This window comes from Stegastes partitus, unplaced genomic scaffold (genome assembly GCF_000690725.1).
Source record: "Stegastes partitus isolate 25-593 unplaced genomic scaffold, Stegastes_partitus-1.0.2 Scaffold4, whole genome shotgun sequence".
NCBI classification, from domain to species: domain Eukaryota; kingdom Metazoa; phylum Chordata; class Actinopteri; family Pomacentridae; genus Stegastes; species Stegastes partitus.
In genome coordinates, this window is record NW_007577735.1 from 468822 (window position 1) to 529769 (window position 60948).

Here is a 60948-nt window from a genome sequence, read left to right on the forward strand (position 1 = left end):
TACAAATCCTGACCCATGCTCTGTAAACACTGGCTCGTCGCTGTCAGGTGAAAACCCTGCATCACTGAAATGTCAACTTTTGTGGAACCAAACAGTCTGGTCTTGTTTCAGCTGCATGACAAAGAATGTTGGCATCATTCAAGAGGGTTTTTGGGGAATTTTCTTATGCAAATGGGTTGAATCTGTGCAATCTTTCAGTTCATTTAAAAGCATGAAAATCACGTAAACTGGAGACACTAGGTTTTACACTGCAACAGCAACACAGTCATCATTTGGAAAATATAACAGCATGATAACTAAAAATACGTCATCCACAAGTAAATGCAAAGGTTGCATGTTTTTGTCTGATTTAAGCTCATCCTCATTAATTTAAACCAGCATGTCCAGAAAAACAACGTCATGAACCTCTTGTGTGTGAATAAATAAGCGCAATGTCACACTTTCTCTCTACATTCTCAGTTTCTAAACCAATCTGGCCCTAAATTCATTCAAAATCCTCTCCATAACAAAATCTGAAGACATATTAGAGGAGAAATTTACCCTAAAACAGAATTCACATTACATTTGCAACTCAGCCTTATTCCACTAGACTGCTCAGTCCTGATTTGTGAACATGTATCTCTCTCTCAAAGACACAAATCAGAGTGCCAAGACAAATCCTGGAGCTCCATCACTGACAGTCAACAGGGAACTGCGTTTGTGGGCACTGTGACAGTAGCCTGAGAGGAATTGAAGAAATATAAGCATATGTCCTGCTTCATACTTGTCCTGCTTCCACTGCAGTGGAATGAAGCCAATTTGGATGCATATTCTCAAACATCTATGTCAGTTCCCAGTTTACTGTCAGCGTCAGAGTTTCTCTTCTCTTACCAGTGAGAGAGATATTCATGTTCACCAATGCTCGTGGATCTGTCCAGTGAAAGAGGAGTAAAGATGCTGTATGTGAGTTCTGCTTTATGGAGGCTGTCGGACAGTGTAACAGCAGACCGTAAGGGCCTTGCAGAGGCTTCTAAAAAGAAACGTCCAGCCAGCATGGACCTTCTGCTGCTGCCCAGCCACTGGTCTAACTCTGACCTTCGTTCTCAAGGCAGGCAGCTTCCCCAGATCCCCTCTGGGACTGGAGAGGACGGCGAGCACACTTATTCTGAAGTGGGCCGGCGCTCCTCCACCACACGTACTGACGATGCCCTCTACGCCATGGTAGGCAGGGCCGGGCAGACGGACACGCCGGCCCCTCCGGCCGTCCCTGCCAACACCCCGGCGCCCCCAGACCCGGACGGGGACGTGGAAGGAGGGCTGCCCGAACCCGAGGCCCAGGTCATGACTCCACCTCATCCGCCTGAGACGGCCGAGTATGCCTGCGTCAGGAAGCTGAGGAAGGCCGACAAGGCGCCTCAAAAGAGGGACAGCGGGACAGATATGGGGGAACCGCCAGCGCCGCCTCCGCGACACGCCCCGCCGTCACACCCAGCCCCTCATCCGCCACACCCGCACAGCACAAAGTTGCCCCGCAGAAACGTTGAGGCCTTTAACGTCCCATCATTCCCAAAGGTGAGAACTGTTACATGTTCTACTAAATTCATCTGTTTAGTCTGATAGGAGAGTTTTGTTGCTTTCTACTAGAAAGTTGTGGTCAACTTAGAGATAATCAGACACCTTCAGAACACTTTGTAATGCTGTAAATAACATTTTGACTAAGTCAAATGGACATATTTGTCCTTTCATCTACAAAACATGTTTTTTGGAAATCTTTGCAAAATCATTGAAATTCAAAATCTGAATTCTCTTTGTTGATCTCTGGATCCCTGGTTTTGGTTTTACTGGTATAATGTGTTGACTTTACACAAGTGCAATATATACGTATGTTTGTAGGGATGTGTGAATTTTATTTAAACTAGTACATGGTGGTATATGTGCCTTGTTTTTTGTTTATTAACGTGTGGTCTCTTGCCTGTTGCCAATTTGCCTTTGGGGACTATGAAGTACATCTCATCTTCCTGTATTTATAAAAGTCGACCTTTGCTTTGGTGCTCCAAACTGTGGTCAGATACAACCTGGTTGCTTTAATACTACTTCAGATGTGTCAAGAACCTACCTAAAGTCCAGCTGTGACAAACAGAGGATGTTAGAAACACACACACTTGTATTTTAAAAGGTTTTAGAATTTGCACAGCATGTCAGGAAGTCCAAAAACTCTCTCCAGACTCCCACAACAAACTGTGGTGAGCCATAGATCAGAGTCAGAACATACAACCAATTCTAAAGCTTTGAGTGTTCCCAGGAGAAACCACCTGAAATGGAATGAAAATATGGAAAAAAATGCCCGTTAGTTGATTGCCTGTAAAACTCATCGAGAGAAAACTATCAACAAGAATTCGCAACACCAAAAATGAAATCGTGATTAACCCCCGTAAAGTTAAATATAGTTGTTTTCACAGTTCAGTGTTTGCTAGAATTAAGCAAAGTAGATAAAACTAATTAATTGATGAGCTCTAGAGGTGCTGATAGGACTTTGTTGGACTGAGCTGAGCTAGCTGTTCCCCAGTGCTGCCAGTCGCTATGCTAAGCTGTTGACCCAAACTTCACACATGAAAACAAAAGTGATATTCCCATCTAACGCGCCACAAGAAAACAAGTATGTTCCTCAAGATGTCACTGTTCCTTTAAAACTGTGTATAAAACAGGTCTGTTTGATTTAAATTTGATGTTTGGTTGATATTGGCAGGTAATTAGATCACAAGATTAGATGGAATTTAAAAAAACATATTTTGTGAATTTGCAGTTTGATTGGAAATATCAACATTATATACTGAAGAAAATGTGAATTTTTTCTTAAAATCTACTTTTTCTTTGTAGCATAGGAGATTAAGTATTTGGTGTTTCAACTCACAGAGTCTGAAACTGAATGGACATCATGAAGCAACCAAATACGACTATTGAAAATGATAATGAGCAGATGAAGGGTGGGGCAGTAACGAGTCACACATCAGTGACACAGAGAGTTACTGAGGTTGTTGATGCTGGTTAGTGAAATGTTGTCCCACTCTGGCTGAAGGGCTCGATGAGGTTGGTGGATATTTTGGGGCCAAGCTCACGTTTTTGTACACGTCCACCCAGAGCTGTCTGAAACAATAAATGGTGGAGTTGTTGACATTATACAATGAAAAAAGAGAACTGTTGGACCCACTCAGATGAATTCCTTCAATTGGTAACATGCAACTGAATTAAGTTTATATAAAAGTGAAATTATTGCCACTGCTGTAGGATAGACGTGCTTTAATCAACTGATTTCTTTAAAATGGACACTCTGCTTTGCTGCTACTTCATTTTAAGGAAAGTAAACTTGGAAGTTTCCAGTTTTTCCAACTCAGGTACTTTGCTTTGCTTAAGCATAAAATGTAAAACAGGATTTTGTTATGAGACGTACCGTCTTCTGTGAACCTCAACGGCGGTTGAGTTGCAGCTAAAAAAATTTTGAGAAACGTTACGGTGTGAAACGCACAATGCTAAAGGAGGAGTGACCTCCGTTTTTGAACTTTCTCCAAATTTAGAAAACCTGTTTCAATGGATAAAATAAGTAATTTCATGTGGATAGAATCCACAAAAGTAAAGTGTGATCACCAGAGCAGAAAGATGACTGGGATACATTCAAAACTGTACTTTTAAAAAAAAAGTTTTAAACTCAATTACACTTTTTACAGTGTAGTATCTGGCTTCAGCTTTAACTGACACTCCTACAACAGCTGGGTTTCCTCTGTCTCTATCTGTGCCTTTGTGTCATTTGATCAAGGTGCATTTTAAGGTGGACTTTTATAGCCACTGCTCACTATCTGATCATTGTGCTGTAAAGCCACACCAGAGTAATGACGAAGCCAACGGTGCAGAATTTGTCTCCAGTTGAAGAACTCAGCATTTCTTTGTGTGCAGCTGCATAAATGTAATCATTTTCTAACCATACTGATAAAAATTTGAGGTTTAACTCTTCCTCTTAAGTAGAAAAAACCCCACTTGCCTGCTGCAGTGTAGACTCAGATGGGAAACAAGAGGACAGAAATGGAGAAGTATGAAATGCAACAAAGGTCCCTGGGAGCCATGTGCTATTTATCCTCAACACAGTGTAATATTTACCATTTTTAGCAATAAATGTGACCTGATTCCTGCCACACATTTCCTTTGCAATAAGCCTCGACAGCAGCACCTTAGCGGCTGGCTCTAGGAAGCTGAAGGAAGCGAGGAAGTGATAACTGGAGGGCAGAGGAAGTTAGCGGCTAAGTTGGGTTGTTAGCGGCTCTCCAGAGGTCTGACTGGAGCACAAGAGGAGATCACACGAGGTAACATCAGCCAACGGTGTGAGTGCTTCGACTCACCAGGTATGAATGGCCAGCGGTTTCTTGTGCTGGCCGTTGTGACATGTATAAGAAATGTCTTTGTGATGAATATTTCATTATGTTGTTCTTTTGGCAGCACCGGTATGACACATGAACCAGATGCGGAAGGCTGCAGAGGATGTGTTGTAATTGTGCCGGTGTTGCAGTTTCCCCTGCAGTCGGCTACATCATGCATGGTGTTGTGATGTGTTAGCACTGCTGTAACAAACTTCTTTGAAGTCGGGGCAGCGAGCGGTGTTTATTTGTCGGAGAGTTCTTGGCGATAGTGGGGTATTTTTGCTCTCAGCGGTGTCACCTCCTCCATATGTTCACAGCAGCAGGAGTGTACGCAGACTGTCTGCTTTTACTGTGGATTTAAGGCTTTGTGCTCCCCTCCAGGTGACAGTGGGAGACCATTTGCTGCCCTGCGTGAGGTCAGCGAGGTCGCTCCATCTGCTGTGACCCGAGTTCAGTAACACGCACAGTTCACGGGCTTACATGTGTAAGCAGTTTGCTCACAGGCCTGTTCACCACTGACTTCCTTGCAGATGACGCAACATGTTGAAATTGAGTCATCCAGAATATAAGCACATGGTTCCTTACAGGCTCCACCTTCCAGGGAAAATCTATTCAGTGCTGTATGAGCTCCATCCAGTACATTTCCGATGCCACAGCTCCTCTCCAAAGTGGTTAATTTGTCTTGTGTGAGTTCTGTTACATCTGCTTTGAAAATGCAGCTTTTATATTTTCGAATGCTCATTTGTCAGCGCAGAATCCTGCAGGAGCATGTGACCGGCTCTGTCCCAGACCTGATTTGTTGTTCTGTTGACAGGAGGTGATGTTTATGGGAAACGGAGAGCAGTACATCTGGAAGCCTCCGGAGGACGAGGAGATGCTCATGCTCCAAAATAAAGCCCTGGGCCCGCTGGGTGCCCACACGGTGGAGAATATACAACCGTCTGCTGCAGCGGTGAGCAGCGACTCTTCTGCATGTGCATCAACTCTTTTTAAAAAAATTCTTTTACTGTGTTAAAGCTCCCTGTTCCCAATGTTCTCCTTAAATTCAAAGACAACATTAAACCCACTAATAAAACAAATATCAAAAAATATTCAGTCCGCTTGACATTAAAACGGTCTTAACTCATTTTTCTAGTTTTAACTAAACTGCATTTCCTAATTTAAGACAGAGACAGAGGTCAACAATGAAATATTATCATTCATATATATTAGATTCTAAAATGTTTGGTTTTAAAACACTGTAAAAAAAATACTGTAAAGTAATAAAAAATACCTAGCTCAAAAAATAAACTACAATTTCTATGAAATCTACTTTCTAACTTTAATGTATATTTTTAACCTTTTAATGCTTAATGAAGGATATTTACATGTATAGAAACAATTAAATGACTGATTATATCAAACACAGTGACACAGAGGTGTGTAATTATCTGAAATTCCAGAACCAATCCTTCTTTTTCCCCTTAATCATCATTGTATCTAATTTTAGAAATATATTTAAATTACTAAACTTGAATTTAACAGGATCATCTTTTAAATAGAAAGGAAATATTTGTGAAATAACCATAAATAGTGAACAATTCAATTTTCTTTGCAAAATTGGAAATTATGTTTATTCACAGTTTAAGGTTTTTAAATGTTATTTTACCTTCAATGCACAAGTTAAATCTCTTTTTAGTCATTTTATTGACATTTTTTGGCTGTTTAAAAAATACAGAAAATCTTTAAAATTAAAAAAGAAAAATTCTGTAAAAAATACAAATTTTTACAAAATCTTGAAGGCTATCCAGCAAATTTCACTTAAATATGCTTTTTGTTTCTATATTTCAGAAGCTCTGTGACTGCATTTGAGTGCTCACACATGAGCTGCACAGACTGGGACTAGATTTAATTATTCATGCAGTTCACAGTGTTTTATGATAACTGTTATAACAAATGAAAACTTTATTTAATTTACCTTTCGTCTTCACTAAAATGTTAAAGAGTGATCTGTGAGTTTACACAATGCTCAGATAAACCCATTAGTTAAATGGATTAGACAGGTTAAAGGAACAGTTCAACACTTTGGCTTTCTTGCAGGATGAAGACGTCTTATTTCTGTCTTCTAAATAAGGTGGAGACGCGTAGCTTCGCACTTAGACTGGAAACTAAAGCTCTAAAAACATATTACAGCGTGTTTGTTCAATCTGTACAAAAACCAAAGTGTGAAACTTCAAGTTGTGCTGGAGGGTTATGTGTGGAACTATTTCTTACCTGAGAGGTGTGCTGGCATCAAGCTTCTTGTCTGAGTAAAATGTTCCATTTCTTGGAAGTCAATACACCATAATGAAAAAACTATTGAAAAATGTTGAAAGTCTGCCAGCAGGGGTGCAAGAAAAACATGTTAAAAAACAGTGGAACACTATAACATTCAAAAACTGTAAAAAATGACGGTAAATATCTGTAAAGTATTGACAGCTTAAGCTCATTTACAATCAACCAAATTGTGTCATTTTACAGTCACACAAGACCCAATTGCTGCTGGTGTACATATCTGGAAATTAATAACTTTTTTTGTTGTTGATTTAAGTGCAGTTAAAGCTGTAATTCTACAGTTGATGTTACAGCGCTGTAAATAAGCAATACACCAGTTATACATTTTTGATGTGGACATTATTTACATTTTTGACATGTTGCTTTAAAGTCAGTATCTGAATGAATATTTATTTTTTTCTGTGATTTCACTAGTTATTATCTAAATTTCAATTAAACAGGCAAAATCTGTACAACGGCCCATTTTTTAGGTCCTAATATACACAATCTTTCTTTCAAACAATGATATTTTTACTGGTTTGAATGCAGTAAAAAAATAATGTAACTTTCTGATCAAATGTTGTAAAAGAAAGAACTACTATACATAAAAATACAGACTTCTGATGTAGACGTTTTTACAGTTTTGACCTTTTTAAAAAAAAATTACAGTCAGTTTGTCTTGTCTTGTACTTTTCTGTGGTTTTACTAGTTACCACCCATAGTTCAACAAAACAGAGATCAAATCTGTAAAGTAAATCATCCAAAAACATTACAGCTAAAAACATCTAAAAAGCGTTCATTTTTACCTGTCGATAACCTCAGCGCGTCTGTTGTCTGACTGCAGGTGGCTGAGATGTACTCTAAGGTGTGTAAACCAGGAAAGAAGAAGAGGGCGGTGCCGGGCTCTCCTCCAGGCAACCCTGGCTTCCGGACCTTGGGTCGTGGTGACCGGGATCGAGACCGGGACGGGGGGTTTAGTGTAGTGGTCAAACCCCAGACATGGGCCCCTCAGGAGGGCAAAGCAGTCGGGGGCCCCCTCGACGACCACTGCTACGAGTCCATCGGGACAGAGGAGTGCGATCCGGCCTACGAGAACCTGGAAGGAGGCGGCTGGAAGCGAGAGCGGCCCCCCAACACGTGTGCCACCCTGCGGCCAAGGAGGAAGAAAGCCCAGCAGCCCTTGCAGCAGCAGCAGCCCCCTCCGCCGCCGCCTACGCAGCAGACCCCCAAGTTACAGCACCTGCCTGCCAAAGCCCTGCTGCTGCCGGGGGAGAACCTGTACGAGAGCATCGGCGACCTGAAGCAGGGCTCCGCCACCTCCAGCACCACCACCATCTTCACTTTTAACGATGGCATGGAGATGTATGTAACAGGGCTCTGAGGCGGTGGCTGCACTGTGACCCCCCTAACCTTCCAACACAAGGAGCTGAGCTACACCACAAGGAGTGACGGCTGAGCCCCTGTCATGCTCACCCACACATACTGTTTACATTAAAGTCATAACATCAAGCCTTTCACAGGCTCCAGAGGCCTTGGGGCACTAATGTTGATCTGTTATGACCTGGGCTGAATACGAAGTCCAATCTATCAACCTTATAAGGAATCCAAAGGTAGTGAATAATAAATGAGCACAAGACCATTGCAGAGTAATCTGTAGGTAACAGTAGCACTTCTATTTTACTGATACATATGTGCAAAGCACAATAAAGTGAAAAGCCTAAATTCTTCCTCAATTCTAGCGGGTAAAAATAGTCATATATCTGGTCCGAGCAGGACTCTTATTTGGGGAAAAGGCACAGCATTGTGTGAAATATTTTGGTAGCACTTAGTCTGTCATGAGCAGGCCTTCCCTGTAGTTGGTCAAGATGTGATTCAGGACGGAATTTAAATGATATAAAGGAATGAATTACTAATCAAAATACTTGAAAGCTCAGGGACCAAGAGAAACAATTATGAGAGTATTATAAGAAAAAAATTGCACACATTTTGCATTCCTCCTAAAAGCTTCGACTAATTTAGACCATTTTCACATTTGAAAGCCGACCAGATACTTCCCTCTGTCACGTTTGTTTCACCTCACATGGACTGAACACTGTCTCCCCTGCTGTCTGTAAATGAAGTGTTTTACTTTGTTGATCCTGTTTCTGCACTTTGCCTGCTACAAGTTGCATGCTTAAAAAAAAGTGAAAAAAAAACTAACAAAAAATCAAGCACTGTCATGTGGTACCTCTATATGAATGTTTTTTTTTTTTTTCTCTTTTCTTTTTCTATTGTCGTGGGTTGTTTATTTTCTAGTGTGTTGCTTTATTTCTCTGTAGAGCTCAAAGCCAGTTAAAGTAAGGATGTCTTTGGCTCGGTGGGACTCCGTGCAGCAGAGAGGACCATTAATTTTCTCTCCTGCGCCTGCGACACACTCACACAGTACAGATGAAACAAGACTAAAGAGAACTGCTCGAGTCCTAAAGGTGGAGACAGTCCACTCGACCTCCCTTCCCTTTCGTCCCCTCTCCTCCCACAGCGCCTCCCCCCCCTGTCTGCTCAGTCCTCACTCATATCTGTGGACTGTTCATCTACATGGTCCCTGCCTTGTGGTCATATGAATCTGCTTGGGTTTCATCATAGTGCAGCGTGGAAAAGCTACAGTAGAACTGATGTGTATTAGCAAACGTCATGTCTCATCGTCACTCCATTGATGAACTCTCTCTCTCTCTCTCTCTCTCTCTGTTATCAGTGTTGAAAATATTGCAGAAATGACAAAAATGTGAAGCAAACGGTTCGCTAAGCAGCAGAGCATCACTCCCCCCCCCTCAACCCCCCGAGGATAACACACACAAATTACATCCAAATCCTGAACAATAGCGACGATCTCATTTGACCAAATATCCCCAGCAAACAATGTGATTATACTGTATGTTGATGCAACGTGTATGTACATGACAAAAGAGAAAGAAATAATAAATATATCATCAGTGTCAAGAAAATCTATCTTTTTCTATTATGTTCAATTGTGTTTTGGAATGACTTATCTTGTGACACAAAAACTGCAAAACAGCTGCAATGTAAATTTCAGTGTATTCTGTTTCTTGTTTTTTGAAGCCATGAAGCTACGGTGTGTTCTTGGAAAGCCCTGCTAAGTTAAATGTGGCAGCTAATGTTGTGTGTTTGCTATTCAGACTACAGGGTCTTGTACTCAAAAGCGTGTAATTAAGTGCTAAGTGCAAAAGATTGTAATGTTTTATATCAAGATTACTATTCATGAAATGTCAGTCAAGTTTATACTTTTGTAATAAAGTGGCACTTTAAAAAAAATACGTTTATCTCATAGTCTCGGTTATTAAACTGGACAGAGAGCGGAATTTGCTAAGTGACTTCTCTAGGAGTTGCCATTTTCTTTTTTTTTTATATTTTCTGATCTTAAAAGCTGCCTGTAGATTCTAGAAAAGAAATTTTAAGGGTCATATTAGGAAAGATATTTCAAAAAAATGTGCAATATTTTCACACATTATTTGACATCCAAGGCTGCATGTTTCTTCTATTGTGCTCCCTTTTTCCTTTGTGCACAACCTTACAACCTCATTTCACATGTGAGTGTGTGTGAGTAGCCTTCCCATGTTTTTTTTATCCGTATGCATGTCGGCGTGCACGTGCACATGTGCAGAGTATCAGGGTCTGCGTCTGAGTAGCTGTGGAGGGGTTTGGGGAGGAGGGGGGTGGTGGAAGGAGAAAAAAAAAATAGGTCACCCCTTAAAACAAAAAGCTTGCAGTCAACATCGCAACCGTCTGCTGAATTTTCATTGGCGGGCTTGTCTCCATGGTAACAGGTTAACCTTGAGGCAGTAGTCACATGGGCGAGCGAGTCTTCTGCTGTCTTGGAGAATACAGCGTGCGTTGTATGACATCCGTGATCACAGTGTCACCCGCCTCGGTGAGGAGCTATCACAGGGGGGGAAAAAACAGCCCAAAACAAACGTGTAGGAGCAGCACATACTGTAGGTGTGAAGATGATACAACATTCACAGCTTATGTGATGTGCTAATCTCACTGTGAGGCGTGTGAATGACTGAATAAATGCATGAATGAGGCAGTCGGATTCATTGAAAGGTACATGACAGTGAAAAGACAAGAGAGAGGAGAGAAGAAAGGGGGGGGAGATAACGCTGAGCAGAAGGTGGAGGGTCTCGAGGATCAAGAGGCGTGAGCACAACAGGGAGGGAAGCGCAGAAGATTTTTACTGCTCATTTTGTAACCCTGAAATGACATCAATATCATCATCTTACACGTGCACAAGTGAGCATTTACACGTTCAGCACCGGATCAGTCAGTGAAACCACGAAGCACAGATTCCATTCCAGATATTAAATCTCTAACTTGGGATTCAGGTGAGTCAGTGTGCAGCTCTCCTGCACTGTAAAGAACAGATTTCTCAAAGGGAACTACTATAAATCACACTTGGGGGGGTGTGGGGGGGGAAGCTTTATGTGAGCTGTACTGACCCCTTCAGGCCTTAAAGTGCATCACAGGAGTCGAGCGGCCTGAGTGTGAACCCTGAGAGTCAGAGGAGCGTTTAAAATATTCAGACGTGAGCGTGTGACCGTCCGTGACCTCCAACCCTAGCGATCAGTCCCACACCACGTCAGATTCCAGCAGTAACATCAAGTGGAGGCAGCCAGTAGTGAAATTTGAATGAAAATCACTCTGAATTTCAGATTTATTGAATCATTTTTGGTGTATTACTCCTGACCTGAATGTGTAAAATTCTAACTCCATCCTAAATGACAATAACTGTCCTTTGTGATATATCTTTAATATAAAATCTCTGACAACTACTCTACTGTAGATGTAAGTTTACACCGTTACATGTATAAAAATGTCTTATTAGAGCAGCATCAAGTGTGAATGAATGTGTTTATATAGAATATATTCTGAGGCCGGCTGCACCAGCTGTTCAGAAAGTCGAATTGCTTAGGTTCTTAATGTAAATACATTAAACAACATGAACCCAGAGATGACATTTCCAACTATTTGGATAAAGTATTCACCATTTTTATTCCTAATAAAGCAATGATGGTGAGTAGAAATGCCTGATTTGAGGACCAGAATTTAAAACGGAATGCTAAATGATATAGTTATATGTTGATGTTTCTCTTCCAGTAGTGTACATTTACATGCAAAAGTATGCATTCAAATTTTGTTTCTTTTCTCAAAAAGCGTGAATTTAATTTTTGATTGACAGCAGTTAGAGAAATTGGTAAAATAACTTTTTTAAGAGACAGAATGACAAGTGGGATTTATAAATCTTCCATTTTAAACATTTGCGCCCACTAAGTGCAAAGCATCCCAGATGCCAACCAAACCAACTGACCAAACTAATGCTGTTTTGCTCATATATGCATAAGAGTCAACACGTTTTGGTCGGGCTGCAATAGAACTTAACAACACTTTAAAAGCCTGACGGTTTTTAGTCACATTCACAAAAATAACACGAACCCTTCAAATTACAAAAGAGTTATGTCAGACTTAATACTGGCAGTAAGGTTTAGCACAAATAAAATTGTATGAAGATTCTGAAACTTATGGATTTCCTTCCATGTGCAAAAGACAAAGTCCGATGTGCGTTTAGAAAGGATTGGCAGTCAACATTCAGTTTGGCCCCTTAAGATTCAGACATAAACATCAGCCGGTCCACTGTTCACAAAACTATCTCAGATTATTGTGGATCACCGTGAAGCTTTGTACAATCATCCACGGTGCTCAGAGCATGAACATTAACTTCCTCTGACTTTTTCATCTAGCACCACCATGAGGCTACTTTTCAGTGAAATGTCTCCACAGCTATTGGATGTATTACATGCAGACATCAATAGTGAGGGTGAATTTTAGCAGCTTTGATCAACTTTTAATTCTCCATTTTGCAACATAATCCGTTAAAATGTCTTTGGTTTATGATCCAGTCCCTGCAAGGCTAAAGACAGTCCATCCACCTCAGCTGTGTCTGCTGTTAGTTAGGAACACTTGTGTTGAACCATGATGGTGAACTTTACCGCCTACTCGTCAAGACTAATTTTATTTGTGCAATCCCAATAGTAAAGTATTGTTTAAAAGTACCACTAAATAAGCCTTGAATTTCAGAACAGCTGGTGCAACCGGTTCCATTTCGTAAATACTAATGTTATTGCATCATTCTACCTCGAAGGTAATGGCACTGTTTCACCTCTGGGACAATTCTGCATGAAAGTATCAACGATGAACACTCAGAACATCCCTCATGCACAAAACCAGACTCAACGCAGTACAAAATTTCATGTACAGTACACAAAAGTGAATACAACAAAGTTTTTGCTAGTCTACGCCTGAAGAGGAGGACGCACAATAACAGGAGTTTTCAAGTAGTTTGCGTTTTTTTTTCACAGAGGCTCACAGATGCTTGAGTCAGTACGAAGGCTGCTCCTGGTCCTCCTCGTCGCTCCAGCTGTCGGTGCCGTCCGTCCCAAAGTACCGATCCCCAAAGTCCCCTGAAAACACACAACAGTGCACTCAGAGCGGGGCGGCAAAGTCAGAGAGGGGAAAAGAATTAGAAAACGAACTAACACAGCATGGACACAGTAAACAGCTGTGAAGGTTGGACCATTTGGAATTAATAGCTCAGTGCTGGTATCTTACACATGAAATGAATTTCTTCTTTTGTGACTGAGTCATTCTCAGAGAGATCAATGAATTTGTTCTAACACGAAACATTGCATCGTAATGTTTCGCAAGTGATGGCCCAACAGAGGAACAATAATGTGAGATCTGACAATACCATTAATGCTATTGCGGGTATTTTTCAAGCATATTTGAGCGATTTTATTTTCAATTTTGGATTTATAATGACAGTCAAAGAGAGGGGATGATTCTGATGATCAGCTTAAACCAGTTAAAAGACGACCGCTTTGACGTTTATTGGTCTACAGACTCCCTTTCTAATGAGAAAACATTTACAGCTCCCCAAGATGTTGTCTGGATTGTGATCACTTTCATGGGTCTGAAGCAAATTAAGTCCAAAGTGACGCCTTTGAGAAACTTCACTTCACCTCATGTTATTGGCTGGAGTGGGGAGTAGGGTTTTGTTTTTCTACATACACTCAAATACAGCATGTGAAACTTATCTAAGTCTCTCAGTTTTACATACGTACATTAGGCTCATAATATACATTATAATGAAGCAATCATCCTCTTCTTTTTCAAAATATAACATCTGACTCGGTTCTTGAGAAGTATCAAATGACACAGTTAGGTAGGGCTTTTATCCCATTGTTCTTTTTTCATTTGCTCCTCTGTTTTGTATGTTCTTTGTTGTTTGTTGTATTTCTAGATTTGGAGCATGTTTCCCTTAATGTTGGTGCTTTCACACAGGCATGTGCTTTGTCCTTACAGGCCACCGTACTCTTCTTCTTCTTCTTCTTCTTCTTCACTGACATACAAACTGCAGCTGTAATTCTTCTTTAACTCCCATTTCTTCAAGCTTGAGATGGCAGTTTAATTACAACAGTCAAACAATGACTAAGCAACACAACTACATCCAGCAAAAAGCAACGGGACAATTTCCCATGAGAAAATGTTAAATTGTGATTGTGTATTTTCCTCTTTGGGGGCTCAGCTGGTAACATAGCTGCCTCAGACTCAGAAAATGTGATATTCAGTTCTTGGTAAAGTACACAGACAACACAGTTCAGGTGAACAAACTTCTCTGCTTTCACATGACTTTCCTTCTTACACAAACGTCAGGTTTTCATCCTGTATTCAGTCATTCCTGTGATTGTGACTGATAAGTTTATGTAATTCTTTTTTTTTACTATTATTATTTACATCTGAGGCATTAGTTTTTGAGACCCTGAGTTCCAGAAGACATGTAAGTTTGAGGTATAATCTTAAAGTCACAGCAATCACAGCTTTACTTGTGTTAATATGTGTTCTTCAGGCAACAGTGGCAGCCTGCCACCACTCACATGCATCTTCTGCAGAAAGCGCATTCTGTAGTTATGATATTGTGTGTAATTATTTATGTTAACGGAGAGGAGACCGGTCTGTCTGATGTGCATTTGGTTTAGTTACAGTGCTGACAGGGAGCAGTGCTCTCTTCAAATCTAAAGTGGCACAACCATAAAATTAGAATCTGCTGGGACATGAAATGAAATCTGTCAACTTGAAACAGAGATGCTTTTTATCTTTTATCTGCCATTTTTATTTCCTGCATAAATCTAAACTCATGAAACCAAAACCTGCATACTGAAGACAGTGTTGAAAGCTGGAGACGACTAATGAATTTCCATTAAATATTACTTTTTGTATGTCAGCTATAATTCAAATTGGACACAATTTCTGGTGTTGACAGACTCAAAATGGACAAATAAATTCCATTTCAGACTAAATGTGTCAACAGCTAAGGACACAGGCCTCGTGATTTTGCAGGACAGTTATAGGAAGAGTGAATAAGTGCATGTGACAGCTTACCGATACCAGGAATTACATGTAAAAAATCGTCCAGGCTCTTGTCCACAGCAGTGGTGATGATTTTGACCTTTGGGAAGGCGTAGGCCACAGAGTGCACCCCGAGCTCTGCCATCAGCAGCGACACCAACACGATCTTATCCTCCTGCACCTCATGATCCTGCTCAGCCACACAAACCACAGCAACAACTGTCAACGACTGCTCAGGAATTACAGGAAGCTTAATTAATGAGTGGAAAGCCAGGGAAGGGATCGTTTGACATTTGCAGAAATAATATCAATCAAACCTCAACGGGACAGAAAAAAAAAAAACAACTTAATAACCACACAGATGAGCAATGAAACACACGTGACTGAGGAAGAGGAGAGGGGTCCTATTGTTGCCTTACTGAAGAATAATGGTGTTAATCTCCACCCACCAATAGGACTCGTACTGCCATCATGGCAGCAGCGCCGGTGGAGACTGTGCTGTCCATTAGGATGACATGATCTTCACTGATGTCTTTGGGCAGACGCAGGTAATGCAGCTGGCGAGGCCAGAGAGGAGGAGACCGGTAACCATGGTTACAAAAGCAGGAAGGGTAGTTACCACGGAGACACACATCATGTGGAAGAAATAAATAATGAACAAAAAACAATCAAAACATTTTCATCTTTTGTTTGATGTGATTTCTGAGACACCAAGCGACACTGTGGGAAGTCTTAAAAAATGAAACACCTGGAAGGATCTGAGAGATATTAATAGTAAAGACATTTGGTGCTAAGCGACTCATTATTGCTACCTCCGGTTCGCCTGAGTCGAGGTTGGTCTGGATGAGGATCTTGCCGATGCGGACGTCCTTGCACACGGCCCTCAGGGCAGGCTCCATGGTCTCTCCCGCCCGCAGGATCGACACACCGGTGATCTGTGGAGACGAGGCAGCAGAGCGAGCGTGACAACAGAAACCCTGAAGAAATGGAAAGTTTAACAAGACCTTGTAAAACAGGAACATCACTCACCCCTTTCCCGTTGTAACTGCGGCCCTCGTACTCATTGCCCTGTGGAGTCTGAACCACGCAGCGCTGTTAGAAGATGCAGAAGAAGAGTTTGTTTTCAAGATATCATGTTTTTAACACACAAGCAGCCAACATCTACAGATGCTGACAAAAAGGACGAATATATCTGTTTTTGTGCAGATACATACACCTTTGTTCTATCAATGTGTGAGGCTTTTCTGTTGTATAAACATTACATGAACAAATCAACAACTGCATGAATTTTCTTTGACTAAACAAAGACAAAACAGGATTGATTGTTTTTTAAGCCAAAGAGGGACAATTAAAAGTCAGCAATCAGCTTGAATCAGTACGGACTCCAAAGTTATCCAGAAACCTTAATTTGGCAATACACTCAGAGATGAATCTGAAGAAAGGCAATGAAAATAATTACCAGGTCAACCGGCTACCACCTAAAACATATATTAGGAATTAAAGAACATAAGTCTCAGAAGAACTTAGAGACACTTGTCCATGCATTTAGTGTCACAATGTTTTCACATCAGACAGCTGCAGCAGATTCAGACCGCGGCTGCTCGTGTCCTCCCCAAGACCAGAAAAGTGGATCACACCACTCCAGTTCTAAGGTTTTCACATTGGCTTCCTGTCCACCAAAGAGTACCGATAGAAGAAAACACTGCTGCTGGTTTATAAAACACTGAATGGTTTTGGGCCAGAATACATTTCTGATCCGCTGTTGCATTATGAACCATCCAGACCTCTCTCAGGTGCCACATATCTGTATAAACCAAGAAACTGCAGGTCTTTTGCAGCTCTCAGTTCTTTTAAATCAAGGCTGAGAATGTTTCTCTCTGCCTTTCACTGAACCAAATGGAAGGCTTTTGATTATCTTAAACTGCACTGTATCGTTTACTCTCTGTTGTATCTTATAGTTTTATTCTCTATTTAACTCTTTGAAATAGTGAACTGTCTTTTTTTGTTTTGCGTTATGCTCCTTTACACTTTGTTGTGCCGCTCTTCATGTTTTATGTAAAGCACTTTGAACAACGTTCACCTCAAAAAAAGACAGTTTCTTCATTCAAGCACAATCATCACACAGGATGTGCACATTTTGTTGATCACAGTTTCACATGAAAATGAACTTGCAGAGACTTTGCTTGACAAGAGAGTTGATACACATATTTCTATTAATAATTTGGGTGTGATTAATTATGTCAAACAAGCATCACATCTCTACAGCGGGTAATGTGTAGGTTACTGTGTTTAGCGATGTCAGTCATGCATTAACAGATATTCATTGGCAACTTGGAATCAGCAGAAACAAACTGTGCAGTAAACATGACGAACAAATGACCACCCTTTATGCAAACACTTGAATATTTACAGTTAACAACATTAACCTTCATGTGGATTCTAATTTCAGGCCAACATTTAATTTCCTTTTTGCTCTGTTTTTGGTCTCCACTGGTTCCTGAGGGAAATATACAGTATGTCACATTTCTGCAAATATGTTATTACATCTTTTCATGGGACAACACTGAAGAAATTACACTTTGCTCCAATGTAAAGTATTCAGTGTACAGCTTGTATAACAGTGTAAATTTACTGTCCCCTCAGAATAACTTAATACACAGCCATTAATGTCTAAACCGCTGGTAACAAAAGTGAGTACACCCCAAAGTGAAAACGTCCAAAGGTGGAGGAGCACAAGGTCTCTAACATCATGGAGGAGTGGAAGAGAATTCCAGTGGAAGCTCTGGTGAACTCCATACCCAAGACGGTTAAGCAGTGCTGGAAAATAATGGTGGCCAAACAAACCACTGACACTTTGGGCCCAATTTGGACATTTTCACTTCACATTGTACTCACTTTTGTGACCTGCTGTAAATCTCTTCAGCTGCTAAATGCTCTCCTATAGTCACCAGCGAATGTCAGATTAACTCCTGAGACTGAGAGAGTGAACCAAAAGAGCAAGTTGCAGGTTGAAACATCGAAACCACATGCAAAACGTTGAGAAACTAAAGAGCAGTAATCCAAGTCCACTCACCTGAGATGGTAGAAATGTCAGCGCATGTTCTATGAGAAGCCGCATTAATCTCTTTGAGTAGAAAATGAACTCGTCTCGACTGGTTTCTTTGTTCCTGTGGACCAGAGCAAAAAAAAAAGGCTTTAAAACTTACATTTTAGCTGCTGAGATGAGGACTTCAAGCTGCGCACGAGCACACGTCTGTACCTGATGATGGTGTGCAGGCCTCGGACCTGTGGCGTGCTCTCCAGCACGCTGAGCGTCTGAGGCAGCGGCTGCGTCTGCTGGGCAGAAGCCAGGAGTGCCCTGTGACCAAGGAGAGGAAGTTTAGATCAGAAGGTTTTACTGTGTCACTCTGCTGCTCTCTCACAGCAACGAAGCCGTCTGAGATGGCTGAGAGTTCTCCGAGAGCCACTTAATGCAGAGAGATGGACGAGACACAGTGTGAAGGTCAGAGTGGACACAACACGGATATAAAAATTACAATCACAATAAGTGGACCAAAGCCAGAGAAGTCAAAGTACGGATCAGCATACCTGACACTGAGCTCACGCTGCATAAAGAGAGGGCAAGAGAAAGGCAATGAAACGACAGAGAAAATGCAGATACGGAGAAGAAAAAAGTTTCAAAAGCAGGGCTGCACAATCACAGCCAAAATGAAAATTGCAGATATTATTATTAATTAATTCGAGGGACAAAATATCTGATTACACATTTGAATAAACCAAGCACTACTTTCCCTTCCATTTATGTTACATTCCTGATAATATTCAAATAAGATATAACATTAGATTCTTAAACTGAATTCAGTGCATCTCCTAAAGGCAAAATATGAAAATTGCACCAAAAAAAAAAAGCAGAATGTTTTCCAATTAAAATTACAGATGTTCCCTAAACGCCTCACATGCACAGAGAAGCCTCTAGTCTCCTCACTCAGCAGCTAAGAATGGCACGTGACCAAAATTTAGTTTGAAAAGAGTGAAACAAGGAGTTATAATGTCAGATGTACTAAATTGAAACCAAGTGCTTTTATCTGCAGGAGTTGTTCTCTACTAATTATGTAACAATCTATATTGCAGTACATGGGATGCCAAAATCAAGACCGTAAATAATATTTGATTAGTTTTGTAGAACTATTTAAAAATTAAGACTGTCGATGTTATATATTTTTATTGGTAGAAAATCCTATTAAAAACATATTGGTACATTAACAGTAGCAATATTGTAGCTGGACACTACAGCTTTCATCAAAAGTTGCTCAGACTGGAGTAGATGCTGCTTTTATCAGGGAATATTTTCACAATTTTATATGAATGATTGATTCAAAATAAACTACAGTGTGCATTCATTGTAACTAAGGAACAATTGTACACCTTATCTAAATAGTTTTTTTTAACTATCACTTACGCAGAGGCAGTGGAGCACTTTCTCTAACAGACTGATTCAGCTCTGCTGTTACAAGCACCAGTATAAGGAATCTCTGCTGCTCAAAACAACAACAACTCTTGACAACTCTGTACCTCTGGCTGACAGAAAAACCTCACTTCTATAGTTTCCTGTGTCAGACAATCTCTGCTCATCTCACTCAACTTCAAAACTGCGAGAATTAACTTTGTGAATGAAAAGCAATGGTGCAATTTTCTCTTATGTCATTTCACAGAGAAGTGGGAGTCTGTATGTTACGCCTCTTGGACACATGGTGGCGCCACCCTCTAATGTACAGCGAGCATCTTTGCCTCTCACCTCCTCCAGCTGACTGTGAACATGCTGCACTATCAGATCAATGGCCACCATGTTCCCACCGCCTTAGAGAGGAGGAACAAGCAGAGACAAGCAGAGTTAGAGAAGCCGTTGGTTCATTCTTTGTAGAAAAGTCAACAATATGTCAGACATTTAGGTTGCAGTAATGGTGAGGGGGCCTTCCTGTCTCACCTCTTGGCACCACGATATCAGCCAGCCTCATGGTCGGCTCGATGTACTGCTCAAAGGCCGGCTTCACAAACTTGTTGTACTGCTTGATGACGCCTTCAATGTCCCGTCCGCGCTCTGTGATGTCCCTGCGGAGCCGGCGGACGAGCCGAATGTCTGAGTCTGTGTCCACAAAGATTTTCATATCCAGGAGCTGCAGGTGGGAAGAGCAAACACCCCTGAACGGTTCAATAATGTTCACTTCAGCAAAGCAGCTGCGCAAACAGCAACTCCTGCTGATGATTACTTTCCTTTACTCAAGAATTCTTCAAAAACAAAGAAATAAAAGACACACACTGCCTTACCTGAAGCAGCTCTTTGTCCGCAAAGGACATAATTCCTTCAAAAATGATTACACTGGCACCGTACACATTTTTCTGCAAAGAAGGGAAAGAAAACCAAGAGTCTTAAAAGAAGAAAGCTGCTTCATCAACAGTCATTTTTCAGCTTTTTAAAGATTAAAGCTGCAGCGTGTCACTCTGGCAAATGTGTTTCAAAAAACAAAATAAATAAAACTTTCATTGAAGGTTGATATATTTTCAGTTTTGAAAAATTAACCCACAGAATGCAGCTGTCTCATTACTGCTGTTCTGCTCGCTTCTTTTCAAAATTACATGATGCATATTTAATCTAGTGTTTGAGAAAATCAACACTGAGGAGTTTTTCGCAGAAACGAGGCAACTTTACTTGCATGCGATTAAAATTCGACTCACCCAGTCTTTCTGTCTCCTGTGCGTGGTGAAGTCGTACACTGGGATCTTCACACTTTTGCCCTGTTTCAGTTTCCGCAGGGTGGCAACCAGCAGCTCAAAGTCAAAGGCCCCCGGATGGTCGAAGTTGTAGTCGTTCTTTGCTGCCAGGGCCTGCTCCTCGGGGGATAAAACCTGGAAAACACAACAGATTTACCTAAAAAATCACAGTCAAACATTTTAAAAGGAGTAGTTTGACATTTTGAGAAACATGTTTATTCCCTTTTATGAACAGTTAGATGAGGTCGATGCCACTTTTCTGTCTTTCCAGAGAAAGAGCTGTAGTCGGGAGTTTAGCTTAGCTTAGCTTAAAGACTGGAAGAGAGACCGGAGAGTCTAGCACAGATCAATAATCTGAGTTGAAACCTCCATCTATGAGCAGCTTTAAAGACTATTAAAGAGCATATTGTATCTTGTTAAAATGTAAAAACAAAAAAAAAACGTGCACAGCTCCTAATGATAACGCTTGTAATAAGGATGTTATGTCCAACATGTAGAACATGATCAAAAACAGGAATCCAGGTACAAGATAGAAAATCTAATCCACCTGGGAAACAGACATCGGACATATTCAGTTCTCTTCTTGTCAAGACTGTTGACAGAAACAGCAGCTGCTAAAATGAAACAGATTCTTTTGACAATGGTTATGAATATGACTGTAACCACTGTAACTCGTGGGTTAAGTTAAACTATCATTTGGTTTCAGTATTTTTTTCTTTTTATCTGTATTTTTAGCTGTCTGGATACGTGATTTCATTTATAAGTTAATGGTTAACGCTGATGTTAATCATCTTGAAGTTGGATGGATGACAAAAAAAAACTTTAATATCTTTTCACCAAATGTCCAAAGTTTTAAACTTTCCCTCCTTGTAAGATGTTTATTGTGCTCATATACTCATGGTAGGTGCATGAATTTGCATTTGTTCCTTGCATGACCATATTTAGTGTCTTTGTGTGTCGCGCTTCCATACACTGATGAGAAAATAAAATGTAAAAATCTGTTTTACTGTTTGACCTAAATGAACATTTATTAACTCAGAACAAACATGAGATCAGAACACAAATATTAATCAGACACACTATCAGAGGAATGAGCATCTCTAAGTTCCAGCAGCTCGTTCCAGTGATCTGTGTACTACTGGAAACCAGCCGAGGAACTTGTAAAGCCGGTCTGTCTGTCTGGCTCTCTCCTGTAATCTTGTGTTATGCTTGACTGAACTCAAAAAGAGATGTTAAATGTCTCAGCTTATGAAATAAACAAAGACGCAGATCAGCTGACGCCGCCTAGACACCGGTGATGACAGTCCAGCCTTTGAATGTAGCTCACGGCTGCTGAGTGCGACAGCTGCCTGATCCATCTGCAGTAATGAATCGAGCGGCGCTGAGGTACACAGAGTCCAATGGTTTAATGGGACTAACACCAGCATGAACACAAGAAATGTCCATAATCCAGTGTGGACAGTTCAGTGGGTGATTGGTTCTACTCTGTTTCTGCCAAAGAATACAATTGGAATTTGTCATTTTTGAGGAAGATGTTAAAGATGAATGTTATACGACAAACTGCTGTCGAACAAGTATTAACAATGCTGCATTGTGTCAGGTAAAAGTCCTCATAGAGCGTCAATTGGCTGAATTTGCTTTCATTTTAGAGTTTGTCACAAGTTTTAAAAAAAACCAAACACCTGTGACACATGGTTCCTTTTCACGTCCCAACAATTATCAAAGAACATTTGTCTGAACTTGTTGAAGCTGTGTAAATATTTAATATGTCATTTCAAACTTTTTAGTGTAATTTGTTTTCAGGTTCCTCCCAAACACAGATTTACCCATTATTCTCTGTACTTCTTCCCTTACCTGTAGGTAGTTTTTCAATGTGATGGCATGTGTACAAAATATTTAGTCTGTAATTTGCTGGCTATAATCTAAAAGCGTCACCAGAACCTCTTATTTACCGAAAACAGTGACAGCAGCATAATGACAGCTCCGAGGTGCTTTGATGAAAAATGCTCTTAAGATTAACGAAACATCTCCTTCTAAGAGATGATCCTTTCTTCCTGCGGCGAACCCAAAGATAATCGGGAATAAACAAATAAAAAAAGACAAAATAGACTAATATGCATGACTCTCTCACCTTGTAGAAAGAATCCATAGACAAGAGCACAACCCACGGCACATCGAGAGCCTCGATGATCTTATTGGCCACGGTGGTCTTCCCCGAGGCGCTGCCCCCACACAACCCTGCAGATCCACACAGCATTTCAAAGGCCCATTATGTGTGTTTTTCGGAGTGTGTCTAATGTTGTCTGGTGGTATGCATGTGTGATAGCACTAAAGTGTTTATGGGTATAATACGAGAGAATGAGGAGTAAGACAGGTTCTGTGGCTCAAAGCCACGACTTGGCATGCAGGGAAGGCAAAGGAAAAAGCAGTTCAGAGGACTGAAAACATCATCAGCGGGTGTCATACCGATGACAAAGGCCTCTTTGGACTGAGCTCCATGCTCGTCATACCAGGGAGGTCGGCCGGCGGTGTAGATGGTGCGGGTGCCTGTACGCAGCAGGGGAGGCTCTGTTTTACTCAGGGAGGTGGCGCTCTTCCTGCGAGGGGCCCCGGCTGGAGGCAGCAGCCGGTCCAACGAGTCCTCCCCACTCCCACTACAAGACACAAACAGCAGGGCAGGTTACAGCCTGAACACATCAGTCATCGAACAACTGGGAGAGAAGCTGTTAGATATACTTTATGAAGGTCTTTAATCTAACTGTGTTTGTATTCAATAGATTTATGATGGAGATGTATTTATTTTCTACATTAACCCTCTGAATCCCAAAACCTGCAGGTGTGTTTGAAAGGCATGAAACATCACAAAATGACCCCATGTACCAGAACCAGAAACTGTAGACACAATAAGAATGTTCAGATTTTCAAACGTTTAACTTTCTTGAACTACTTACATTCTATACTCTTAAGTGCAAAAGAGAAGCTATGAGCAACTCAGCTCCTACCAGCAGTCATGAGACAGTATTTCAGCTACTTAAATGTTAGTGGTTACACCTGTTGTCACCTGGAATAAGGTTGTTGATTACAAGCAAAATAAATATTCAAAGAAATCGATTTTTTTTTCTTTTTTTATAATTGATGGGATTCAAACAGGTTTTTTTGTTGTTGTTCTTTGTTGAGTTGAGTTTACTTCTGGCCACGGTTGTGCTGTTTCCATAAAGGTGCAGGACTTCATATTGCAGTGAAAAATGAGCCCACAGTGAGTGAAAATGAGCCAGGAGCAAAAAAAAAAAAAACCTCATGTAGGCAACTAGAGCATGCAAAACATTCACATGTTATATGCAAACAAGACTAAAACTCTACGGTCGTGCTGGTGTCTCCATGAGGCTGATCTCAGGTGCTATAACCTAAAGCTACCGTGGCACATATGAACAGAATATGTAGGAATCCTATAATTTTGGGTGCGTATCAGTCGGTAAATATTGGATAACCAAACCATTCGTCCATTACCTTCAAAATGAACAATATTCCCAACAGCCTTAGCTGCACTTTGTGTTTACTGCTGCTTTGAAAGTCTGTTGTTCAAACTGTTCAAAGATGACAACCAGCACCAGATAATGATTTGCCTGAATAACGGGAAAAATCTGGACTTCTTTCATCTCTCTTGCTCATTTTACTTTCCTCCCGTAACTTGTTGATCTTTTTTGTTGATCTAAATAAAATCTGCACACATAAATCTCCCGCTGCAACACTTTTGTGTGTGCAGCACTGGCAAAGTTTTCTCATATTAGTTACTGAAGACTTTATTGTGACACTATCCACCTCCTGATCTTAACTTTCATCTAACGTTGTGAGATGCTAATGTGGCTGCTGACTCTTTGTGTACTGTTAAAAGGCCTGTTAGTGTAAAGCAAGAGAGGAGATGTATTTAATTTTACATATTTCTGTCTGACAGAATGACAGCGCTGCAGTGAAAAACAAAACATTGGGGAGCAATTTTATGTAAGGCGAAACCTGTAGAGCAAGAAGAAAATATTCTGTCCCGTCATGCACATACATTAACAGTGTGCTGTGTAAGACTGTTATTTAGGTTGAATCTAGCTGCTGTTGAAAAAAAACCAGACTGAGACTTTCTTCTCTAAGGCTGCTGTTCTCTGGAGTACAAATTTAAGGTACTTCCATTTTAGAACGTTTTGGAAAATGTACTTTTTAAAAGCACTACGTTTTTCATAACTTGAATCCATATTTTTAAAAGCATGATCCATTGAAAAAAAAAAAAAAGTAAATATCCCAAAGGGGGAAGAAATAGCATTTTTTTTCCAGTGATCAACAAAATGTATCAGTGACTGAGATTAAAATCTTTTTGCTTAGAACGCACACAACTGTTTTCGGAGCCAATTCATCAAAAATGATTTAACAGTTTAAAATTCTCAAATGCAACAATTTGCAGCTTTTCTTTGTATTAAATTAAAATAAATAGAATAACACTTTCAGGTTCGAACACATAGAGGTGCACTCTGAGTATTTGTGATCAAAAATTGGCATTGCTGCATTTTACCATTCAAACAATAAATAGGTTGAGCAAGGTTATTTAGTAGTGAATATGATAAGTAGTTAAATGTAGCTCCACTTAATGTACATCATAGTTACAATATGCATGAATCTATAATATCACAGATATGCTAGCACATTGTAGTGCACCAGTAGGTACACAGGGGGAACTGATCTGCCCTTAAAAACTTTTAGCTAGACTGTCAGTGCAGTAGCTTCCCTCCTAATGGAGTATTTTTTACAGTGCAGCGCGAACAGATCTGAGTACTTCCTGCAGCCCACGTTGTCTTAATGCCACCTCATGTTTCCTAAAACATCACAGCTTAACAAAATCGCAGTGATTAACCTCTCAGCTGTTTACTATGGAACACGCAAAAGTCGTCTCAGCTGTTGCGTCACGCTCTCCAAGGACACTTTTAGGAACTCCTGGGTCTCCACCGGCAGTCATTAGAAATTAGATTAGAGCTCTGCCTGTTTTGTATGTGATGCACAGCTCCATCAAAACAAGGCAAATGTGAATATTAAAACGATACAGTTCAGCACTGACACACTGCAGGAAGCTCTCACACCACAATCCCTGCAAACCAACCTAGATCCTGCACTTCCTCTGACCTCTCACCAGCCCCCATTCAGAGACTATTTATAGCGCACACATGTATCCACAGTATGTGTGTGAGCTTCGTGAGGAGAAAACTGGCATCCTGCCTGCGCTGACAGAACACAACATCAGCAGCAACAACACTGCAGTGAGTCAGATCCTACCTGCGGTCAGACCTCAGCGACCAACACCCGGAGATTCGGGCTCCTGCACAGTCCAGCAGAGTCAGATCTGCTTCAGACGACAACCTGCTGCCCTCCAGCTCGCCTGTCACCGTGGTAACCTCCCAAAACAACAGCAAGCGGCCTTCAACGCTGACCGGGGTGGTGTGTAAATTACAGGTCTGTTTCCAGTCTGCCTTCACACATCTGTTATCTGAGGAGCCTCGGTGAAATGTGCTCCATGCTGCTGCTGTGTCCTCCTTTCTCTGACTGTGACGGACTCTAAGAGGATCAGTGTAACACTGACAGCAAAGAGCTCCTTGGCTAGTATTAATAGAGTCACCTGTAAATAAAAGAGGACAGGACGGACATCTTGTGTTGATCCTTCCTCTCAGGTCATTGACCTGATCCACAGAAACACTACAGAGCCGGAGGGACGACATAGTTCATGCAGTAACAAGACACACAAATCATCTGAGACCGCAGCGAAAAATAGACCATCCAGACACTCAAATGAAGCCTTGCTTTGTCCAAAAACCCAACAAAAATATAGATATAAAAGAGAAAATAGTAGAAAGTCCTCTATATTTGGAACTGATCCTTGAAATCCTTATCTATCAAAAACTGTTTGAGCCCCTTAATTATTAATATCGTAATAAACTTGTTTGAATTTTGTCTCCGGCTTCTACTTACGAATTTATTTGAGTTTTAATTATTTAAATGTCTCTGAAAAACTCTTTGATCAGCACCTGCTGTTACCATCCACAAATAAATTTGACTTGAACACTGTCATAATGAGTACGAGTTCTACTTTAGGAGCACGTTGCTGTTAATATTGATGTGTTGTTTAAAAATAAAAACACCAGTTTAAACTTATAGAGTATTTTGGGGGTTTTTCTGGACTCAGAATGGGCTTTTTTGGAGTTTAGTCTGACCCACCGGATGTTGGTTGCATGCATGAACATATTACTGGCTGCTCATTTCAGGCAACTTTCTTCTCCCCTTCCATTTTCTGCATATTATGGTTTTCAAAATTCCAAAACTTTTAAATTGCAGAAGGATTTGGATCATGCAGTAAGACAAACCTGCTTGATTCTTTCAGTGAATAGTTGTCAAGATGCACAAAGAATATGAATAATATACATTTTCTGTCTAACAGGGACATTTTTACATGTTTGCCTGCTGGTTACGGAAAACGTTTCGCTTTCCAAACATGGCTGATTGTCCGCAGTGAGCAAGCAGGTCTGGACAAAGGAATGGTCATGATTTTGGTAGTGTCCCAATTGGCAGCGATAATAGAGGAGCAGGTGAAATCCTACAGCCAACAGGGGTAGCTGCAGCGTACGTGGGTCATTATCCAGACACAAGAAGAAAACAGCTGTATTCTATTGTATACGAATCTCCTGAAATATTTGTTTGCGACGATAGATGTAGGGCCATACTGCAAACCTCCACGATTTGAGATCGAGCACTGGGGATAGCCATGATAAAGTACATATGGGGGTTTTGGTTTAATAAAGTTCTGCAAGAGCCACATACTGCTAGCAAATCATCTGTGGCTTTAATGAGTCCACTGAGCTCCACCAGAGACAAAATACAGGCAGGCTTCACCTATTAGACACTGATTATCAAATTATTTTTATCTCGTTTATCTGTAAAAATCTTGTTGTGAAGTCAAGAGACACCTTTTATTGGTCTTGGACTTTGCAACGGTAAAGTTTTAGTCTCCACATGTAAAAGTTTTCCACCAAAACAAGTTTCCCAAAGTCACTGATTCGCAGAGGAGCAGTCACAGCATCCTGGGTTTAGCTCCAACCAAGATGACTATGATTGGTTTACAAAAATACAAACAAGCCAGAGCTCTTTTTTTTAGTACTGAGGTTCAAACAGACAATTCTGCAAAACAATCTGATTTGGGTGGTGACTATGCGAAACAATGCATCTATGGAATCACAGGAGTACCGCAATAAAAAATAAATTGTTAAAAAAATAAGGAAATAAATGTGTAAATATTAAGAGGAATTAATAAAAACATATGGAATATAAAGGTAAATTCTGTCTATGCTTTTCCCTTTTGCCTTTGTTTTTCCATTTTGTATTTGCTTTTCCATTTTGACTTGACTTGTTTTTACTTGATGGAGTGAGCTGTCAATCAAATGGCTTTGGGCGGGGCTTTCTGTCCAGGGTGAGTAGTCAATACCTGATCATAGGATTCCTCTTGGCGCTAGCTCCTAGCGTGGCTAAAGGGAAGTGAAGTCACCTTGGCCCTGAGATGAAGTACACAAAGTTAAAAAGTTCTTGTTGAGCACCTCTCCTTAATTCCTACACATACTTCAGATTTATTTTTCTGCCTTTCTCCAGTCAAACTGCATGCATACTTCCTCTCAAAGCCAGTGTTTTTTTTTTAACAGATTTATTTATTTTTTATTATGGCACTACTATGATTCCGTATACAGCCTGATCAGTCTAATATCTGATACAGAAATCATCATAATCATTTTGATACTAGTGATTTTCCTGTTTTTTTTTAAACTTAAGTGATCTGAATACTTCTTGCACCGCTGTACTTGAGTAAACGTACTCGGATACATTCCACCTGCACCTGTTTCCAGCTGACTATGTTTAGCAGAAGTTTAGAGGGCAAAAAATAGTTTTTGCATGATCGAAAAAAATAAAATCACTTTTTTTTTTTTAAACACACAAAAAAAACTACATTCTGATTCTGAAAATGGACACAGGTGTCAGAAAGTGTCTCATCGGTCACTGTGAAGTCAACAATACAGACCACAGACTGAGCAGGTCTATTAAAGGTAATTCAGGTTTTTCTTTTTTTTTTTTCTTAGTGGGTTCTCATTGGAGAGTCTATGACGCACAACTGTGTCAACATGCAGCTCACCTACTTCTGAAGAGCTCAACACATCACTGCAGCTACATCCACTACTGTGAGGATGCTGCTTAGTTCATGAATGCACACCAACACGCAGAGCTTTAACTGAACGGCAGTAATAAATGTGGACAGATATCTTTGCTCTGTTAGGAGGAGGAAGAGGATCATTACAGGATCAGGACGCTGCCGCTGCTGCTGCTGCGGGCTACATATAAAAATAAAATAAAAAAATAAAATAAAAAAACCATGAACAATTTCTGAGCAAGGAAGTCAAACACAGGTAAAAATACTACTAGTGTCATGTACCTGTCCGAGCGGGACGACATTATTTTCCCGCACTCCGCTTCGGTTGGGATCCTGCGACCTCGGAGCCGGCATCGGCTGGTTAAAGCCATGGATGGATTCCTTCTTAACCGCACCGGGGGATTGTGGGTAATGTAGTTTATCATCACGTGCTTCCTACACACTCACTCAAGGGTAACACACATGAATACACACAGTCCAGAGCTTTCAATATACAAACTGTCAGATATAAAATAAAAAAGAGTGCTGATATTTTTAGATTTTTTTTATTTATTAATGATTTTTCTGACATTAAAAAAAAGGTTCAAAGAGAGAGCGAGAAAGAGGAAGGAAACAGTATAGGGAGGAAGAATAATTAATCACAGCACAGAGTGATACACTGACAAAACAGATTGTCATGATGCTTTTTCATCACAGTTCAGAGTCAGTCTGTGAAGATGAAGTCAGTTTATCGTGCAGATAACGGATGAAAAGCTGCCACTTTCCACTTAACGGCATCATTCTGGAAACCACTGCTCGCTGGATGTGTTTATCCCACAGGTCTGATTCACATTTCAGTTTATATCATGATATATCCTATGGTTCCAAAGTGTCCATGTCTTCCAGCTATGATATCTTTCCAAAGGAACCTGCAAAAGACAGAAAGATTGACACTTTTCAGATAAAGGTCCCATATTGTGCCCCATTTCACCAAATTAAAGTCTCACATGTTGTGAAAATTCTTTCAATTTTTTAGCCTCAAATCTTGCAAAGACAGTTCATTTCACAATGAATGCACAACCCAGTATCTGTCGCTTTTAAATATAGCTGCTGCTGTCCACACCCACTTCACGAAGAACACTCAATCTGCAACACATCAGCTGATACAGATAGAATAGAATAGAATAGAATAGAATAGAATAGAATAACAGATGTGATGAGTGTGTGATACCAGGACTTTACATTGCGTCTAACTTTCTCTCTCAGTGATCATTTTATATGAAATATACGGATATCATCAGATTCATCTGTTATAAAATCAGTATTTTAGCAGTGCAGAGCCACTACTCGGAAAGCTGCTCTGAAGTGGCTGCGGTTAACATGTAGTTTTAATGGGCAGTCTCTGTTTCATACTTATTCCATTGTCTGACAGCAGATACAGAAACACATGTAAATAAGCTTTGTTGGGAAACCAGCTGTATTAAAATGCAAGATGTGTGAGCACAGAGAGCAGAAGAGAAGTAAATAGCAGCTAAGTTTCATTTTCACTGAAGTGCAATGTGTGACATGAAAACACAACCTCTCTGATTGTCCCACACATATACACTTTGTGCACTAAAGCTTTATTCTTTAATTGTGTATTTATTCCATTCTTTATTCATTCTTTCTATTTGTTGTTATTATAAGTGTTAATGTGCATTCTATTTTTTTTATTTATCAAACACAGAAAAAAAGAGAGAGAGAAAACTGCCACAAGAAAGCACATCAGCTGCTGATGCTCTAAATCTCAGTCACTGAAAAACCCATAATAGTTTAACATTCTCATTCTCCACTATTCACACCTTCACACGTAAACGCCTTCAATATATTGCAACAAAACCCTCAACTGAGAAATGAGGACTATGAATATCGTAAAAATTCAACTTCCCAGGGAGCCAAACTTCCAACTTCTTTTTCAATTATACAACATTTTATTTACTGAGCTTTAGAGGTGCTGCTGGTGGATTTTTGTTCACCTGTTTGCAGCCTCGACACTAAGCAAAGCTAACCAGTTACTGGCAGAAGCTTTATATCTACTGAACTGATGTGACAGCGGTGTTGATCTGCTTATCTAACTCTGCCAGAAAGTGCAAGTAAAAAATGTGAATGTCAGAAATAGCAAGCTCTTCCCTCATAGTTTAGGTTTAGGAATACAATGTCAAAAATTAAAAAAAAAAAAAAAGATACACACCTCTGCTGAGCAGCTGCAGGTTGCGTCCCTCCTCCTGCACCTGCAGCTGCAGCACCTGTTGCAGCAGCTCCTGTCGAAGTGTTTCTTGCACTAAACCCATCCTCTCCAACTTCTCCCCATTCAGACGTAGCAACGCACGACCTGCAAGGTCAAACAGAAGGTTCAAAAATGTGCTTCACTCACAGAACTATAATTTATACTGTGTATCTACTCATTACGGTAGCAGTGCGACCTGTGATGGCGTGATGGGAGAACGCCTCCACGTAGGTTAGGTAGTTGTGTGGACAGTGTTTCTTGAGCCATTTACAAACATCTTGTTGTGACCAAAGCACGACGGGACGGATCAGGCTGGGCTGTGTCGGGCTGGTGTGATAGATCCCATAACTGTCACTGGAACGGTACTGTAGATAAACAAGAGGAAACACACATAAATACAGAGAATATAAAAGGAATACTTTCACATTTTGGGAGACATGTTTATTCACTTTCTTAACATGAGTTGACACCACTGCGCTTTAAAACCCCCAAGCAGTTTCGGGGCTTTATTTGCTCCTGTCACATTTTTACACACTGTGGGCTCATTTTTCACAGCAACATAAAGTCCTGCACCTCAGTGGAAAAAAACACAACAACAGCTAGAAGTGGAGAGAACTCTTTTATGTGGTATGACACAGGAGTTTAAAATGTTAAATATGAACCTGAAGCAAGAAAACAGTTAGCTTAGCATTAAGGCTAAAAACTGGGGGGAAACAGAATGTCAGCTTGTGTTGACATTGAGGGCCATGTGCATGAATTTTGCTTGGTTGCGTGCAGTAGCTTTCTGAAGTCTTCCTCAAATTGGCTGGCAAACAGTTTAATTTGCATAAGAAGGTTGCTAAAGGGGTGACATAACCTGGAAGTGGCAGCCATAAGAGGATTCACTGGTTTTATTGTCATGTACAACATGAAACAAATTATCAGTGTAATGCAATTCCTCAAAACAGTACAAAAACAATAAAAACAAACTAAAATACACAGAGTTCAGTATAAGACAAAGCAAGACGTCTGTCACGATAAGGGCCATCTTGGAGAAGAAAAACATAACAGCTGGTTGAAGCTATGGAAAAGTGCTTTGATGCTTCCTTTCTTATCTTCTTTAGCATAAGATCCACTGGTACTTCCTTTACAAAAGGAAAGGCGACAATGATGTTGCATAATTCCTTGCAGCAGCAACATTTAATGCTCCATCTACGTCAGCAACATCTGTCTTCACATGATTATGATGTCTAATGCGAATGCAGAAAGACTCCTTTAGCACCAGGGTTGTCTTGTCCTCATTAGTTTTCCTTTAGGTCTTCTTGACGCCAACACGTTTACATCACGTCTCCAAGTGTTCTGACAATTTGAACCTTTGTTTCCTTTAGAGAGATGCTAAACTAAGCTAGCAACCTGCTTTATAGTTTTCATGCAGACTTGAGAGGTGTATCTTCTAATTTATTTTGACATGAAGGCCAAACTTAATGTAACTGAGCTCAACAGGACACCAGTGAGAGAGTAACAGCCACTTATTAGAAGTCACTTCACAGTAGCATTTCTTTAAGTCCCAATACTAAAATGTTCCCAAGACATACGGTGAGTTCCAAAATCCTTACTTCCAGACTATACAGTATGCCACAAAAATAGCGCATATCACAATACATAGTATGTCCAAATTACCTGGATGTCTGTCTACATCAGGTTAAATTTGGCAATATGCAAGCAAGGCACAATATTATGAAAAATAAAAGAATCCAGTTTGGAAGCTGTGCTGACGTACTCAGTGTTGAATTAGACAGTCTACCTTAAGTACACAGCAACAATGGACAGTTATAAGTGGCATTTAACTCCTGAAAGGGGCACCAATGAGACTCTTAATGAAAATACGTCCAGTGGATAAACACACTATACGAGGTGTGTCAGAACAGTTCCAAGACTGGTGTCACAAAAGATAGACTTCAAATACAAACTACAAACTACAAGTTTTCCCCTTTGAAGTAATACCCCTGGAGTCTAACACACTTTCCCAGCCTTCTCTGTCACGCCACCATGCACTCCTGGAAGGATTCATCCGGGATCCTCTACAGCTCCGTTGTCACAGCCATCCTGATGTCGTCCATGTCTTCAAAACGGGTCTCCTTGATGACCCCCTTGAGCTTGGGGAAGAGGGAAACAATTACACAGAGCCAGGTGGGGTGAGTAGGGAGGCTGCTCCAGCACGGCGATGTTCTTTTCAGCCATGAACTGTCGGATGCTCGGGGCATTGTGAGCAGGCGCATTGTCATGGTGAAGCAGCCACGACTTGTCCTGCCACAACTCTCGCCTCTTCTCGTGCACTGAACGAAGCAAACGCCTTTGTAGAAGTGCTGGTTGATTGTTTGAAGGGGAGAAGCCGTAGTTTGTAGTTTGGGTTTGAAATACATCTTTTGTGACACCAGTCCTGGAACTTTTCTGACACACCTCGTACAGACCCTGTTACAAGAGTGAAGAGTCAGACTACTCCTTTAAAACTGTTACTGTCACCGGATTTAGACACGGAAGTGATGTGATCAAATCCTCAAACACACTTGGCTTCCCTTAATTGAACATGAAGTGTAATCTGTGTGAATATTGCCAATTATTCAAACATCGACTGGACATTTTGTATCAAACACTACGGTCACACATAGATGTGCCTACTATATAGCACGAAGTGACAAGATCAGTCCTCTGTAAGAACACCTTTCAAAGTCACTAAAGCACAAGGGGATGATCATGGCCATATGTTCATGCAGATCAAACGCTCTGTGTAGATGTGAGCTTCAAAGTTGCCTGAAAGATCAGCAAAGATGCGGCAACAGCAGCAGCACGGAAAGAGAAGCGCATAGACCAGTGTGATTTTCAGATCCAGCTCTTTAATCTTATGGATGCGCAAGATGTTCCTTTGATCAGCCAATCAGGTTTAAAAATTTAGCAAGTTCACCATTAGGTTCCCTATGTCTCCAACTCAATATTTTCTGATATGCAGGATTAAAAAAAAGGCTGGCTTACATTAAGAACATTAGGAGTCAGTTGGGCAAAGTTCCTGCTGAAGGTCTGTCAGAGTTTACTGCTCTCTCTCTGGTAACATGCTGCTCTTTAATCAATATAAGGAATCATCCAGCTACATACAACAGCTCAATATTGTATATTCTAATAGAACAAGATGGTTTTACGTATATTTGCAACACAAAGTTGCACTCAAGACAGTTGTGGTAGATTCTCCTCAGTCATAATAAAACTAATATTGCATTCCATGAATCTTGCGGTCTGTCTCTCTGTGTGGCCCTGTGATAGTCAGCTGGGATAGACTCCAGCCCCCCCGACAACACTACAGAGGATTAAGTGGTGTATAGACAATGGATGGATGGATCACGTAGCGCCACAAACAATCGCTTTTCTTCTTTAGAAAATATATTTCAATGTGGTCTAAAAATCTAACATGTTGAGTGAAAAAGTCAAACAAAAATCCAGGCGATTTTGCCCCCTGTGGACCATGAATGTCTGGCAAATTCATTACAATACACTTTACTCTCACTGTATCCACAATCCTTTATGATCCACATCAGTTAATCATTTTTTAAGGAAGATGGCAAATTCATCAGACACCTGTCCCAAGCATGAGTCTCATCACTGCTGACTACTGAGCACTTGAGGAATACGGGCCAGCAACACCAAATAGAATTTAAGAGCAATGTACAGTCATTTATCTTACTTACATGTAAAGAGAAAAAAACAGGGCACATTATCCTCTGTTGTGATTTACACTTAATATCAAACTACAACAGATATAATTAGAGACATGTTGCTCTGTTCAGACAGACATTTGTTTCGACCCAATATAAGACTTGTTTAACCTTCTAAACCCTAAGAGGCCTGTAACCTCACAGATTGCCAAAATTACAGCATTTACCAGCATCAGATTTTCAACTTTCCAATAACCCTCGACCTAATAATGTGTGACTTGGTTTTGTCAGGAAACTTAACCAAATCTAAGGTTAAAATTGTGATATTTTAACAAAATCACATTATTCTATATTCCATTCTATTGCCCATCCTAAAAAAACCAGATTCTGTAATAAACTAAATTTCTGCACCTTTTACTGGCTCAGCTGCAGCCGCCAGTCAAATGACAAACTTATAAGGACTTTTCAGTTGAACTGCAAGCTGTGTTTACACAGAACAAATAGGAGACAAGTATGAAAACAAACTACAAATGTAAGTATTAACATATCTAAAGTATGCAGAGACTTTCTTCTTCTTGTGCTGATAACACCTGTGGGCATGTGGAAAATTGTTCTATATGTTGATTCCAGATTTTTTTTCCCTTTTTTCCCCCCAAATAATCAGAGAAAAATTCCCTTTGTTTTAGAACTTTGTTATACTGCACAAAGTACATTTTTAAATTCCCTCTGCTACTAACTACGGTTGTGCTGCTTCCATAGAGGTGCAGGACTTTATATTGGATTGAAAAATGAGCCTGCAATGAGCAAAAAAGTGACAAGAGCTAAAAAGACACTGCTTGAGGTACAGAGGGTTAAAGCTAGAGTCTGCAAAAAAAAAATTCTAGTGCGTTTGTTGAAAATGTCTTTACAGCCGGACAGCAATCAACAAATTAGGTGTTTTGATAATGACTGGAAAAATCATCTTCTATTTGTGGCAGTCACAGACCTGTAAAGAGTCTGTCCAGTCACTGCACTCTGTCTGCATGAGTCTACACGACTAACCTGACACCATGATGGAGCTGATGAGCCGACAGCACAAGAAGGGAAATACAGCCGTATTTTACAGTTGCACTTAAACCTGCCACAACTTACACTGTTAAACATCACATTTGTGTATTTGGTGCATCTTTCAGAGCTCTTGGTGGTCCCACCCTCCTCTAGTTTCACCAGGACATCACTGTGTGTACATGGTCACCACTTGTCTGCATTGTGGACTAGTTATGAGCAAGTGTTGTTAGATGGTATTTATCTTCTGTGAGTCTACACTGGCTTTCAGCATTTGATGCTTTGTGAATGTGGTGAACTTATTTACATTTTTAGACACAAGGTAGTTTCAATGCACCACACTCTAGTTCCAGTTTACTCTCGCTGTATCTACAATCCTTTGTGATCCACCTTAGATAAATCTAATGGTAAATCATTTTTAAGGAAGATTTATTTATTTATTTATTTATTTCCCCAAGAAGCTGAGCAGCTAAATATAAAACTTTTTTTTTTTCTTAAATCACATGGATGGAAAGAGTGATTTATTCTGCTTTATCTGAGGCTGTATGTTGCTTTACTAATTACTGTTTTCTCAGTGCTTGTAGTTGAGCCTAGTAGGGATGTCAGAAATGATGTGCCTTATTTTCAGTGAAGTCCTGCAGCTGTTGTTGTGGTACAACATGCAGTAAATGAGGATCCAAATGAGGAAAGATGCCGAAAGACTACAAGCTGAGAATCAAGTATTTTTCTGGCTCCTGACTGACTTCTAACCCATCAAGGGACACTTTTGTAGTAAGCTTATGATTTTATCTTTACACTCCCCTCTCTACACTCCAGATTTCCTTTATTTTATTTTGACGTGTAACCCAGCGCACAGTACGTCTCACTTCACACCCTCATTTTTGGAACATCTGGCTGCTGATTTAAGCCTCTGGATGACTGTATTCTGGAGGTCACACAAAGGAGCGATACTTAAAAATAGGGTGTTCCGTCATTTTAACGTCATTGTTTGACAACGAGTGAACGTTTCCCTCAATTCATCAAAACTAAAATGTGTGAGACAGCATTCATAATGCAGCACAATCCCCTACTTTCCAAATGTCACCATTTCTACTAGCTGGTTAATTTACTATTTTCATTTTGTGGATTATAGGTCAAGTCAGTGAACCTGACTTGATATACTTTTTGTTAAATTTAGTGCGTGCTGAAGACAAGTCTGGTGTTAATACATAGGCCTGGTGATGGAAATGACTCGGACTAATGCACTATTCCAACACTATTCCAGTGAGTCCTGTGCACATCTGACAGGGAGAAAGCGAAGGGAGACGAGATATAGGGATTTTCATTTATTTAATTTACCTATTTAATTTAAGTTTTTACACGTTCTCGTTTTTTGGTCTTTACTTTTGACTTTAAAGCACATTGAAAAGGTTCCACATAAGGTTTGATAAGGTGCCACATAAATAAATTTGCTTGCTTCAAACTTTACAAAAAAAAACAATCCACAATCAAAAAATATTACTTTTGTAAAGAAAAATTCAAACTAAAGACCCACAAAAAGGCATTAATTTATTTTAAAAAACAAACCAAAACTGTAAATCATGTTCTCATTGAAAATTGTACATAGTGATATGCTCTTTTACTGTACGTGACCATAAAATGACAGTTTCTACCATATTTAAATCAGCTAAAAATGTAATTTTACACATATTTGTCATTACTTTCGCAGTTTTTACAGTTTTTGAATGCTACAGTACTCCACCATTCTTTTTACGTTTTTTTTTAAAAGAGAACGCTTGTTTCCAGTTTTTCTTTTACTTTTCACGTTCTGTCAACCTTTTTACAGAATCACTCTCAAACCGACATGCAAGCTGTGGTAAAGAGGAGACTGATGCACAGAAGAAAAGTGAAGAAGAGTGCAACATGTAAAATAAATAAATAAATAACAGCTGAAGAAGTATAAAATACTGTACACATGTTACAGTGCAGTGCAGAGACACAACAGTGATCAAGTTCATGTTCCTCAAGACAAAAATAAACCGACCACCACATTATGTTCAACCAAGAGGATTGAAGCAAACAAACAATGCAGTGCATAGAGCTCTGTTATCAGCCCGGCCCAGTTCTGTGTTTGCAGCTTTAGCCTCAGCTCATAACAGTCTTTTAAAGAGCCTTTATGGGGTGAAGACAAAGGCATGGGCTCTCTGACTTGTAACCAGGGGCTTTAAATGAGGCCAGTTTGCAGCATAAATGAATTGTCTCCGTTGACGACGCTGACTGTGCGAGCAGACAATGTTGTATCAGATAACGAGAAACTTTCAAACTGGAGCAGAACACTGAAAGTGAATGTGATGATGTTTAACATAAAAAGATCTATGAAAATGGATGACTGTTTATTATCCAGCAACAACAATCACGGCCCAGAAACTATTAGGCATTTGGTACCAAACTAAATTCTGTTTCTTTCCGCTCTCCGTCAACAGACACAGTGGTGCTGCAGCAGTGAGTGTTGGAAGACCTGTGCTATTTAAAGCCAAGCTAAAAGGCTGTTAGAGCCCACCAACCCGCTGGGGAGAGAGCGACATCCATTCTCTGCTAACAAAGTGCCCATTTGCAACAATGGATGGTGACCGGCTGCATTTGCCAGACTATGATTTTTGCTTTGAGACTTCTCTGCACAGAAATCTGAGAGAAGAGTTGCTGAGCGCCAGTGTGGGTCGTCTGAATGTTCTCTCCTATTAATAAGATAAGGACAATATTTTATTCAGTGATTTCTCAAGTAAGCATTCGATTTGTTTGGTGTCTGCACGACGTACACAGTCAAACGGATAATTAAAAGGAAAGTCTAAGGGGCTCTAATGGTCTTCTATTACATATAATGTGATTGCTGCAGTTTATTTAAATCACAATGATTATTGTCAGTTAAATAAGAAGAGTTATTTTGAAGCATTTTAAGCAAGGATTCATGCAATTGGAATGTACTGCACTTGGTGATTACAGTGATTACAGTCACACTGAAATTAAGATTATTCTTGATTTTGGGCACAAAAAAAGAATACTCAAGTACTGGGCCTATTTTGCCATTTAAAAAAAAAGGCATAACACTGATTTTCTGCAAAATTGTAGTAACAGTGTGCTCAGGGGCTTCAGTGGTGTGCTACTGACTGGAGCAAGCCACTTCATGTAAGATGCTTTTTTTTTTAGCCTTTATTAAACAAACCTATGGTTATTTATCTTTAGTGATTTAAAAGGTGGAGAGCAAGATTCTAATTCAATAGCATTTTTACAGTTTCAGTAAATATTTCCCCATGGTCTTCGAGCTGTCTGTTCTGTGTATGTGCCAAAAAAAAAAAAAAAAGTTTCTACACAGCTGTGGCTCTGTAAATGGGAAACAAACAAAGTGGCTCAGACTGATCCACACAACACATTACAGACAACGGGAGAAACACAGTAAATCGGGCATATGCCAAGATTCAACAGTCGTTTTCCACAACTGTAGACTCCACCTTCACCATCTCTCATGCTATTAAGAAGAAATGTTCCGATCAGGTTTTCTAGTGTTTAGTATCTGTCGATATGATCCAGTACCACTTTCCGAGATAACACACGCTCCAAATATCGCAGAATAGTTGTAGTACCAGCTTAAGTCTTACTGTTTAACGCAGTAGCAATAAGAAAGGTGGTCACCTGGATTACAGGCACTTCAGTGTTGGCAAGCAGAGAGTATGTAGGGGTCTAACTAGTAAAGGGCCACCATGAGAAAATCTTCTGTGTTGCTTAATGACCCTGGGCCAGCGCTTAGTGTGTTGCAGACGATTCAACGCTAGGACAGTGCTCTCATATCTAAGCCACCAATTAATCAATTATTTATTGATAATAGCTGCATTTATCAAGCAAAATATTCAAATCTAACACCTGCCACAAATTGCGATATCCCTTTAACACATGTGTGATATATGTAATCACACGTGTGTAAGATGTAAACAAAGAATCAGGCTTTGGTTCGTGCTGATACTGCTCAGTTAAAAAAACACTTGATCTGCCCCAATCAGACATCCCTACTATTAGGTTTATGTGCCTGTTGACAACCAGAAGCGAGTTAGATTAAATTTCTAAGACTTGGCACAGATTCCTGGTAGATGTTATGTATTGTCCATGTTGTTGCAACAGCTACTGATGTAGTAAGATATACTTTCAACAACATAGGAAGAAGTAGGTAGCCTGGATACCTTCACATGTCACTTTGATGAGTCCAGTTGTGTTAAAACTCAAAGCAACTGATGGTCCCATGACCTCAACACACTGTGTGCTAGATCATGATTACACTCATGACACACTGAGGTAGGGAAAGTTCAAATCACAGATGGTACAAAGCAACATCTAGTGGCTCTGCAGCTGGCTGACAGTCTGATTGTTGGAACTGAAATTCTGTTAAAAATGTTTATACTTCCCACCCACATGGTGACAACATCAGCAGTCTGCGATCACACTTCTGTTAATACACAGAGAATATATAAAACAATTCTAGTTCCAGTTTGACTTTAAGCAACACCACAGTTACATTATGCCCCACATCATCATGCTTAGCGAAGCAGAAACATGCATATCTCTTTCAGAATGAAGAAAACCTGAGGGGGTTATCACAACATTAGCCAGGTGTGCTGTTCGACGTGTTGAGGTCATGTAGGTGCTCAGTACCTGCAGGGCCTCAGTGCCCGGCTGCTGCAGTAGCTTCACTGTTCTGCCTCCTGCAGTTTTCTGTCCGCGCCCGTCATGCCAGGTTAGGTTCCCACCCGTCCGTCGACTCAGCTGCTGCTTAAAGTCCTCAGGCAGAGCCCTGTACTCCACAGCTGGCCTGCAGAAACTGAAACTGGATGCAGCTGGGAAGATAAAGGCAGGCGGTATAATGATTAGACAGCCAGATCTGCTGACAACATAAAAACAGCACGAGACTTACTGTGCAAAAAACTCCCTCACTCTGCGTGACAGAGTAACAAAAGCCAGCGTCCAACCCACCTGGACACCCCATCATTCAGAGATGAGCTCATTATGAAAGACCTGCTCGGACCTGTTCTACTGACACACACTGAGCAGGCACGAAGCCCGGACAAGCTCCTGGCTAAGTCTCGGAAGTCAGTGTTCAGGTACCCCAATTACTCTGTGAAAAGCTTGTAGGCGAATGTCAGAGCTGTGAGGCAAGCCACTTTCTCATCATTACGAAGAGGCCTTCCGCCTGCAGGCAAACATCCAAGCCCACTCAACAGCAGGTGGCTTCCAACATCCAGTAATTAAAGAGAGTTTGGAACTACAGTAAACACGCCTAGCTGGCACAGATTCTGGCAGAAAGCCACGGGTCATTACGGATTCATGTGCCAGATTGGAAGGATTTTCTTACCGTGTTTGAAGCTATGTGTGTTGCTGTGTTTGTGTGTGTGTTAATGTGCATCTTCAATATCTTACGCTGACTAAGAGAATCTGAAAAGAGGACAGAACGAGAGAGACTGTCAGGGGGGAACGGGGGTTTGGAGGAGATGAAAGAGTGTCTTGGTTTTTTTTCTAGCTTTGTGCCTCTCCTCTCTGTCATTCAACGTCTCCCACTGAGAGCCGAGCCAAACAGAGCCCCGCCATCATCAAGGCAAACCAGCAGCATCAGGTTATTATGAATAAAACTCTGTATGCGATTTGTGTTTCTTTGAGGTTTTACTCCACCGCTGTGCACGTACGAACCCTCCCTCACAGCGTTACTCGCCTACGCTTTTGCTGTAAACACAAATGTGCCCCTTTCATGGATTCAATATGCATAATTAAGACCACTTGTCAGAGCCTTTTTTCCTTTTCATTTCCTCTAGTTTTGCTCCTCTACAGGAGCAAAAAGTTCTCATTAACCAACACACACACACATGCATGCTGCCAGCCCTGGGTAGAAAAACACTTTCATGGGGCCAAACCTTCCTAAACAAACTGTGGCAAGTGTCTCGCCTGCTTGCAATTATTAATGTGGCATTTTGGAGTCTGTGCTGTAGATTAAAGCTCTTCTTAGAAGGGTTTTTAAAAATTCTAGCTTCAGCAAAAGAAAAAGCAGCCCATATTTATCTCTCAAAAAATCAGCACAAGGGCTTTAATGAGTAGCTGTTGGGATTAAATCCAGTTAAGAGGAAGTTAAAATCACTCCATGCACCAAACTGACCACAGCAGCATGAATCTAGTGATGCCTTTCGCTGTCCGTTTCAGCACCATGCCACTGACCATCCACAGACCACCATCTATCCTCCACTTGAATGCCACAATATCCCAATAATATCTCTGCAGGCGTAAACGTGACACTCAGATTTAAGTTAAGCAGTCCCATTTCTTACAGATCTAATGTAGTGGGGGGAAGTTTTCAGCCCTTAAAGTGACGTTCTAACCTCAGACACTGCTCCTAGGCTGCTCAAAGTGACAGCACAGCAGTCTGGCAACATACCTGATGAACTGGTTTAGCGAGTACAGAGTTAAAGCAGCGAGCTCATGCGTGCTTTAAGTTTCCATGCAATGGATTGACGTCGAAATGTAACCACAGAAAGCTTCCTACCGTCCACAGCCATGGTGTTAGTGCGCTGGAGAGAATCTAGTCAAAGAGTCCCATCGTCCTGCGTCCAGCTCCTCTTCCTCCTCTCCTCTCTGTGTTCACCAACAAAACTTTCAGTGAGGTCTGTCGGCGGCAGCAGCAGCAGCAGCAGCAGAGACGCTCCACATCCTCCCCAGTGCTGCTCCTCCGACTGGGAAAAAACGCAGCTGAAGCAGCTCTGGCAGCGCTCTGCTGCTGGAGTGTGCGGACTGAAGTTGCTGAAGACGGGCAGGAATGTCCCCGAGCAGCTGGCTGACTGGTTCCGCTGGCTCATGAGCGCGCAAGCGTGTGCGCGGCGTGTGTACTTGTGTGCGCTTTTTTTTCTCCTCCTCATCCGTGTCGTGAGAATCAGACGCGCGGCTTTTTCTCAAGAGCATGCATGAGCGCAGTGAGCTCAAAGTGCAGCCCCGGGCCCTGTAATTAACGCAGCCAGTGGAGACTCTAAAAAACAGCCGGATGAAAAGGCTTCTCATCGCTGCAGCATCCACCATAAGGAATTCCCCTTTGCCTTTTTTCTTAAAGAAAGGGAGCTCTGTGCGCGCCTGTGGGCAGCGCGCCCTGCCTGTGATGGAGCTCTATGTGAGGTTTGTGCAGGACAGATATGAGTGAGGCTGCTGCTGCTCCCACCTGCCTCAGACCCGCTTTATGATCACATCTGGTCCCACAGTGGGCGATAGTAGTGGAGGAGGTGATCTGTGAGCTCCTGTTTGTCAGCACAACAGCACCAAACATCACTACAATCAAAACTCATAAAAATATAAAACAAACTAAAACATTATTTTCTTTTCCGCCTTTCTTTGTAGTACCTTTTAATTGTTGTTTTTTTTTTTTTATCCAAATAGGAAATAGAAGAAAAGAGACATAAAAAAGTACCACGAAACCACAAAAGAGTAACAAAAAAATTCAATGTTGACCTGGTTTAAATACAGTAAAACCGTGCAATTTACTCCTAAACAACAAATTACTATTCATAAAACCACAATAATAATAACAATAATAATAATAATAACTATAATAATAATAATAATAATAATAATATAATAATAATAATATAATATAAGAATAAATGTAGAGTTTGGGCCTGTTTTTTTTTAAGTCAAAATGTAAATTCCTTTTATTATTATTGTTATTTTGTATTTTGCTCATTATTATCTGTAATTTATCAAAACATGGAAAGTCTGTAAAATATTTTTTTAACCGTTTTTCCAATCCTTAATATATAATTTTTTTTTTTCAGATGTCAGGAAATATCTGTGAAATAACATTTTTTTGTGGATTTAAATACTTAAATATTTTAAAAGTACAGTTTTTACTTGTGGACATTTTATTTATTAAAATTTTTTTTTGCAGTTTATCAAGTTTTTTTTCAGTTCACATGTAAATTAATATGTATTTCTTGAGTTTTCACTAGTTATATTAAGTTTTTTTTTAAAAAAAAGGGAAAATCTGTAAAATAACAGTAAATTGTAGATGACAGTTACATTTTTTGAGTGTTGGGTTTCACTGTTACATGCAAATAATAAGAACAATAATAATATTACATTCGTTTAATATAGCGCTTTTTAAGAAACTGAAAGGACTGCAGCTTCAACTTTAGAGTAACATCGCAGGAATATTTAATACATTTTACCAGCAAAAATGAGAGAACAATAATATACAACATAGTTAGAACTGAATTCAAAACATTGAAGTTAATTAGGTATGTGTCTTCATCCCTACAGGCCACTGTGAAATCCCTTGTTTCCTTTTTTATAACAAACATTAGTTTGATTTAGCTGTTTCTATGGTATGCATTTATAGCATAAATACATAAAAAAGACCCCTAAAAGAATTAAGTTAAAAAAAAAGGAGGGCGCATTTATTTATCCACTGCTACAAGCCTTATGAGCGCTACAGGGAACAGTGGAGGGATTGTCCCTAAAGGCACTGGAAATACATTTTGTGGTTCTCCTCAGTGTATTTATAAATATTTCATACTTTTATATCGGGCTGCTCTGGTTTTGAATGAGTTCGGCTGAAATCTACAAATTAGCAGCAAACGAAACTTGCTCACGAATATGTAGTTGTTTCAGTTAGGAAACGGAAACACAGAAAGTTTTTTGTTTCTTCTTTGGCTAAAACCGTCCAAGGGTGGTGATGGAAGCAGATTAGAAAGATCAATGTAGCACATAAAACCCAGAGTGTTAAACAGGGCTGTGCATTATAGTTGACCAGTAAAAGAAGTGAATGTGTGCTGGACATGGAAGTGTTTGTAAGAGGGTTATCTATCTTTGACTACAGCTTATTGGAGAAAAATGCGGCTACACAAGATGCACTGCCCCCTAGTGAAGTCTACACTGATCTTCATACAAATATAGTAGTGGAGATGGTCACTGTTGTGGGATATCAAATAAAACACAATGTAAAGATGGAGGAAACATGCCAATATGCAACGCTATACTGACTAAACTCTATAAACTGCTAATGGCTTAATATTCACTTCATGTTGAGAGTTAATCCAAACTCATGTCAAAATACGACAAGTCCTGCATTCTAAATATTTCTTAAGCAAATGTAGTACAGCATCAAAAGCAAAGGCACAATTATCCAGAGAGAACCCAGTCAGCGTCGTATTATCGTATTGTATTAGTTGGTATTGTGGCCACCAATGTGTACATGTGTAGGAAGGATTTTAATGCAGTTTCAAGATGAGTAAATGATCTCTGTTTATTGCACTGTTTGGTAGCTTGATCAATAACAATGCCTCATATTTTATAAAGTGATCATACAGCTTGCATGTAAAACATCTGCTGCACATCACAGTCCACCTACACTGCAGTTTTCATTTGTGTTGTCTGATTAAACCTCTTTTGGGGACTGCACACGCTGAGCTTGACTGACATCTCCATCTCTACTACACTACTGTTTTTGTTTTGCCCATTAAGACGCCTACAGACTGCAAGATTTTAGCAAACTTATAAGTTTATTGCAAGCTACGCTGTGCAAAATCGATCTGATGAATTTGGGTAAGACATCCAGTGTGATGTGTATTAGAATGTGCGATGACAATACGTACTTAATCGTAGGCTATGGTGTCTTCAGAGTGCGTCACCCATGTAGTGATAAACAATAAAGTTAAGCAAGATTTAAGCACTGGCAATAATGGTGTTTATGTGTATGAAAAAACTCCAAGAAGATCTGGAGAGGGAGAATTTGGACCCAGTCATGGGAAAATAGGCTAATTTGGCATGCTAATTTTGCAAAGAGAGCTTCAAATAAGTTTAACATGAACAAGTATTGCCATGCTGTAACTGATATCATCTGTCTGATTTTAGCAACTTTTGCTCAGTCAGAAGAGCTCATAGGAAAAGCGAGCAAAGTTTACGATAGAAACATGAGCGTGATAGATCAAAGCAATTTAGCGGTTAGACTCCGGTGAGAAGCAGCATCACAGGACAGAGTTCCAGATGAAGGTAAAAGATGAGAACGACTCCCCGGAGCGTAGACGCCAGTGGTGGTGGAGCAAATTTAGCAGATGGCTGATGGAGACTGGCTTGGATCACCCTGATGAGAGATGCACAAGCTTCATTAGCCACCCAAAAAGTTTCATTTTGCTCATTTTAGCATCATGTATTCCTTTTGAGTTTTTATTGGTTTTCACTTTTGCATTGACGAGCATGTCATTTAATGCTGCATTCCTATTGGTCGGTTGCAGCAGCAGTTACCTCAGCAGACAGTCACTGAAAAGTTGTCAAAATTTTGTTGCAGTCCATCTTTGGTCATTTTTGAAAGTCTGTCACAGTGTAACATATAAGTACCATTTCCAACACGGCAGCTTTTTCAGACTGATCATCTTTTGTCTAGAACATACAGTGCAGATCCAACTTTAGGGTGGAACAACCAAACCTTTAATTATTATTATTAGACAGGAATTCCTAAAGAGCTCCACTCAGCCTGTAGAAGTCTAACAAATCAAAGTAATTGAAAACATGTGTGGATATCTACTACCTAGCAACTATAGCTACTAAAGAACTGTAGTGTGGTAAAAAGCCCAGTATTTCCTCAGAAATGTAGTGAACCAGGAGTATTAGATGGAAAACTATAACTAATCATTATCTAAATAAGCCAATTTACTAAAAATCACTGATGAGAACCTCTAAAATGAGTCATTTAGATGCAATATCTTACTTGCTTAATCTGAAAGTTTAATAGTCACAAACTAAACTTTACTTGATGAGCTTTAGAGGTGCTTATAGAAGAACCTTAGACAGAATCTAGCAGTCTATATGCTAAGCTAAGCATCTCCTGGTTCTTTATACAGACATGCATGCATTAGATGAGGGGGGGGAAGGAATCATGCACTATTTTCCTACAACGGGCTCTTTAAGGCGTTGTAAAATATGTCAGACCCTAAACACTGAAACCCAACTTCTGAATCCAAGCATCACACTTGGAGAAATGGTAAGAGAATCCTCTTCAGTACATAGAGCCCTTTAATTACACAGTTGCTCACAATAACAACAGAAAGGCAGTTCACGATGAATGGCGTGACACTCTGTCTGTCCTGATTTAACACTCTCTCTGGGTTAATCAGAATCAAAAGATGCCAAGAATGGATGTAAGGCGGAGCTCCCTGCTGTTTTTGATACAGCACGATGTGGTTAATGTTTATTTTAAATGTCTGCACACTAGAAGACAACTTCTGCCAGACATCTTCCTCCCATCAGTGCCTGAATTACCCGCAGCCATCTTATAACTCACCACCGGTGATTGCTGCCTCATTGGCTCTTGCCTGATTTTTCAAAAACAGCGGTCACAGAAATGCATCGTAATTTATGCCAGTTACACCACAGACTGCTCAGGAGACTGTAAACCCAGCTGACTGGTTCGGCTTTAATTGGCAGGGTGTGGGCATGAGTAGTTTCTGCAGATGCTTCTGAGGAGACTGCAGCATCGGAGCTCCTCTTAAACTTTAAGCACAGGCACATTTGGCCTGGTTAGAGAACTAAAAGATAAAAGGGAGCGCTTGAATTAATAGTTTCCACAGGAGAGAACATCAAAGAGCCTCAAATATTAATAGTATACATTTGAGGTTTACACTGAGCAGCTGCCTTTTGTTTTAATGTTTAACTATGGAGCTCTTTTTCATCAGTTGTTCTTACGGTCATTTCAGAGTGATGAAGAAAATCTGGATCAGTCTGTTCAACATATTATACTGTAACACTGTGGCCACAACGCAGAGTTAATAGTTTATTATTTAGCTATAATGTTGCCTATTTTTGTGAGCCGAGACAAAAAGACAGCACCAGAAAAAAGACAGGAGAAACTGAGGTGGCAGTTACTGAGGTTCAGCGAACACAAGGGGGCAGTCTTATTCTGTGTACAGGGACATGCTGGCCTACAAGTGGCAATTATTGTTTTTTATTGTTGATCAATATGCTGATTATTTTCTTAACTAATTGACTAATTGTATTATTTCCCAGAGCCCAATGTGTAGCGACATTGTTGGTTTTGTCCATATAACTAACCCACTCCTTTTTTCCCACTTAGAAGAGGCTTTAATGATCAGATGTTTGGAATTAAAGGAATAATGAAAATAGTTGTTGATTAGTCAGTTAATTTTCTGTTGATCAGCTATTGATTACTCCACTCATCATTTCAGCTATAGTGTTGACTATTAGCAGGCAAAAGCAATGGAACACGTGGTTTTTCAGTTTGAACAAATGAATGAGAAAAGACGCAATATGTTACAGAATCTCTGGTATTGCTGTACAAAAACTTCGCATTTAACCAACCATCCATCCAACAATCTAGACAGCTGTGTATTAATGTTACTGCAATTATACACCGTGGAAGGAATTCTAATGCAATGGGGGGGGGCCTGGAGCCTATCCCAGCTAACTCAGGGTGAAGGAAGGGGACACCCTGGACAGGTCGCCAGTCTATCACAGGGCTACACTTAGAGACAAACAATTTAGAATCACCAATTAACCTCAACATGTTTTTGGACTGTGGGAGGAAGCCAGAGAACCCACACTGCACGGGGAGAACATATAAAATCCACGCAGAAAGATCCCGGGTGTCCTCACCGGGACACGAACTGGCGACCTTCTTGCTGTGAGGCAACGTAGTTAACCGCCGCTCCACCCGGAATAGTAATTGCACTCTCCAATTACATATCTTCTGATTAGAGCTTTGAACTCTTCCACTGAGACAAACTCACAAAGCTGTAGTCTGTTTTCAAGGTTATTCCACAATCAGGGAACAAAAAAGGAGAAGGTTGTTCTACCAAGTTCAGAGCAAATCCTGGACACCCTGTAGAGCAGCCACTTAGATGAGTGAAAATTATAATAGTTGTTGGAAAATGATAGAAAATCACACAAATAAATGAGAGTTCACTGAGTACTGTTTTATAAATAAAAGCAAACCAGTGCCGCTGTGTCCGTAGGCGTAATGAATGTGTGTGTGTGTGTGTGTGAGCGTGTGTGTGTGTGCTTCCACTGACTGTCTCCAGATGTGTACACACTGCCATCAGTCTGCCAACAACAAACACACTAAGCCTCTTAGCTAACGTGTGAAGTGTGCCGTGACCCCTGGCTCCCCGTGTGGCCGTTAAATTAGGTGTGTTCAGGCCAACGTTTGCTTTATTTAATGACTAAATTTGTTTAATGGTGATGCCTCACCATTTATTCATCTTCACAAGCACAAAGAAACATGTTCACTGAAAAAATGCCCTGACCTACAAACAAAACAATTTCACAGGATGAGGTTTAAGATAAAAGGCACACAACTGTGGGTGCACCGGTACAGGAAACAAGCCTCAGGTTTGTGAAGCTTGTTTGTTCTTTTACATGGCTGTGAACATACAAGAGCGGATATAGGCCACTCTAAAACAAACAATGCTGCAAATGAGACACGACTTTAAGCGGCGTCTAAACATTTCCAGCATTCACTCTCCAACAGTGACCCTGGTGAATAAAAGCTGTATGGACTAATTTTAAAATGCAATATTAATTTTCTGCTCATCAGGTTGGAGCCAATGATTTATTAACATGTAGTATTTAGAAATTTGTGTAAGTTTGCACATTTGGGTCAGACAGTGTTCACAGTTGAGTTTTATACACTCATATGATTAGCGAGTTTGCCTTCAGTGCAAAAAGAAAACGTATAAAAAAAACAACATTTACACTCTTTGGATCATGCTCCAACTCTATAACAAAATAATTTGAAAATATTATACGAGCCAGTGCTGTTGGGACATGGCTGCCAAAGTTACACAGTCTAGTAATGCACCAGCTGTGTCGAAAACTAAAGACACACATAAAGAGATTTACAGGCCAGCTCAGAATTTGGACCACTTGTGTTAAAATTAAATAGACACAAAAGGAACAAAGAAGGGATAAACAAAATGCAGCTCCCAGATGTTGCACAGACTCATATACGGTGTCCACTCTCTCATAAGCAGACAGGCAGACTGGGCCTCACCCTGTTCATAACGTGATGATGACCTTGAGAAGCCCACGAACAGCTTAAGTCTGACATAAGCACTATGACGTGCAGGTGAGTGGAAGCTAAAACAGTTGTACATGTGTGATGCCATTCAAGGAAAACTCCGGGTGGAGCCACCACCGGCCTGCTGAATAAAGCTGCACTTGTTTCAGAGTTACCAGAGCTCCAGTCCGAGCCTGGACACTGTGTGCTCTGCAACATGTTTCACACGATACAATGAGGGCTTGTTGACAAATCAGGAGAGTTAAAGAGCTCACAGAGAATATGTAACACACACAGGCACATGCGCGCACACACACAGTTGTGTGTCTGCACCACTCTGGGTGTTTCCAGGTAGAAGGTAGAGGTGGGACCTGGTGCAAACAGGATACAGGAAATAGGCCTGCTTCTAAAACAGGTCAATCAAAAGATCTCAGCAAAATAATGGACACAGTGTTACTCTTGTTTAGAATGAGGTCGTGTTACAATGATCACAGCAAAACATTTTTCAAGAATGTCAGGCAGCAGTGGTGGTATGCACATACATACACTCAGTGGGGGAAGAATTACTCAGATCCTTCACCCCAGTAAAAATACAACAGTGCATGTGAGTAAATACTACTACTAGCATCAAAACTAAAGTGCCTATTCTACTGCTAAAAGACTATTGGATTGTTTATTCTGATGCATCAAGTTTCATCTACTTCAAATACAGTTATGGTAAATGGTCTCCACTCACACAGCCTTACTGGAACTCACAGTGCATTATAATGCAAAGTGCTCGCTTGCCATGAGGAGCAACTTCTGGTTCGTATCCTGTTCAAGGACTCTTCAGCATTGCAGAGGGGCCAAGGATCAAACCACCAACCATGCAATCAGTGGACAACCCACTCTACCATCTGAGTGGCCCTATTACATAGGTGACAAATTAAAGTAAAAACCAACATGAGGCCTCTTATTGAAGTGTTGGGCACTATGTATCACCAGAGCAGCTTCAATATTGCTTGAACTTGATTCTTCAAGTCTCCGAACTCTGCTGGAGGGATGGACACCATTCTTCCAAAAGATTTGATGATGGTGGTACAGAGCACTGTTCATCACATCAGTCCAAACCCTCCCCTCAGATTTGTTGGGTTGAGATCCAGTGACTGCAAAGGCTATAGTACATGATTCACATCACTTTCATCAAACCATTCAGTGACCCCACATGCTCTATAGATGGAGGCATCCTGGAAGAGACCACTTTCATCAGGATAGAAATGTTTCATCATCGGATGAAGATGATCACTTATAACTTTGTATTGACTTGCAGTGACTCTTCCATTTAAGGGACATGTAAATCCAAACGTTGACACCAATTACCCCCCATAGCATGGGACAGTCAACTGACCCTCTCACTGTAGAGGTCAAGAGTTCGGGTTTTTCCCTTTAATTTGTCATCCATCTGTAATTTAGTTCAATGGTTCCTCATGAAGAGGTTAGGACCCCTTTGAGGGGGTCACAAGATACATTTCAAGGGTTGTCTGGTGATGGATACAGGAGGAAAAAATGTTTTGGCTGCACAAATTTGTATGTTTTTTCAGTTTTTTTTGTAATCTTGACCTTTTAAGGTACTGGATAGTTTGAGCTTTTGTGGCCTAAAACAGCAATTTCAATTAAACCATATTTCTCTAAACAGAATGGTTGTTGACAACCACTGTGTTTGCTGTAAAGGGTCACAAAGAAAAAATAAAAAGCAGATCTTCCAACTGTTGTTTATGCATTAAAAAGAAACTGTGATATAGTGTCTGCTGTACCATTCACCCACTTCCCTGTGGAATGTCTGCACTATCATGGATAGCGTTGTGAGCCTTAAAATAATAAGAAAGGTACATTTTTAACATGTAAATAAACTACATACACGTTCTAAAGCGGCCCAGCATTCCCTGATGTAATAGAACAGAGGAACAGACTGAAATGACTGCAAAGTTTTGCAAGCCAAAAGGAAAACAAATTGTTAGCCTGCCCTTCAAAATTTCACGATTTCACACTACAAACTGTTGGAAAATTGGTACTGCAAATTGATAATGATGACTACATTCCACTTAAATTGGCATGTGGCTCCATCTAATTGGCTTTTAAGAGGAAAGTGTCCCAGCTGTGGTACAATGCAGCTGCCAGGCGTGTTTCTACATTCAGGGCAGTGAACTTACTAAAATGCACAAAGACTTGTGTTGTGAATGAATGTGTGGGCTTGTAGGGCAAGGCACTCAGGCATGGGTGTGTACTGTCACAGCCTTTAACACAGGGGATTTGTTTTTGTTTGTTCCTGGAGGTTTGCTGTTAGGACGGGGTTTAAGACTGCGCCCGGGTGCATATGTGAAGTTAAAGAGCCCAAGATGTTTCACAGATTTCACTTCAGAAGCTGCCAAGTGTTGACACAGCCTTAACAACATTGTAACAATTCAGTCATTCTAGCATGAAAAATGTGTGTGTGACCTCCCATGCAGGTTTCATACAACATTAATATCATGTGCTTAACTAAATCGCAAATGTCAGGAGTTTCTATTTTGTTTTATGCTGTACTGTGTTTGACATTATAAATTAAACATCACCTTGGTAGTGGTGCAATGAAACAAAGTAAATTTACTTTAGCATTTCCATTTCATGCTACTTCATAACTCAGGAATTTTTAGTCTACATATATCTTACAGCTTTAATTACATTGTCAATTTATCCAAGCCACTCTTGAATAGCGATGTTTTTTAAATGGATTGGATTACATAACCTGTCAGGGAAGAGAATGACGGTGAAGCAGTAAAATCAGTTATTATTATAGGTAATTAACAAATAAAATAATTAATATTAAATAAAAGACTTGAATACTGAATACTACTTCTATCACTTGATCTTGGGCACAGGAAAACATGGGCGTTTGTATATTTTCTTTGTAATAGACATATACTTTTTTATCTTATATAGACTAAACTATTAATCCAAAAAAAGAAAAGGTTTGCTAAAATAGTTTTTAGTTGATTATATATATATATACATATACAACCCTGCCTTCACCCTAAGTCAGTTTGGAGAGGCTGAAGCCCCCCCATGACCCTACAGGGATAAAGAGGTGTATAAATAATGGATGGATATATACACACATGGACAAAATTGTTGGTACCTCTCAGTTAATGAAAAAAACCCCACAATGGTCACACAAATAACTTGAATCTGACAAAAGTAATAATAAATAAAAATTCGATGAAAATTACCCGATGAAAATCCGACATTGCTTTTGAACAGTGGTTCAACAGAATTATTTTAAAAAAATAAACTCATAAGACAGGCCTGGACAAAAATGATGGTACCCCTAGAAAAGACTGAAAGTAATGTGACCATAGTGACATGTTCAATCAAGGTGTGTCCTCTAATTAGCATCACAGATATCTACAAACTTGTAATCAGACAGTCATTTATAGGGTTACAAGTAGTCACTGTGCTGTTTGGTGACATGGTGTGTACCACACTAAACATGGAGCAGAGGAAGCCAAGGAGAGAGTTGTCTCAGGAGATTAGAAAGAAAATTATAGACAAGCACGTTAAAGGTAAAGGCTATAAGACCATCTCCAAGCAGCTTGATGTTCCTGTGACTACAGTCGCACATATTATTCAGAAATTTAAGATCCATGGGACTGTAGCCAACCTCCCTGGACGTGGCCGCAGGAGGAACATTGATGACAAATCAAAGAGATGGATAATAGGAATGGTAACAAAAGAGCCCAGAACAACCTCTAAAGACATTAAAGGTGAACTCCAAGGTCAAGGTACATCAGTTTCAGATCGCACCATCCGTCATTGTTTGAGCCAAAGGGGACTTCATGGGAGACGACCGAGGAGGACACCATTGTTGAAAACAAATCATAAAAAAGCCAGACTTGAATTTGCCAAACTGCATGTTGACAAGTCACAAAGCTTCTGGGAGAATGTCCGATGGACAGACGAAACAAAACCGGAACTTTTTTGCAAGGCACATCAGCTCTATGTTCACAGATGCAAAAATGAAGCATATCAAGAAAAGAACACTGTCCCTACTGTGAAACATGGAGGAGGCTCTGTTATGTTCTGGGGCTGCTTTGCTGCATCTGTCACAGGGTGTCTTGAATCTGTGCAGGGTACAATGAAATCTCAAGACTATCAAGGTATTCTAGAGAGAAATGTGCTGCCCAGTGTCAGAAAGCTTGGTCTCAGTCGCAGGTCATGGGTCTTGCAACAGGATAATGACCCAAAACACACAGCTAAAAACACTTTGAAGTGGCCGTCTATGAGACCTGATCTAAATCCTACTGAACATCTGTGGAAGGAGCTGAAACGTGCCGTCTGGAGAAGGCACCCTCAAAAGGTTGTACAGCAAAATATTAAGTTAAGTGTACCATCATTTTTGTCCAGGCCTGTCTCATTAGTTTATTTTTAAAAATAATTCCGTTGAACCACAGTTCAAAAGCAATGTCTGATTTTCATCAGGTAATTTTCATCGAATTTTTATTTATTATTACTTTTGTCAGATTCAAGTTATTTCTGTGACCATTGTGGGTTGTTCTTTCATTAACTGAGGGGTACCAACAACTTTGTCCACGTGTGTATACATTGTATGACATTATTAGTGATATATCCCTTGCTATGTGTTATTCTAGGGATGATGAAACAGAGGTAACTCAAGGACAACTTAGCAACAGTGGGAGCTGAACAGAGGATAATGTAGATAGTACACAGTGGCATCATTAAAAATTTTTCTCCTCTGCAATTGTTCACAACATTGGCCTAATATTGTGACACAAGGGTTATTCTACTTTTAGGCCTTTTTTTCCCCCCACGGTAGACATTTTGGTTTGTCAGAAAAGAAAAAGCACAATTACCAGCAACAGCTCTGTTCAGTTCAAGTGTTCCAGTAAGACATGGCAGTGGGATAGTGAGTCAGCACACACAGTACTCTGAAGATGAAGCAGCTATATGGGATTCAGCTGTGACATAAAAATCTCATCTTTGAACAACTTGCCTTTACATTTAAAGTTCTCACACACAACAGAAAATAGAATTTCTTCATACAGCAAAGACCAAATAAATAACTCCATCCTGAGACTGCTTATTATAGGACAAGGCTGGGTGTTGTACTGTGGAGGTGATGCACTGTTTCCCCTTTGGTTTGCCGTGATGTCACAGAGGGAAAACAGCTCATGGGACTTCAGCCTCAGTCCTGACTGGTAGAGGCTGCCTTCAGACTAGATGTCTAATAAAAAACTGGGTTTTCTTTAGAGTTGAATATCACAGAGCACAACAGGAATAACCCTGACTGTGACGGTGAGGGCTCCCTTCTCTCCTCCAGCGTCACGCTGGTGTTACTTTGAGGAGGCTGAGTGGGAGGAGATATGCAGATGGTGCCAGTGGGGCCCTATTAGTGGCGTCTGTAGTCCCCCAAACTCACAGTGGACTGTTGTCACTCGCACAGAGTCTACTACACCCACAGCCACAGCCACAGCCAGCATCAGGGTCAACATTCACAGGGTGGCATTCTGCTCTACAGCACAGCCAAAAAGGTTGTCTTGCAGAGACTGAAGTGTTTTATTTTTTTTCTGTTGCAGCCTTTTTTTCCCAAGTTTGTGCATTTTGCGATATCTTGTGTTGGCCTTGGAATTTAAAAACCTTCACAAGCGAAAGGAGTGGAATACTTAAGGTGTTGTTTACGCTAGATTGAGGAATACCTTATTCTTTTCTGACATCACCATCACCTCAGTTTGAAGACTTTTCTTCACTACACTTTTACCCGAACAGGTGGATATTCAAGGATGCATTCTGCAACTGCTGTGAGTCCTTTTGTGTTCATGGCTCTGTTTTTCTCACTGGTTGAAACCAAGTACTACAGACCATTCCAGTTTCACCAGTATAAAACTGGGCTCAGTCAACACCATGACCAAGGAAAACCCACCAGCAGACACAAGTAAGCTCCGTCTCTCTCTTTCTCTGTCACCTCAATTTACATTTTTACTTGAGTTGCCATATTTTTTATTTTTACAGCCACCTATAAGTCACGTTAATTTGTCCTATTTCTCTTCTGTCATCTTTTATTTCCACTCCAAAAGGAACCACTGTGCCTACGTCACTGAAAAAACAGTGTCCTTCACTGTGCAGGATGGAGCAGCCCCTTATGTAAAAGCTGAGTACAACAAATGCTCCTGGGGACAAAAATGTCCAACTCTCTTGTGAGTAAACAACAACTCTTATTATAAATATACATTTAAATCACTTCAGGATTACAGAAAAAAAAAAGCTGTAGTCATGCGTAGGTTTCTTACCAATAACTGGATGTCCCCAACAGGTATCGCCTGCTGTACAAGCCAATTCACAAGGTGGCACATAAAACTGTCACAGAGCTGGAGTGGCGCTGTTGTCCTGGGTATTCTGGTTATGGCTGTATGGAAGGACATCCAGTTTACCATTACCCCATGAAAATGATGCCACCATTCAAGGGCCCACCAATGAAGGGCCCACCGTTCAAGGGTCCACAGTACAAAGGTCCCATGTTCAAGGGTCCGATGTTCAAAGGCCCCCCTATTAACACTGCTGTGAAAGCGAACCCATGGAGTCAACCCAAAGGACCACCAACCAGCAGTTTCAGCTCCTACCCAATGCGTCACTTTGGGCCTCCGCCCTCTTTCCCAGACACTTCTTTTGAGCCTTATCCATCTGAACCAGAGCAAATGCCAGACCACCAGGAGCCACATCACACAGAGAACATCCAAGAACATGAACATGAGCACAGCCAAGGACCGGAGGACATTATACCAGAGGAAATCCCTCCTCCTCCCTCTGGTGGTGAACAGCCCGAGGAGGAGAACATAGGTGTGTCCTAATTCCAAACTCTCAAATAACTGGGTTTAATAAGTGACCAAATTTTGCAGACTCACACTTTCTTCCTTATAAAGTAATAAAAAACAATCTGCTTTGAAAAACTGATTTATCTTATTCTTTTGTGAATGTGATCAATGTGATCTTAGTTCTTTAATTTATGTTCACTAAGTTTGTTCCATTATTAACTTTTTTTTCCCTCTTTAGGCCAAGCTATTGACAGTGAAACAGAGGAGCGAATATTTCGAATGGAGGAGGATGTGCGGCATCTAAACCAGGGTCTGGAGACCCTGAGAGCAACTGTCAATGGACTGGAAGATAGTCTAAGAGCCTCGCTAAGAGAGGATGCAAACAGGATGCTGTCTGCTCTGCTCTCTGCTGCCCCTGGTCCTGTTCCAGCTCCAGCTGTAGCCTCTAGTCCATCCACTGTCGGGTTTGTAGAAATTCCCGGTGGAGGCCCTGACACAGAGGGTCTAGACGGCAGACATGTGTTTCCAGGCCTAACAGAACTGAATAAAAGGGTAGAGGAGCTCAGGACAGGGCTGCAAGCCAAGACAGCAGAGCTGGAGGAGCTCAAATCAGCAGTGACAATGCATGATGGAGCACTGAAAAAGATTTCAAATAGAGAAGGTGGTGCATCAGACTCCACAGGCAATCTTGGGAAAGCTATGGAGAAGCTAATGGATGCCAAACTAAGTGCAGCCAGGACTGACATTCTTGGTGGTTTTGAGAAGCGTGTGGAAAGCGCAGAGGGCCGATGCGACGAGAAAGCTGGGGATGTAAGCCGTCAGTGCCAAAGGGAACAAGGCGAACAGCAGAAGCAGATGGAAGATGTCCTGCAGGAAAGTACCACAAACATGAGAACAGAGCTGAGAAACCTGCGCTCACAGATTCATGGTTTAAAAGCTACAGAAAGCTGCTGTGGTAGAATGACTGGACTGCATGATAGGGTGCAGCTGCTGGAAACATCAGTGGCAGGTCTCAACCAATCCCAGGGGCACCTGAGAGTGGAGCTGGGTGGACACAAGGACCACATAGAGGGAATGCTGGAGGGCCGTCTGGCATATGTGGAGGACAAGCTAAACCTGACTGGTCAAATTAAAAGTGATGAGTCTGGAAGGAAGAGTGGTGTCCTAGACAGAGCTGTGACAGGACAGGGCTTGGAGGCCAGATTGGAGGGTAAGTTGAGGGCTCTGGAGGGCCGGTTACTGACAGCTTTGGAAGAGCTGGGTAATGCCACTGCTCCTGCACTGCTGGAAGGTCATGCTGTTCCCACTCTGGAGACAGAGCTGGAGTCCCTCCGAGGGAGACTCGAGGTGGACGTGGACAGAGTGCAAAAGCAGCTCAACAGTCTCGAGAGTATCTGCACCTCTTCTTGTTCCTCACCTCAAAAATCTGCCATCCAGGGAGACTCGGCTGCACCGAGTGAAAAACTTGCAGAGGAGCAAAATGTGAAGGAGGCTCTGGACCTGCAAGGTGACCGTCTGAATAGCTTCAATAATACACTGCAAAATATCCTAAAGCATCTGGCCCAAAGGGACCAGCAGCAGCAAGGAGAGCGAGATTCACCCATCCAGGGAGAGCTAACACTCCTCAAGTTCAATGTTCGTTCTGTCAACCACACCCTGAGAGGCCTTCAGCACTCCTTGGGGACGGTGGTCCATCAGGTGGGTCAAGCCAACAGCACCTGGCATGAGAGAGAGGCTCGCATGGCTCAGCAAATAAAGGGTGTGGTCCAGCTGGTTGGACATCAGGCTTCCATGCTTGGGGCAGGTGAGCGCAGACTGACCCGACTTAAGGGTGAGCTGCAGGAGATGAAGAGGCGGCTGGCCGAAGAGGTCCGAGGGTGCCGGAGCAGAGCTTTGGTGGTCCATAAAGAGGTAACTGAGGTTGGAGGGCGTGTCGCCAGTGTGGAGGACCAGTGTAAGGGCCTGAATTACTTGGCCGAGGACCTGGAGAGAATCAGGGAGGAGCTGGAGAGACAATCGAATGGTCTTCTCCTGCAGGTCAATGGGACTCTCTCAAGCCATGCTCAGCAGCTGTCTGAGCTCAAAGGTGAACTGAGAAACTGCACCTCCAAGGTAGAGCCAACACAACACAGCTTAGAGATGAAGCCAGAGCTGAGACGAGGGGACACCTTCACTTTGAATTAGTTCACTTCATAGGGACAAAGTTTTAAAATGAACAACAAAATGGGGTAAATATTCTGCAGGTGTAGTGGGGTTCCACTAAAACTCCTTTTTCTTATTTGAACTGTAAAATGCAAAGGTTTTGAACCTGCACTGAAATACGGATTACTTTTGTTAGCTTACAACATAAAATGAAAATAAAAACAGGCAGCTAATTCTGACTGCACTCATAACAGAATCTTGAAACTCAACCAATAAGGTGCTAAGATGAAGTGTTTGTTGTCAGTGTCTATAATATACAGTCTCCGTGATTGAGGGAGAGGTAAATGACTGCATCTGTCTTACTGTACTCTTTCTCTAAAGCTTTCAGGTTTTGTTTTTTTTTGTATGAATACTTGTTTAACAATGTTTACATTTTTAAGCTTTTGTACTGATTTTTCTTATTGTCTAGACTAGAAGAAATCAAGATGTTATGTTTTTATATGGCTCCAGCTTTTGGGCATTGTAACCCTGAATAAAATGTTAGAATTTCAAGCTATGTACAGTTTATTTTGAAGGTTTTCGGTACTGACAACTCAATAAACAAGTTTCTTTGGAGTTGATGTTTTCTTGGTCAACATGTTTCAGACAAGAGATGCTAAAACACAAATATATGATAAAGGCTCGTCTTGTGTCTGAATCAGACTTTAGCAACGCCAACCTGTAGTTTAGAAAGTCATATTTAATTTTATAGGTGAGAAGTGTTGATGCATAAAGTGTGGAAACCACAAGAGGGCAATAGAGAAGCATTAATGCATCAGGGGAGTAAGGAGGACTGAGTACGCTGAGTGTAAATGATAGATTCCCTTCCAAAAAAAAAAAAAACAAGTTCAAGGGAACAGCCCTATGCTTGCCAGAAGAAAATTACAAATCTGCATTATTGCCAAGGTGAAATAGAAAGACAGCAGAGGAGCAATTCAGAGCAGCAGCCTACATCTCATTCTCTCTCTCTCTGGGCAACAAATCTACCAGCGCAAGTTGAAGAACAGTTCTCAGTGGACGTTACAATAGGACGAGAGGTGACCTTGCTAATAACCCTCCCCTGTTAGCTCCTGTTCCCCTATCGGACAAACAACCATTAAAATGACAGCAATGTGGGAGATGAGTCCACTGCTGTGTGAAAACGTTTTAGGTGGAGACATGTTGTGAATAATAACTACGGAAATGCCAGGGAGGAAAGGAGGGCAGACGGGAGATATACACCAAATTTATGCTGGTTGAGGGGCTGAGTGATGGAGCAGTCTCGAGACATATATATATACACCTAGGTAATGATGCAGGTCCACACATGCACATATAGAAAGTGTGAGGAAGAGAGAGATACTCGGCTGCTTGCAGAAGCAACATTTCACACATAGCCTACAAACTACTGTTCTATTACTTAAAGTTATATGATAAGAGCCTTAAAAGAGAAATAACTACCGATAAGCCCATGCACGAAACAATACACATTTCTGTCACCACGAGTCCCACATTATTTTGGGAATCTGTCACATCTCTGTCACAGTTTGGGTATACTTATTTCTTTTCTGTATTCCTCCAGTGTCTCCATTAAGTTCACACCTCACACAAGCCCAGACAACAACACATTAATCTTGTTTGTTTCCAACCAGACACTTGGACAGAAAGGGCAGTCGGGGCTCTGGTGAATTTGTCTCCTCTGACTCTCTTCACTGCTCACTCATGGATCCGATTCTGAGTTACAGTTCCTGCACAACTTGCAGACTGTCACTGACCAAAGCATGCGTCCAAATCACA

General features: G+C 40.8%; 4 protein-coding genes across 4 annotated transcripts in view; 2 read left to right on the forward strand and 2 right to left on the reverse strand.

Moving 5' to 3' along the window:
* LOC103354586 (uncharacterized) overlaps positions 1-8058 on the forward strand; it is a 9580-nt gene extending 1522 nt beyond the window's left edge. The window contains exons 4-6 of the mRNA XM_008278022.1: positions 1004-1551; positions 5200-5337; positions 7522-8058. Of these exons, the coding sequence (XP_008276244.1) occupies positions 1004-1551; positions 5200-5337; positions 7522-8058 (1223 nt within the window). The remainder of the gene's footprint in view (positions 1-1003; positions 1552-5199; positions 5338-7521) is intronic.
* A 5048-nt stretch (positions 8059-13106) lies between these two features.
* LOC103355333 (uridine-cytidine kinase-like 1) lies at positions 13107-29492 on the reverse strand. The gene is made up of 16 exons (XM_008279083.1): positions 29404-29492; positions 26214-26492; positions 23370-23557; positions 23035-23141; positions 20868-21038; positions 20460-20531; positions 20119-20308; positions 19930-19991; positions 18723-18739; positions 18394-18492; positions 18208-18301; positions 16164-16226; positions 15947-16069; positions 15584-15691; positions 15168-15324; positions 13107-13189 (listed from the first exon to the last, which is right to left on the reverse strand). The coding sequence occupies exons 1-16, from the start codon at positions 29490-29492 to the stop codon at positions 13107-13109; spliced, it is 1902 nt and encodes a 633-aa protein (XP_008277305.1).
* A 177-nt stretch (positions 29493-29669) lies between these two features.
* samd10a (sterile alpha motif domain containing 10a) lies at positions 29670-42909 on the reverse strand. Its single transcript, XM_008278033.1, has 5 exons — positions 42644-42909; positions 40771-40952; positions 31563-31731; positions 31331-31471; positions 29670-30029 (listed from the first exon to the last, which is right to left on the reverse strand). The coding sequence occupies exons 1-5, from the start codon at positions 42654-42656 to the stop codon at positions 30007-30009; spliced, it is 528 nt and encodes a 175-aa protein (XP_008276255.1). The 5' UTR covers positions 42657-42909; the 3' UTR covers positions 29670-30006.
* A 13053-nt stretch (positions 42910-55962) lies between these two features.
* emilin3a (elastin microfibril interfacer 3a) lies at positions 55963-59175 on the forward strand. Its single transcript, XM_008279092.1, has 4 exons — positions 55963-56114; positions 56257-56376; positions 56493-57016; positions 57230-59175. The coding sequence occupies exons 1-4, from the start codon at positions 55963-55965 to the stop codon at positions 59173-59175; spliced, it is 2742 nt and encodes a 913-aa protein (XP_008277314.1).
* The last annotated feature ends 1773 nt before the right edge of the window (positions 59176-60948 follow it).

Bases quoted from the DNA above. Each gene is read 5' to 3' on its own strand.
- emilin3a (XM_008279092.1), top strand. From the start codon at position 55,963: ATGCATTCTGCAACTGCTGTGAGTCCTTTTGTGTTCATGGCTCTGTTT. The intron at 56,115-56,256 runs GTAAGCTCCGTC...CCACTCCAAAAG, and splicing joins AAACCCACCAGCAGACACAA to GAACCACTGTGCCTACGTCA. The intron at 56,377-56,492 runs GTGAGTAAACAA...TGTCCCCAACAG, and splicing joins CAAAAATGTCCAACTCTCTT to GTATCGCCTGCTGTACAAGC.
- samd10a (XM_008278033.1), bottom strand. The intron at 31,732-40,770 runs GTACTGAGCACC...GTTTATCTACAG, and splicing joins CGGGCACTGAGGCCCTGCAG to TACCGTTCCAGTGACAGTTA. The intron at 31,472-31,562 runs GTCGCACTGCTA...TTGACCTTGCAG, and splicing joins CTCCCATCACGCCATCACAG to GTCGTGCGTTGCTACGTCTG.
- LOC103355333 (XM_008279083.1), bottom strand. From the start codon at position 29,492: ATGGCTTTAACCAGCCGATGCCGGCTCCGAGGTCGCAGGATCCCAACC. The intron at 21,039-23,034 runs GTGAGAGAGTCA...TGTGTTTTCCAG, and splicing joins CTATGGATTCTTTCTACAAG to GTTTTATCCCCCGAGGAGCA. The intron at 15,325-15,583 runs GTGGGTGGAGAT...GTGGCTGAGCAG, and splicing joins TGGCAGTACGAGTCCTATTG to GATCATGAGGTGCAGGAGGA.